The following is a 72,089-nucleotide window of genomic DNA, read 5'->3' as shown; positions in this document are numbered from 1 at the left end:
CTCTAATAAGTATATATGTATCTATTATATAAATTAACAAAATATGATTAAAGTGAAATGACCAAACTTGTAATTATTTTTAAATAGATTAAAAACCAACTTCTTTTGCTAAAAGACAAAATTGTCAAAAGACAAAATTGCCCTTAAAACGTCTTAATCTTATGCATTATAGTTTGTACTAAAAGCAACAAGTTTAGTAACTCTTAAAAATTAAGAGGTCCATCACCCATGCTTTATATATAGTATAGATTGGTCGTCCACAAACTCAAAACTTGCACATGGGAGTGTTCTTCGAGTCAACCTGATCGGGTTAATCGGGTTGGGTTAGTCGGGGTTTTTTTGTAAAAAATATCTAACCCGCAAACCGACCCTATTAAGGTTCGGGTTAGTCGGGTTCAGTTTAGTTGGGTCGAGTTAGTCGGGTTAACCATGTTACTTTATAGTTTTAAGTTGATATTTGTGTTTGTTACTTGTGGGCTGCAAAAATTCTCATTCCACTAAAATTTTAAATTCTTTCACAAGTAATTATCTTATAATTACATATAAACTGAAAGAACACTAACAAAGGCATGTACGTGTTCGTTCATTTAACTTTAAACGAACCCGAACATGAACACTTAAACAAACAAATATTTGTGTTCATGTTCATTAGTTAAAAAATGAACATGTTCATGTTCATTCATTTAAAATATAAACGAACAGTTCACGAACATAAACAAACATAACTAAACAAATGTAAACGAAGATGATCATATATTGACATACATTAACGAACACAAACATACATTAATGAACACAAACATACATAAACGAACATGAATCATAAATGAACGTGTTTAATTGAACACGAACAAACAAATATAAAACAGATTAGGGTGATATTTATAAATGCAAATAATATTTGATAATTTATATTTAATAATTTTCTATCAATATGTAAATAAACTAAATGAACGATCATAAACGAACATTCACAAACATAGATGAATGAGTGAAACATGTGTTCATGTTCGTTCGTTTAATTAAATGAACACAATATTAATGAATTTTCGCTGAACAATTCATGAAAAGCAGAATAATTAGCTCCTCTACCAAAGTTATACTATTGACTTTTTTCACCCTTTCATCATTGTATTTGAAATTCGGGTAACCCGAAACCCGACCCTAATTAGCTTATTCGGGTTCAGGTTGGGTTAATCAAGTTCGGGTATTTTGGACACCACTACCTACACATACCCGATCATTTGACAAGAAACCTCATACTTTTCTCAAAAATTATCCACAAGAACATGTTTTTAGGGGTGGTGGTTGGGTGTTTTTACAAGCCATCAGATTGTCTCTATCGTGGGAGTGCTTTTTGGTGCCAGTTTTTAATGAGTTCTTTGGCAAGAACTAGAAAATACGAGATGAAGTGTGCTCTTTTAAATGTGACGGGGCCAGGGTGTTGGTAGTGTTTTTTGGTATAAAATGTGGTGGTGATGTGAGCATGTGACAATGTTTAAGTGTTTATAGGATTTCTTATTGAATGAGCTTTGGCTTTTGAGTTATAATGTTTTTATGATTTGATAGCTTACTAGACGTTTTTCTTTTTTTATAATTTGTGTATCCTTACCGTTGATGTTCTAACCATCCAATTCATCTCATAAGCCTTCTTACATCTCAACATAATAATTTGTGTTCACATTTCTACAAACCTTTTTCAAACAATTCATTTCTTCCCACAACCTCCTTACATTTCAATATTATCATTTCCTTTTATACTTTTGTCATGATGAGTTTATTTTATTTAGTAACCAACTTAGTCTTCATAATTGAATAAATACAAATAATATAACTATGGCATCCCAACAGTATCAATCGTGTCGAAAACGGTATACTGGATAACCATAGTCAACCACAAATGGAAAAATATTCCCGATGCCATAAAAATGTTAGGTTTACACAAAATCAAGAAATACAATAGAAACGGCGTTATAATACCTAACCAGCGATGGCTACTAAAAACACGGTTGAACCGCAAAGTACATGGATCGGTTGAGATTTACCCGCTCCTTTAATGCTTTACAATTTGGTTCACAGTTTAAACTTGGATAACCTATTTACTAATATTGTTTAAGATTATTCACATCCCTAAGCCTGCCTTAACAAACACTAGACGAGTCAGTCGGCCTTACGTCAGATTTTCACCAATCTTTTAAAAATACTCACTTTCTCTCCATTCGTATTTCCAGTTTTCCACATTATCACTACTTCCTACATTATGTGTCCTAAAGATTAATAAACGAACGAAAAGAAGAGAAATGGAATTACCGTGAAAAAAAAGGAAAAGGGAAGACAAGCTCCAACTAAACTAGAGCTACCTACCGTGTTGCTGAACTCAAATGAATATATATATATATATATATATATATATATATATATATATATATAGGGTTAAGTTCAGAGAAATAATTTGAATGCGAGAAATATGATAAATCAACTGGACCAATTATAAATTTTCTTTTCTTTAAAGATTAATTTTAATATTAAAGGTAAATTAGTAACACATGTTTCATGGTAATTATTAGAATTAATTGAAAGGTTACATTATCATATATTTACTTTTATTTTTAGTCTAACTCTGTTTATTTTAGTTACATAAAATAAAAAACCTTTTTTTTATTACTATACAAAATTTAATAAGTTTTTAAAATTACAGAAGGTTATCGAACCATATGAATACATCCTATACAACATATTTACACAACATTCAGTCCTACACAATCTATACAATATATTTACATCATTCACAAATACTTACAAACTATATATTCACACAACATTTAATCCTACATAACTTTTCAACCCTATACAAACTACACAATATATCTACATTATGTACAACATATTCGCACAATATTTAATCCTACGCATCCTACATAACATATATTACAACCTACAAAATATATATTGTGTAGGCTGTGTAGGATTGAATATTGTGCGAATATGTTGTACATGATGTAAATATATTATGTAGTTTGTGTAAGTTTGAATGTTTGTGTGAATATATAGTGTGTAAATTTGTTGTGTAAGATGTAAATATATTAATTTTAAATAATAAAAAGAGGAAATATAAGATTGATTTTAAATAATACATAATAAATTTTAGGATTTCATCTTTTGAGATGTTAAAAAGGAGAATAATTTAGATGTTCAACTATTTCAATGATGGTCATGAATTCGACGTAAAAGTTACTTTTTAAAAAAACATGCACACATTATTATGTTAAATCATGTATAGAATACATGTTTGTAAAATAAACATTATGGTAAATAAACCTTTTTATGTAAGTTTTACATTTAGTTACTTTAAAAAAAAGTAACCGAACTTAGTGAAAAATATGAATTGACAAATTAAAATGATCTACGTTCTCATTATTTATTTCAATTAATAAATTGGTGTTAAAAAATCAACTTTGTTAAATTTTGGAAACTGTGAAGGGATGATGAAATCATGGGGGATTACCATTAAAATTAGCCTATTTCATTGTGTTTGATAGAGGAGCAATTACATCAATACCCTTTTATCTTAAAAATCATTAAAATCATGAACCCAATAATTATAATAATGTCATAATCAATATAGTCCATAGATCAATCTTAATCAATGGTTGTAAGTCATTTCTTATATTTCTCGCAGTAAAATAATTTCTCTCCTGAACTATCCCATGTATATATACTATATTAAAATGTATATAGGATGAGCAAAATGGTCTTTTGTCAAAAACTCTTAATTTTAAGAATTTTACCTTTATTAATGCACAATGTACAACTATAAAATGCACAGTCTTCAAAATCACCAAATCCCATATATGTTCTGTGAAGACCTGTAAGGGTGGGTTACTAAAGATTCCAGGTTTGGTTTCATCTTATTGATTTCTTGTTCCATTTCTTAAATATTGTTTTTCAAGTACAATTTCCACCATGATTCCAGATCCACCATCGGGTGGATTTATTTTGGTTATAGCAGGTTCTTTCCAGTTTTGGCTGGCTTATAAGAGTTTCGGCAGCCATGATTGCACTATGGTCAAAGAGAGACAAACTATAAATTGAGAGAGGGAAACCAATTATTTCTAGACTTCACTAATAATATATTATTACAGGAAGTTGTTAATATTTTGGCTGTTAACTCTTGGGTTGCAAGCATCTCGCCAACTAAAACTTGTTAGTTTGCACCAATATCCTTACTCATTTGTATATATATTTATACTTGTATTTCTTCATAAATTGTTCTTTGATATTTATTTAATTTCTTGTTTGTTGTTCTTAGCCTACAAAATGGTTCTTCAATCATCTGAAAGCTTTAAAGTACAGCTTTGAAGTACAACGACTTTACTTCAAGGTTGAATTACTGTTTATTTTTAGTTTAGTTTCATATTACCTATAATATAGGTGATTATCCATATTTTTTTTAACTTTAACTGCCATATTTTCTCTTCCATATACTGTTTAAATTAAAATGCTCATTACGGCTATAATATGTGGTTGGAAAATATTTAATATTCTTGAATAAAAAATTAGTAACAATTTTGTATGCTAACCCTTACCAAACCAAAGGACTTGGAGTGCTCAAAAAATGAATTATGTATACATATACTATATACTGTACAACCATGGTTAATTTTTACTAACTGATTTTGGAATTTTGTTAACAGTCGGTGAAGAAACACTAACCGGACCCCGGGCAGATTACGGGCAACCTGGGGGTTAGATAGATGTTTCCCACGAGGGTTGGACCCGGCAAAGATGGTTCTTCTGATAACCTGCAAAACAGACACCGTGAGCTCGTCACTGAGAAGGGGGGGGGGATTCCTCCTTGTGACCACCCTCCGGCGTGAGAATCAGACTAGATTGCTCTTTAAATATAAATGTATATTAAGAGATTGCTAGAGCAGATATCAGGTATAATATGATGATAATGTGATAATATGAGATGATCATACCATTTGGGGTATTTATAGCCGAAGGTAGGTTTCCAAGGAGGTGTAGCCTGCCGAATAGTATTCCTGTTCAACCAACTGTGGCCTACGCACGTGCCATGCTGGTAGTTGGTGGGTAGGCAGCGGCTGATAGTGACCAGGCCTGCTGTGTACTATTCCTTTTCCACCAACTACAGGCTATGCACGTGGTATGTCAAGAGTTGGTGAGTAGGTAGCGGCTAATAGTGACATACAGTACAAGAGCATGCTGCTCGCCATACTGTTGTCAATGAGCTGTCGTATCCTTGGTCAGATCTTTTGCCCATACCTCGTCAGGTACAGTACAAAAGATCCTCAGTATCGTACGGACTGGCTCATTTGGGCGGGAGTATTCCCCCTCCCGCCTTTGTGCGGGACTGTTCCCGGCTTGCTCATTCCTTCTTCAGGTGACTGCTGAATTATTATAAGAGTTAAGCCTTGTGCGTGTAGCCATGCTGCGCGGGTAGCCTTCCCTGATGGCCGGTATCCGTAACTGCGGGAACAGGCGGAGTACCTGGAAACCATTTGGAGGCGTTTCCTGCGGGGACAGCTTGCGTACCGCATGTGAGGACGTCACGTCTCTGAGCGTGGTGGGTCCTGCTGATCCAGTTGGTTTCTGCGCAGACGTTCCTTTAGTTAAGTCTTGCGGGTTCAACCGCGCAGACGTCCGTTAAGGAGTCTTGCGGGTTGAACTGCGCAGACGTCCCTTTTCAAGGTGAGTGCGGGTCCAACTGGGCTCTGCTGGGACCTACCTCTTCAAGTCCCCCCAGTCCAATGTTCTTCTCATGAATGTTTAATAAAGTGAGGTGAACTTTTGGACTTAAGCAAAGGGTTTTTGAAAAAGGTTTAGTTTTAAGGTTTTCCATGGGGATTCTTCCCGCGGAAGTCCTAATGTCGCGCAGAATTTCCCACTGTTCTGCTTGATCTTTGGGTATGATGCGGGTAGGTCTGTAACCTCCTCGCAAGTCAGGAGCGTTGAGTACCTCTTGTGTAGATTCTCCATGAGGTTTTGGTAGTTTTGAACATAGTGATCAATTATGTTAAAACCACCAATTCCATCTTGGAGCTTCAAACAATATAGTTCTTGACGTTCCCGCTATGCGGGGATGTTATTCCCGTTTGCGCAAGCATGGCCCAGAAGATCCTTCTTGGTTTCATTTCCCTGCGGAGTGCTAGGTATGTGAAGGGTTTTGCCTTGACACTGTACCCGCACTCGTCTTATAGTTACTTTACTCCGAAGGTATTCCTGGCGTCAATTCCCTGCAGGTGCTAGGTATGTGAAGGGTTTTGCCTTAACACTGTACCCGCACCCGTCTTATAGTTACTTGGTTGCCGAGGTATTCCTGGCGTCAATTCCCTGCAGGTGCTAGGTATGTGAAGGGTTTTGCCTTAACACTGTACCCGCACCCGTCTTATAGTTACTTGGTTGCCGAGGTATTCTTGGCTTCAATTCCCTGCGGGTGCTAAGTATGTGAAGGGTTTTGCCTTGACACTGTACCCGCACCCGTCTTATAGTTACTTGGTTGCCAAGGTAAGGGGTATATTCCCGCTTACTTTTGAATCTTTTTGAATTTTTTTTTGAAATTCGAAGAGTTGGTGAAAGGATAAGAACAGTCCAAACCTCTGAAACGTCGTGCGACGGTTTCTTCTGACTGTGTCAGGACGTGCAGGAAGTTATGGTGACGTGACAGTACATGGTCATTCCAGACGCTTTTTTAGGCGCGTGGGCGCGATTTTTCGGGCGCGTGGCCGCGAAATTAATGGTACGCGTCCTTTCAACAGCTGTTGCCAGCTTGCTTTTTGCCACGTGTCATAGTTTCATTGCACCTTCGATTTCTCTCTCTTCCGCATTAAATTCATCGCATTAATTGCGATTAGTATATAAAGGGGGAGAGGGTTCTTTGTAATCCACACTTTCACTTCTTTTTATCTTCAAAACGATTTCCGGCGAATACTCTCCTTATCAGTCGAGCATTCTCTTGAAATCGTTTTCTTCTTTTATCTGCAAGATGTCTTCTCGTGATCTCGAATCTACAGCCCAGGAGGCTGGGGTGTTCGCCGATGACAAGAGTACTGCTGGCGAGTGCCAGTGTGCTCTGCCTGTCGATCTGTATCAGTACATCGTCAGGAAGTTCATGCTCGAGTCTCTCGAGCCTGAGTTTCCTGAACCCCATCAGACGGTGTATGATGCCCCCAGAGGCAAGATCGGGGTATATGCTGCATTCTTTGTTTATGGGAATCTTAGGTTCCCATTGACAAAGTTTGTTTACCGTGTCCTTGAGAGGCACGGTGTACACCTGACCGAGGTGCAACCGATGGCGATCGCGAAGATTCGCCACTTCGAGTGGGTGTGCCGGATTCTGGGCATTAAGCCCTTCGTTGACCGCCTGATGACCTTCTACTCTTGGAGGTGCATCGATGGGTGGTATACGCTGATAACCCGGATTAAGGGTTTGAAGATTTGCGCAACCGAGCGCAGTCTTCGTTCGTGGAAGCGGGAGTTCTTCTACATCTCTGCTCGCGCCATCCCCCTTGCCATGAAATTCAAGAATGGGCAAGCACTTCCCAGCCTTCACGCCTCCAACTACCAGGAGGCGGAATGGTTCTCGAAGATATCCCGAGTCCAATCTCCGGTTTACCGGTTTGCGGAGTCCGGGATGGTGATGCTCGGGATGAGCCGGGTGTGGAAGGATGCGGATGCGCGAAAGATCCCGATTGTCCTCGAATACGGTTTGAACTCTGTTCCTTACGGTATGCTCTGTTTCTTTTTGTTGATTTAGAATCTCTTCTAACTTCTTTCCTGTTTATTTCAGAGGGGAACGACTTGCAGTCGCTCCTGTATCCGCGGGAGGCTGACAGTCCCGCTCGGATGGGTACTCGCGCTCTAGATGAGAACGAGTTGCCCATCCTTGAACAGACGGCGGATCGGTTCGTGGAGGTCTACCCGCTAGGCCACGAGATCCTGAGCGCCAGGCGGCCAGGTAAGGCGCTATTCAACCCTCGACCCCTCAATGTTGAAACCTCTGCTGGAATTCCTCTAATCTTATGTTCTGATGAGGAATCCGCAGATGGTCCTCCGTTGGTGCGGAAGAAGAAGGCTGCCGGCGGGAAGGGGAAGGAGAAGGTGGCCTCCACTGCCGATCCGGTGCCTCGATCTGACTCAGAGGCCGAGAGCGAGGAGGTGGCGGGGAACCCCGGTGGTGATAAGACCACCGCTCCGGAGGCTGCGACGACTGTCACCTCCGGAGAGCCCAGGATGACAATGGTGAGCGGCGCGAAGAGGCCGGCTCCATCGGGTTCATCCCCGCCTGTCCGCACTTTTAGGCTCAAGAAAACCCGTAAGTACAAACTTCCTTTATCTTTAACTTCATAGCTTTCCATCATTAATACTTATCTTCTTTGTGCAGGCGTGGATGTTGACGCATTCCAGGGTGGAGCGCGGAGGAGTACCCCTCCGCCCATGACGGTAGGCTTGGTCAGCCTACCTGAGGCGACGACCCAGGCGGCTGTGCCTGCGCCTGCTTCCGCTGGTTCAGTTGCTCACTCCGTTGAGCCGACTGTTCCAGCTGTGATGACATCACCGCCGGCTGTCAGTGCCATTTTTACCACATCTTTCACTGAGCCAGCGGTTACTTTTGCTGCGGATTCCGCAGCGGCGACCGCGGCGGCTTCTACCATGCCTCCGTCATCGGCAACGACGGCCGATCCTTCAGGTATGCATGGGGCTTCTCGCCAACCTCTGCCTCCTTCCCATCTGCCTGACCTCTTGGATGGATTTCCCTTGGGTTCAGGTGATGGGTTTGGCGGCTATCGGCCTGTTGTTGACCCTACAGGTGCGTAGGGTTCTTTTGGCCCTTTTCATATTTTTATCATCTTTTCCTAACTGCTTTATGTTTTTTGCAGTGTCGGATTCCAATGAAGTGTATGTTCCACGATGGAACATTCGCCGAGGAACAACCCTTCGCACACCTGTGGAGTGCGTGGAGTGGGCTCGTCACGCAGCTCCCAGCGGTGCGTTGGGGGAAGCCATGGCTAGCTACTAGGAGGGTAGGCTAACCAATGAGCTTCGGGTTCTCCTGGCCCGGATGCAGCCGCGCGTCGAGCTGCTTTGTCGTGAAAACGACAAGTTAAAAGCAGCTCGCCTTCAAGAAGTAGCTCGGGCGCCGGCTGTCCGGGAGGAGAACGTAAAGCTTACCGCAGTGGCTGCGGAAAAGGAGAAGGCCTTCAAGGCTCTCGAGGTTGAAGTTCAGGCCCGGCTCGAGGCCCGTTCCAAGGCTGCCCAAGCTGTAAACGAACAGCTTCGGCTGGCTAAGGGAACTGCAAGGAACGCAACCGAGAGGGCCACCAAGGCTGAAGCTGTTGCTGAGCCTCTACGCGTGGAGAATGAGGAGCTTAAAGCCAAATTAGAGGCTCTCCAGCAGGCTCATGATGCCTTGGCGATGGAAGACGCCAAAAAGCTCCAAGAGATCTTGGACCAGAGGGGGGTGCTTGACCACACTGAGCGGAAGCTAAAGGGCGTCGAAGAGGCTGCAGCTAAAGAAGTGTTGCTTGCCAACCTCAACAAAAGTGAAGCCGAATGCGCCCGTAACGAAGCTCAAGCTGCCCTCCAGGAGGCTCTGGTTGCCAAGGAATGGCTTCTTCGAGAAGCGTTGTCTCAGGTATGTTTAGCTTCATGTCTTCACGCTTTTCTTTGTAAATAGAAAAGGTTTTGATACTTGTATTTTTTCTTGTAGGTTGTGCATCGGGTCTTCGCGGATACGTCTTATGACGATGCTATGAGCGCAGCCCTCAACGCTTCTCACGAGGATGGGGAAAAGGCCGGCTTCCTGCTTGGTCTAGGGTTCGTTGAGAAAGGCATCCCGCCTTCCAACTTCCCTTTGTATAATGTTGATACTGAAGCTGTTTATGACCAAGCAGTGAATCAGTATGCCGCCTTCCCGCATCCGGTGGTGGAGAAGGTGAACCAAGTTGCTACTGCTGATGACGGGCTAGCTATCCTTAAAGCTTTCATTGAACCGTCACGTTCTACTGATGGTGCGGGTCCAAGTGGAAGTGGCCCTGAAGCTTGATCCTGAAGATCCCTTCCCACTGTTAGGATAGGTTTAGCTTGTATAGATTTATTTTCTTGTAGGCGGGTAGTTACCCGGCCATTCTTGTAATGAATCATTGTGAAATATAAATCTTTGTGCGGGTAAGACCGCTATTTTCACTGGATTCCTTGCTTTATAAACGTTATATGACTTGCATACTTTAGTTTAAATTAGCAATTTTCCAAGTGTTTAGAATAAGTTAACCTTTGAACGTGGTAGATAATAGGTTGAAGTTTTGCTTCCTCTTTCGTGATTGTGCGGGTAGGACCGTCACTTGCACTTAGTAGGATGGCTAAACTTTACCTACATCTGACCTGCGTGGAGGTTTTCCTCATCTTTTTTGAAATTTCTAAGTGTTTTGAATAAGTTAACCGTTCGACGCGCGGTTGTCAATAGGTTCGGTTTCCTCATGATTTGTGCGGTTAGGACCGGCACTTTCATTTAGTTGGATGACCAAAGTTTACCTATGACTGACCTGCGTGAAGGTTTGCCGTTTTTTGGGTTTATGCGGGTTTTGCCGCCTTCCCCACGCAACGACTTTCCACGTAATTATGCGGTGAAAACCGGCATATCCGTGTTGAACAAAATTAACCGTTCGACGCGCGGTTGTTAATAGGTTAGTGTTCAGTTTCCTCTATCATGATTCATGCGGATAGACCGGCACTTTCATTTAGTGGGATGGCTGAACTTTACCCTTCAACTGACCTGCGTGAAGGTTTGCCGTTTTTTGGGTTTATGCGGGTTTTGCCGCCTTCCCCACGCAACGACCTTCCACGTAATTATGTGGTGAAAACCGGCATATCCGTGTTGGAAGTTCATAAAAGTATAAATGTAAAATCATCAGCGTCGATGTTCTAAGGAGAATCATTTCCATTATAAGTGGCTCTGGGCCTTTTCTTTACAAATTTGGAATTGATCTACATGCAAACTGTGTAATTGAGCTCCCTTCCATGTTGTTGGGATGGGAGTGCCATCGAGCCGATATGCACCTGGTTCGGGATCTCGTTGTTTGCGCAGTATGTAGTCTCCAACATTGAAGCTGCAATTTTATTCGTGTTTTCCCCAACTGGGGTTCTACACGCATCAGCCTGCTCAGCGTTCATTGCGCCACGAGGTGCGCGAGTGTCCCATCTCTGACAAATGCCTCGACCATGTCCTTAACGTATATGCATTCTTCAGTGTTGTGGCCTTTTGTCCTGTGATAGTCACAGTATTTGCTCCGATCAGCATTGTGACGATGTCGGATTATTGGAGCCTTTGGCCATGGGAGCTCCTCAGTGGCGAATATCTCGGTGACGCTTTTGGTGAGTGGCGTCCATCTAGAGTTCTGGTTTGACTGTACGTTATCCCTTCCGCCTAACCGATGTTGCAAGCCGGATGAGGTGTCAAAGTTTACCCTTGACTGCCAAATGCCTAGCTTCCGCTTTTTGTTTAGTCGGGCGGTAAGGACGTTGTCTTCTCTTGTCTTCTGGGTGTAGAGGTTTGTGCTCTGCGGGAGATCTCTACCCAGTTGCTTTTCAGTTTCCGCAAAGCGTTTAGCTGCTATCATGATGGCATCCCATGTGGATGGCATGCCATCTTTACCTGTTAAGGTGCGGATGAGCTCTGGGTCGTTCGCGTCCTGAATAAAAGCAGCGCGAACAAGATCTTCGCTAATGTTACCCAGACTTAGCTTCTTTGAGTTGAAGCGAGTGATGAAGTCTGGCAAAGATTCATCTTTTTCTCGAATGCACTTGAGGATTGTCCATTGCTCCTCGGTATACTTTCTTTGCTGGCTGAAGTGTTGGCTAAACTGCTGCTGGAAGTCTTCCCAATCGTAGATGTGGTGGACCGGTAGACGATCAAACCACGCTCTAGCAGCCCCAACAAGCGTCATTTGGAACATGTAACACCACGTAGGTTCCGTCCAACTACTGACGGTTGCCCCCGCTATGAACCTGTTCAAATGATCGTCTGGATCAGATATACCATCGTAAGTGCCGATGTTGGACATCTGTTTGGCACTTTTCGGGACGATTGCTTCCGCAATGTCCCTTGCAAATTTGGACGTTCCCGCCTTTGCAACAGTTGGTGTAAATGTTTTCGAGAAGTCACGTGGATTTCCATCTGGGTTTTTTGGTTTGAAGGCTTCTTCAAAACGCCTTCTCGGTTGGGAGTCCGTTTCTTTACGCTTCCCTTTTGCCTTATGACGAGGGTTTGCGTCTCTATCGGATTCCTCCGAATCATCGTCCAAGTATTCTTCGAATTCGTCGGCCTGTTGGGCGGAACGCAAGCGTTCGTCCAACTCAGCTTGGAATTCCTTCTGACGTGCCTCCGCCCATGCCTTAACTTCATCGAGTGTTTGGCGGGGGAGCCTTGTTCGTTTCTCTAACTGGGTATCGGTGAATCCCAGTGAGCGATTATTTACTGCACTTGCCCCAGCTTGGGTAACTGGGGTAGTGTTCGACAAATTTACTTCACTTGCCCCGGCTTGGGTAACCGGGGTAGTGTTTGTAAAGACTGTGTAGCCGGTATTCCCCCCAGTAGCTGGGGTTGTGGTTACCGGAGTTTCTTTAACCATCTTTCCAGAAGTTTGAAAAAACTGAAAAGAAATGAAGTTCTAGCTTTTATGCACGGATGGCGCCAATGAAGAAACACTAACCGGACCCCGGGCAGATTACGGGTAACCAGGGGGTTAGATAGATGTTTCCCACGAGGGGTTGGACCCGGCAAAGATGGTTCTTCTGATAACCTGCAAAACAGACACCGTGAGCTCGTCACTGAGAATGGGGGGGGTTCTTCCTTGTGACCACCCTCCGGCGTGAGAATCAGACTAGATTGCTCTTTAAATATAAATGTATATTAAGAGATTGCTAGAGCAGATATCAGGTATAATATGATGATAATGTGATAATATGAGATGATCATACCATTTGGGGTATTTATAGCCGAAGGTAGGTTTCCAAGGAGGTGTAGCCTGCTGAATAGTATTCCTGTTCAACCAACTGTGGCTTACGCACGTGCCATGCTGGTAGTTGGTGGGTAGGCAGCGGCTGATAGTGACCAGGCCTGCTGTGTACTATTCCTTTTCCACCAACTACAATCTATGCACGTGGTATGTCAGGAGTTGGTGAGTAGGTAGCGGCTAATAGTGACATACAGTACAAGAGCATGCTGCTCGCCATACTGTTGTCAATGAGCTGTCGTATCCTTGGTCAGATCTTTTGCCCATACCTCGTCAGGTACAGTACAAAAGATCCTCAGTATCGTACGGACTGGCTCATTTGGGCGGGAGTATTCCCCCTCCCGCCTTTGTGCGGGACTGTTCCCGGCTTGCTCATTCCTTCTTCAGGTGACTGCTGAATTATTATGAGAGTTAAGCCTTGTGCGTGTAGCCATGCTGCGCGGGTAGCCTTCCCTGATGGCCGGTATCCATAACTGAGGGAACAGGCGGAGTACCTGGAAACCATTGGGAGGCGTTTCCTGCGGGGACAGCTTGCGTACCGCACGTGAGGACGTCACGTCTCTGAGCGTGGTGGGTCCTGCTGATCCAGTTGGTTTCTGCGCAGACGTTCCTTTAGTTAAGTCTTGCGGGTTCAACCGCGCAGACGTCCGTTAAGGAGTCTTGCGGGTTGAACTGCGCAGACGTCCCTTTTCAAGGTGAGTGCGGGTCCAACTGGGCTCTGCTGGGACCTACCTCTTCACTGATGGCCGGTATCCGTAACTGTGGTTGGAAAATATTTAATATTCTTGAATAAAAAATTAGTAACAATTTTGTATGCTAACCCTTACCAAACCAAAGGACTTGGAGTGCTGAAAAAATGAATTATGTATACATATACTTTATACTGTACAACCATGGTTAATTTTTACTAACTGATTTTGGAATTTTGTTAACAGTCGGTGATTACCACTACTGATTGCGTAGGCCAGAATTTTATTTATTGCAAAACAAGTGAGTTCTCGATTATTACAAGTATGATTACTTGTATGTTTAAAATTTTAATATATGGAATTTGATTATATACAGTTTTCATGGCTGGATGAAGAGAAATATCCCAGATGCAATTCGCTAAAGAAAGCCACGAGGTAACTAAAATGAAGAATGCATGTCATATCTTTAAAGAATTTTTTATGGATAAAAGGATTACAAAGCCTATTAAAACTTTGACGGCTACAGGGGGGTGGGGGTTGACTGAAGTCCACAAGAACTTCATCTTTGCACCAATATCATACCCTTATGGGCCAGGGTAAAGAGTCAGATCAATTTGGTTCGTTTAGTCTTAAGTTAGTGTGTGTTTTTAATATTATATTCTCTAATTAAAACCGGTATGCAACATGTTTCTTGCCATTTCTTTAGTTTAAGAATGATATTTGAAAATACCTATTTACATAAAGGATGGAAAGTGTAATTTACTCTTGATAAAATACGCCGCTATGCAAATTTTTAAAAGAAAAGAAATGCCCTTATACAAATCAACACGAGCTCTTAATATTGTGAGAGATTGGTTTGTTCACATAACAATGGAGTCATCCTACGAATCATTTACCACAATGTGATTACTAACTTATTTTTGACTGCTTATTAATTCTATGATCTTATTTTGTCGTGATACAACAAAACTTTGTTTTGAGTGTTTGCGATAAACATTTTAGATCAGGAAATCACAAACACTAGCTAAAATATGTTGTTCAATATACATTAATTCACGATAACTTGAGGAATATATTAACGAACAAACTTAAACTAACAAACATAAATAAATAAATGTAAACAAATGAACATAGACGAACTTAAATGACCTAACGTTTACAGCATAAATTATCAAATGGGAGATGTGTTAATGTTTGTTCGTTTAACTTATATAATGAACATATTTTGTTGCTCATGTTTGTTCGTTTATTTAATAAACAAACATAAATGAAATGTTCATTGAAAGATACGTTTGTTTACAGGCTTATGCTTTTTATCTTACATATACTTAAATTTGAAATGAAATTGAATAATTAGGTACCTTGATATGTTTCATACTATTTTGGAAATCCACTATGGTTTCCTGAAGACGTGCTATCGGATCTTAAAAGCACTACTTTGTTTAACGCAATCCAATTGCAGGTACCATTTTGACTAAAAAATGAAAAATAGGTTGATTTTCTATTAAGGAAAAAGTCACATTTGTAATTTTGTATGTCACAGAAAAACATCGTTGATGTTGATGCTGGAGATATCAATAACAAGCTATGGAAGTCGAGTATGTCGAAGATATCAACAAATTCGTAGAGGTAAGATTTAAAAGATCGTTTAGTTATAGTTTAATTGAATTTCTTGATGCGGGTTGTGATAAGAAGTAGCGATTATAGTTAATTTACTTTTATAAACAATTTCTTGATTTGAGTTTTTTTAAAAGCCATAAATTGTGTTATTTTACCTTTTTTTATTTCTTGATTTGTTTCATTTTTAAAGTTACAAGTTGGGGGTAAATTTACTCTATTATTGAACTAGGTTATAAACCCGTGTATTACACGGGTTTGAAAATTTAAATCTCATTCATTATCTTATTGTGTAGTTCTGCTCTTTATATTGTAATAAGGGTGCTAAATGTACCTCATCCCTCTCATTTTTACTAAATATACCCCCCTCTCTTAAATTTTTAATTAATACAATTCAAACTTTTTTTTGTTTCTTTGTGTCTTTTTGTTATTTTTTATTATTAATATTGTTTTTAATATTTTATAAATGGTTTTTTTAAAAAATAACAAAATATCACTTTTTCTTATTAATAATAAACATTTTTTTATTATTTTAATTTTTTTTATCTATGATTTTTTTATTTTTATTTTTTTTAAATGACTCTTGAACTCTCTTCATGCTCATGTCATGTCGAGATAGTTGCTTTTTTAATAGTTTTTACAGATAGTTTGCATTTTTTTAAAAGAAAATTCATATTATGAAAGTTTTCAAATGTAGCTTTTTAATGTACATGAATATAGCCAAACATATATCAATATACATATACACACACACACACATACATGGACACTGATAATAACAAAATATTATTATTATGTTCAAGACAAATAAGCTATATTTATTGAGAATTGGGCTTTGGCCTATAAATAGGTAGATTATGTCATAATTTAGGCAGAGAACTTGTACATAGATCTAAGTTATTCTTTCCATAATTTATTATTCTCTCTAATGTATTCATACATATTTATCAATAAAGTATATATTTAAAGTATCGATTTATTGTTGGTGTATCGTATTTGTAACATCCCGAAATTTCCAAAATGATATTAATTATATTACTTAATAATAGAGGGAAAGTTTACTCGGGTTATCGGGAAATAAATAAATAGAGTAGGAATTGGTATGGGTCGGGCTAGTGTTGGGTAATGGATATGGGTTATGGACTTGGGTTATGAAAGAAGGAAGGAGAGTCCATGGGCTTAAGCCCATGATCCCTAAATATAAATACCATTAACCACCATTTAATCCTCATTCTCACATATTCCATACACCACCAAAACACACACAACCCGAACCAAGATCCGAAGGCGAAAACCCGAGCTTGTTGGTGCTGGAACGTCGTGACGGACCAAAACAACATCAAGGCTTAACCGGGTTCGTAGTTCGACTCGTTCAAGGTACGTTTATAGTTAGAAATCGTTCGTATAGGTTCGGTTTGATTTGAGAAATGATAGATCTGAGTTTGTATGGTAAAAACGAATCCAACAAAGCTAATCTTACTGAAAATGGTTAAGATTTGATGGGTTAATCGATTGATAAAAGAACCCGTAACCTATATGCCTAAATCGCACCCTTTAAACATCGATGTTAGGTCGATTTGATGGTTGGGGTTTGTAGGCGCTGGTCAGACGATCCCGTGGGTACCTAAATCGAGTTATTTGGTTAAGAAACGAAGGTGATTAAGGGATTTAAGAACGAACAGTAGCTGCAGACGACAACTTCGCCTGCAAGCTAAGTTCGCCTGATGAACTTCGCCTGCAAGCTAAGTTTTTGCCTGATGACAACTTCGCATAAAGCCAAGTTCGCCTGATGACAACTTCGCCTAAAGCCAAGTTCGCCTGATGACAACTTCGCCTAAAGCCAAGTTCGCCTGATGACAACTTCGCGTAAAGCCAAGTTCGCCTGATGACAACTTCGCCTGCAAGCCAAGTTCGCCTGATGACAACTTCGCCTAAAGCCAAGTTCGCCTGATGACAACTTCGCCTAAAGCTAAATTCGCCTAAGGTTTAACTTCGCCTAAAGTTAAGTTCGCCTAAGGTTTAACTTCGCCTAAAGTCAAGTTCGATTAGAGAATAGATTAAAACGATAAGTAAAAGTAAGCTAATACTAGACCACCTTAGATCAGGCGAGTATTGATACGTGTAACTTATACAGTCAGCCGAGCACAGTTAAAGAAAGGATTTACAACTATCAGAGGAAGAAGCAGAGTTCAGGTGAGTTTCTGGCCCCATTCCTTGTTATGTTTTCGGGGCTGTGTGCATACTCGATGTGTTTGTTAATACATTTATCCTAAGTGATAAGTGTATGCCATATGTGATATATGTGATGGATATGAATGATTGCTTGTCGGTACGCGAACGATCTTCGGATATTGCGCGTACTGTCAGGTTAAAAATAAAGGTACGAATATTATATATCGAAGATGTATGAATATTACAAATGAATACTTGTCGGGGCGTGAACGATCTTCGGATATTGCACGTAACGACAAGGGGTATGGTTGTTAAATGAAGGATGTAAAGAACGCCTAGAGTGTTCTTATGCTATAATGTAATTATTGTATATGTGAAGTATGTGTATACAGGTACACGAATGGTATGTGAGTTCTACGTTCGACATAGTAAGTTAGGATGGCAAATCCCTCTAACTTCTGTTGGACATAGACTTGGCAGGTGATGGCGTAGTTAAGGACTGCGAGCCTTATACGTGATGTAGATGATAGATGTAGACGTAGATAGGGACGGTGGGCCTTATACGTGTTATAGGAGATAGACGCCAACGTAGATAAGGACTGCGGACCTTATACGTAACGTAGATAAGGACTGCAGACCTTATACGTAATATAGATAGGCGTCAGCACAGGAAAGGACTGTGGACCTTATACGTGCTTTAGCATAGGGGAGGACTGCGGACCTCGTACGTGCTATGAATTAGGTTGCAACATAGGGAAGGACCGTGGACCTTGTACGTGTTGTGGATGTATGATGGTATAGGGAAGGACCGCGGACCTTGTACGTACCATGAATGGTGAACATAGGTAAGGACTGCGGACCTTTTACGTGTTCACGATCGTGAGTACAGGTATAGACGGCGGACTATGAACGTACTCTCGGTAGACTGAGGTTAGTGATTGTAGATATGTATGTATGTATGGTAGCAAGTATGTATGTAGAACAGAAGGGTAACTAGTTAAGTATGGATATGTATCTTCGGATATGTATGTATGTGTATGTACTGTGTGGTGTCCGATTAACTAGAACTCACTCAGCGTAGCTGACTTTTAGTATGCACGCAGGTGAGTAGAATGAGGCAGCTCGCTTGAGGAGACACGTGGAACTGAATAAGAGGCTGGCATCGGAAGACTCAAGACGTTTAAGTTAAATGTTTCGATTATTTTGAAAGACAAAATGATGTTTTAAGACAAGACGTGTTTTGTTATGAAATGTTTTATGAAAGTTTTTATATTCCGCGAAAGTTTTAATGAACTCTGATTTGTAAGAACTGTGTTTATGAGTAAATCCGACGCTAAAGTAAGGCTACCGGGTTCGGGGCCTTACAGTATTAGCGGCTAGATCTTGGTCTCTATGACGTTCTCTCAATTGGTATCAGAGCAGGATCTGCTCTCGATGCATCAATAAGGTAAATATGAGTTTTCGTGTTCTTCGGGTTTTGGTCAGATCTGGAGTAAATTAGTGTGTTATAGATGGATTTGAGTGTGAATTCGTGTTTATGGATGGAAGATGATGCTTCCTGTGTAATTTGGTGTTAAGTTATGGTGTATTGAGTGATTCACCATGGAAGAGCATGTTAACTTTTGATTCGGTTTATGATGATTTAGTTATTGTTAAGTTAATTGGATGACGGATTTGTGATTATAATTGAAATCGACATATTTCTGTGGATTTTGGTGGTTAATTATGGTGTATTGAAGGTTTTGCGATGAAAGAGCATTGTTTCGGGTTGATTTATTTGGTGATAATTCAGTGAGTGTTAAGTTATACTGATTATGGATTCGGAATTGTGATGAAAAACCGAGTGTTCAGGTAGATTTTTATGGATAATTAAGTGGTTTTGATGAATCTGCCATGGATGCAGCTTGAAAATGCAGTTTCCGGCCAGATCTGGTTTTTCCGGCCACTGTAACAGAATTTTCCGGCGAAATTCGTTTTTCCAGCGAACAGTTCAGATCTAACTTCCTAATTCGTTATTACTGTAGCTGATTTGTTACATAAGTCTAACGAACTACTGTAGCAATTCGTTATGGAAAATTTAACGAATTAAGTTAATTCGCTAAGGTAAATGTAACGACTTAAGGTGTATTTCGTTAAGTTAAAGGTAACGAATTAAGGCAATTCGTTAAGTTAATTCGCTAAGGTATTGGTAACGAATTAAGGTAACTCGTTATGTGTATGACGAATTGAAATTCTTAACGAATGAGAGGCCATTCGTGTAAAGTTATAGCGAATTGGAGTTGGTAATTTATAACGAATTGAGTTAATTCGTTAAGTGTGTAACGAATCGGAGATTAAGTTAACGAATGACGAGCACGAACTAAGATTGAATATTTATAACGAATGGAGAGGCAATTGGTAAAAAAAAATGGCGGGAAAAATTTTCTTGCGCGAATTTTTTCCTGAATGCTCCTCGTAAGTGAGATTTCATTTTTGAAAATTTTGGCATTAATATTTATTTTTCGAAAAATTTCGATGAATTTTTGGCGGGAAAATTGGGAAAAATTTTCTTAATTGAAATTTTTCTAGGATGTTCCTAAGGTATTGGAGACTCTTCATGTAAATTTTGGTAATATATTTTCCGGCCGACTGTTTACGTGTTTCGGTTGGTCAAGGGGGAGATCTCGTGTAATTTAAGGAGGAGTGTGTTTGTTTGTGAACCTTGAACCTTGAATCTTATTTAAGACCTTGCCGAATTTGTCAAGAAAAGGGGGAGATAATACTTTCATTTGAGATTATTAGGCTTGTATCTTTTTACGTTTGCAAGGTTTCTTGAAAATTTACTGCATTTCGGGTGGTAATTCATGCTAGCAAAGCTACGTTTAACTGAGTTTAAGACTGCAGTTGTTTTTCGATTGGTGATTAATCCATTCAAAGATTGAAACCTGACTATGTGGGATACGAGTGTTTGTTTGTTTACTTCTTTCTGGGGACTTGATCCTGACTATGTTGGCTACGAGTATACGGCGGATTACTTCTGTTGAGGGGGACGATTCTCGAACGTGTTGATCTTATTGAAGAATATACGAGTCTTGTCATTTGATTGAAGAATTTTATCATTTGGGGTTTATTAATGGAGGTTGGAACTCTGAATCATATGCCCAAACATTAGTGCATCTTCGCGAACGAGATGTGGAATAGCTTCAAAGAGTTATTTGGGATAAACGTTATCAAGAGAGGGAAGACCGAAGTGAAAGATGTTGAATGATCGAGTTGTTCATGAAGATGTATGACAAGGTTAAACGTAAAGATATGTTTTTCTTTACCGGTGCTGACAGATAGCTGATGACTTGCTGCTGATTGTTAAAAGATTGAACCATATCATCCGCCAATGGATGATCTGGATGATCTCCAAGAGTTTCTCACTTTGAGGGGGAGATCTAATATGAGAAGCTACAAGTTATTGGTTTGCTGAAAAAGATTTAAAGATTGTTTGTCTACACAAGCCCGAAAATCATCAGTCAAGGGGGAGTCTGTTAGTGCACGGTTTGTGACTGGTGATTTGCAGTTAAAGTATTCAAGGATAAAGTATTCGATAGCTACGGAAAAAGGGGAGTCTGTTAGTGCACGGTTTCGGTGTCCGTAGCGATCGAATAAGTTATAGGTTGTCTCGTCTTTGTTTCTAATCTATATTTATTGAGAATTGGGCTTTGGCCTATAAATAGGTAGATTATGTCATAATTTAGGCAGAGAACTTGTACATAGATCTAAGTTATTCTTTCTTTGGTTTGTCACATTCCTTTGCGAAATGCCCAAATTCTTGACAATTATAGCATTTTACTTTTAACTTGTCAAAACCCAATTTCTTGTTTAAAGCCGGAAGATCTTTTCCAGTTCTCTGCATGAATCTTTTAACTTCACCGATGATCATAGCCATGTTCCACTTTAAATCCATGATTTCCAAATCATCTGGATCTATCTGATCATAGTCCTCATCAGTTAAATCACTTGTGGCAATCTTACTACTTACCAAGTTTTCATATGAAGACATGAAAGCTGTCAGGAAAGCAAAGTTTTGCTCAGCTTCCTTCATATTAACACTAGGTGGTGAAGCAAATGGATTAGTAGTAGTTGAACTTCCAGAACTACCAGACAATCCAGAATTACCAGCAGAGTAGAAACATACTTTTGGATCATTAAACATAGTTGATTCCTTTTCACTTGCAGCTTGAGTAAGAAAAGCATTTATTGGAGAGATCGTTGAACTAAGAGGCATACTTCCACCATAGAAAGCTGGATCTTGACTTTCCTTGGAGGATTTTTGACACTTAAGATCATATTCTCTAGCTTCGATCTTTTGTAAAAATTCAAGTGCAGTCAAGTCTTCATTCAAGAAATAGTCATTCTCTTTCAAAACCATTAGAAATGTCGAGTAAGAACTTGGAAGCACACTCTTAATAGTGTCAATTTTATCAGTTTCAGAAATTTCTAATTTCATCTTGTCCATTTCAGCAATTAAATGATTAAACCGTGTAATCATCTCTTCAACTGTTTCTCCCTTCATAAATTAAAGTTTCGAAACTGAAACTTGAGCATCACTTTCTTACTCTCAGCTGTGTTTCCCATACTTCTCATACGCAGATGTTGAAATAAAGAAGCATATCTCTTGATACTACCCACTTGATGAAAGATATTTTCTGGCAATGCCATAGTAAGAGTGGAATAGGCTTTTATCTCGATTTCTAAAGCTTTCTTCCCTTCTTGTGAGTATTGAGAAACAGCTTTAAGAGTATACCCAATAGTATCATCACCAATCATTGGTTTCATATAAACTTCATCGAGACAATATGAGCAATCAGGGTGAACAGACCCCAAATGAGCACGAAACCGAGGTTCCCACTTGGCAAAGTCACTAAACTTCATCAATCTTGGACATTTCGAATGTGAACCTATCTCGGTATCAAGTAGCAACATTTGTTGCATCAACATGTTTTGAGAAGCTAATGCATACATACCGGCCATTTTTGACAAGTTTCAACAATTCAAGGGTGTAACGAATCAACAAGCAAATACGATTAACGAACTGTAAACAGTTGTAACGAACTATGAACAGTAGATTAGCGAATCAAATCTTAAAGAATCTAAGATTGATAAGATAGAGAATCAAGATTGAGTTTAACGAATCAATCTAACGAATCAGAAAGTCAACGAATCAGATTTAACAAAAAGTCAAACTAACGAATTGGCTAGCGAATTGCAGGGTGTAATCTTAACGAATCAGAATGAGAATCAGTAACGAATCACTAAGGAAGACTTAGCGAAATAGATAACGAACCAGCTACAGTTAGTAGCGAACCACACTTGTAACGAATCAGGTTGTTACAACGGTTTGTAATAAACTCTGACACCTTATGCCACGTGGCAAAGGTTGTTTTGACACAAATCCCAAAGTAGACACGTGTCACACGAATCAGTTAACTCAATCAACGAATTAGATAACACGAATCATCTATTGATGCGAATTGGCTAGCGAATCACTTGTAATTAATAACGAATCAACTCACCTAGATAACGAATCAAAGGAAACAAGATAGCGAATCACCATAAAGATGATAACGAATCATGTTCATCTTTGAATCTTCAAATCTTCAACAAAAGATTTCCAGAAATCTGGAAATGATGAACATCAACCCAGAAACTCAGAAACTTAAAATTTGTAATACTATCTCGATTCTAAACCAAATCACACAAATAACCTATCAAAACCTTCATAACTCGATCGCGAATTCAATATACCAAATCTCGTAACCGATTATCACCAATATCCAACTAAATTATACCAAAATACACCTCTGTTTCGGCCTTAAACCAAAACCGATACCACACAAAAAGAGCGACATATAAAAATAATAAATATAAAAATAAAAACTTTATAGTTTTTGGTTTGACATTTTAAAAGAAAATTATAAAATGTAAAAAAATGTTACAGGGGAGTAATATGTCAAATAAAATTGTTAAAAGAATGAAAAATCTAGGGGAGGGGTATGACAAGTAGAGAAGGGGGTGGTACGTTTAGTCTCAACATATATTTCTACTTAACTAACAACTGCAATAGTTTCTATTGTTAAAATTTTTTTACCAAAGTATTCAAACCCGAGGTTTAATGATATTAATTATTAACCATCCATAACTAATAAAAAATAAACTTTTGTGGCTTACTTCATTCTTTTTTTGTAATTCATGTCGCACGTTATAAAATTATATGTAAGGACAACTGCATATTTGGTTATATCAGCAAGGAAAGTTTAATACAAATAACGTTATAGGCATTTTATAACAATTTTTTTCAGTGTTAAACATGCCTTCTTACTAAAGTTTTAACTTCAGATGATCTTGACACATTTTACTTAGCTCCAACAATATACAAGAAACTTAACAGTTATAGTGAGTTTTATATTTGTGTGTAAAAGTAAAAAAAATGTGTATTGACCAAATCGGTTATTATGCGTTGTGCCGACTGACATAACCCCTCCATTTTGACAGCTATAAGAGAACACAAGTAGCAAATTTGACCCGTTTACTCAAAGGGTCGAATAAAGGTTGAACTCTGTGGATACACAGTGGAAGAGATTGAACATATGCTGCATACATTGAAGACGTCGATTCCGGTTGCCAGTGTGAAGACGTTACTTCGAGTTGTAATCGTGAGGATGTAGATTCGGGAGGTTATTGTATATTACTGTTACTTTTAAACCTATATACATTTGTAATTATTATATATAAAAGAAAGAGTACTGATATGACATAAAAAAATCACGTAATTATTAGATATAAAAGAAAGAGTACTGATATGCATAATCAATCAATTATTCTCCTTGAGTGTTGAAATTTGTCATTTTAGAAAAAGTTATCAATACATATAATATAAAAAAGTTAATTATATAGAATTAAAAGTAAAAAAGTAATCATGTGATATGAACCATTTTCGTATTGCTCAAAGTAAAGAAAAATAGTGACACATTCTAAACTGGTCACTAAAAAATTAAAAGCATACGTGAATTTACACACACTAAAATGAGTTTAAAAAATTCTACATACATTCTTTTATTCCAACTTTTTTTTAACTTTATTTATAACTATAAAATCATAGTTAAATGGTTAATATGGTATGTTTAATATATTTATTAATTGTTTAAATTATATAGTTTTGACTTTCAATGTTGAACAATAATGATGCCATTTGGCACAAAAATATGACAATTAGGTGTCATGTGGCAACACAATGACTTTTGTTTATTATAATAGTAGATATAATGATATGGGCTGTCAAACAAAGTAACAGATTTGTGATAATGTGATGTTTTAAACCATTTTCTAGATATGGTTATATGTGGGAAATAAAAAATGCCACAAAATTTTATTGATTAGTTTTCTTAAAGTAGGTTGTCAAGAAGTCACGAATTTTGTTAATTTACTGTTTTAAACAACTTCCAAATTAAGATGGTCAAAAATGTCATGGATTAATTTATAGTTTTATTCAATTTCTTGATGTGGGTTGTAAAAACTGGCACATGTTTGTGTTAGCTTATAGCTTTCTTGAATTTCTTGAAGTTGGTTGTAGTAAAGGTCACATAGAGTTGTGAAATTTTTACGAATTTAGGATAATTTCTTGCTTTAATTGATGTCGGACTGTGGGTTATAAAAAATATCTTAGATATGGGATAATTCCCGTTTTGAGTTTGTTGTTTTTTGAGCAGATGAATGGTGTCACACATTGCAGTTATCCTCGTACGGACCCCAAAAGAGAGCAATGAGTCTTTATGAGATGGGATGACAAAGAGGATTTGCAGACAGTTGTTGCATTTGACATCAACTGCATCCTGAGCAACACTTTCTCTTACTATGACCCAATTTTTGACACCACCACCATGCTCGGAGCGGTCCCATCAAGGCAAAACTGGAATGGTGTTGAAATCGGGTTCGACATTTACTTTTCAATGTCTAGAGGAAATGCTTATGTTCTTACTATGGAATGGACCAAGTGGTGATACTATGTGATAAAACATTAAAGTGTACGAATAATAAATGTTGTGTTCTTGATGTGCAGCCATCCCTTTCTACTTACCATTGGATAGTGATACAAGAATGAGGATTGACCTTAATGCTGCAAGGAGATGAAATTCGACAATGGTGTTATGGTTTGTTAACTGTGATGTGACTTGAATGAAATTCAATAATAACTAACATTTAAGTTGCCATTGTTTAGCATTTTCTATACATTTTATATGTCCCTAAATTTATAAATTTTTTGTTTAGCATTTTCTTGATTTTAATTGTGTCTTTTTCGAGTTAGTCATGTACTGAAAAGGAAGATTGTTGATATTAGGGGTGAAGTGATCATTTTGAAAAGTATAAATAAAAAAAGCCTATGGTCAATGTTGAAACTTGGGCAAGTTTGACTTTTTATGGATCAAAGTAGTGTGCTGGGAATGTTTCGATTTTGAAACTCAAACTGTAATTGTGTTGCAGTAAAAAGAATAGGGTAAGTATTATATAATATTTGAGTTTTTAAGAATATATATGACTAAACAAATTATATTATGCTTCTTGCAATAATTTCTTTTGCCTTTGTGTTCTTCATTTGCGATTTTAACGAGATGATCGAAAAAAGTTTTCTAGGTCAAACGTCTATCAAACCCCAAGGTTCTAAGATTATTGAATCCTTTCAAGTCAATTGAAAAACATGATTAGTCAACTGTGATGTGAGCATAAATAATGAGCCATTTTGTTTATGGTTTGTTACATTTTTTGTTGGTAGTTGGTTGGTTATATGATTTGGTTTTTTAGAAGTTTGGAAACAAAACGAAACATGGACTAGAGTCCTTACTTGACTGTACTCAAGTTAATTTATTGTTTCAGTAATGCATTTTTTTTTGTAATGGATTTATTAGTGACATGTTTGTTCAAATTGATTGGTTTTTTCTTAGTATTCAAATGAAACGACTCAATTATCTACTGAAAACTTAGATTGGGATTTTGAAGAATAATTTAGACTGAACTATTAACTGCAGCTTAAAGCCACGAACTAGCCAGCTTTGTTGGCAAACCAGCGACCAAAATGGTTCGGTTTGATAGTTTGAACCAGTTTCTTTTCTTTTTTTTTTCTAAAAAAAGCATAATTTGTATTATGTTATTATAAACTTATAAATATGGTTCATAGTTGTTACATAATGCATTTTTCAAAACATATATATTTAAAAAAGAAAGGAATGAATATGGTGGCCTTGGTTTACATGGTTGGTTCCATTCCATGTTTCAAACAGTGAACTCAACCATTAAACTTGGTTTTCCCAACATTAAACCAAATTGTATTAACCTTAGACTGATTGTGCTGCTTTTCATTTGTCTTAAATCAAATTAGTTAACTTATCAAAAATCTAAGCTCTCTGTTGTTTTATTATTAAATATATAATGTTATCATTTATTAAATTGTAATTTATTTGCATAATTCCAATGTCACATAGAACAAATCACAAAATGTGAATTAAAAAGTACAACAATAGTCACAAAAGAAACTCATCCACCAATAGATGTACTGGTAACAGAGGATGACGAAACTCGTAAATATGAAAATGGTGTTCAAACAATATAAATGAGATAATTGAGATGTGGAAGACTTAAGACAAGTTATCGGATCCCGTCGCATCGCGCGGGTACCTACTAGTATATATAGGATATAGGATGAGTATCATGACAGAACTGTAAAATTATTTAAGAACTTGAAGGAAACCTTGAAAACTAACATTTTTTATAAAAAGTTTTGTATGTTAATGTTCTTTGAGATTAGTTTATCATTTTTTATATCTATATCTACAATTACAATTGTGAAAATTAGTTTTCATACATATCTATGTTTTGTTTGACAATATGTAAATTTGTTAGTTCATAAATTTTATATATATGTAAACTTGTGATTAATATATGTAATCAAAAAAATTATATATAAAATATAATAAAACTACTCTTAAATATTGTTAATATATAAAAAAAATTTTAAAATTGTTTGGTTGTTACGGGTTCCTAAAAGTTCTTAACTTTTTTAGAGTTCTTAAATGATACCAACCCGTATATATATATATATATATATATATATATATATATATATATATATATATATATATATATATGGAAGAGTTATACTATAAAGAAGTAGTTTCCTAGGAAGGCTAGGAATAAATCATAGTCATTGGATCATGTTAATCAATTGTTGAGATTTAAAATTACCAAAAACCGACATAGTTTCCTATAGTTACTCTTTCACTACTATAGCCGACATAGTTTCTTAGAATTGTTCTTCCATCATATATTGTAATGCCACTTGTCAAAAATCTATTGGTTCTTACCATTCTTAGGAAACTCTTTCTTTTTATTTGAACCCTTATATATATATATATATATATATATATATATATATATATATATATGTACATATATGTTCAGAATCCCTTCATTTGGGATATCAAAGGGATTGGCGTTGCCATGTTACCCACAGGGCAGGCACTGGCGTCGGGCTCGACAATTCTTTTAGCCTAAACTCTCATATATTTTACATGTATCATAATAGTCATAAATGATATCATTTTTATGCACTTAAAACTTATGGAAAAAAAGGAGTTGAAAGAGAGTCCAAAGCCAAACCTTAGAAAACTGATAATAAAAAGCAAGAATGCATATGCTTCAACACAAAGCTTCATTAAACCAAAAAAAGCTTCAATCAATATTATGCAAGTTAAACTATTATACAGTTAGGGGCGCTACCCCCGGACCCCGTTCGTTGAGGGTAATAATTAAACTAGAAAGACGATATGTGTAGTGATAGTTTATTGATAAGTATAATTATTATACAGTTAGTCGTGCGCAGCTCAAGAAGGGAATAACCGTAAACGGTGAACGCAACCGCATTGAGGTGAGTTTCTAGCCCCACTTCCTTGTTATGTTTTCGGGGATGTGTGCATACTCGATGTGATAGTCAATACACTTACATTAGGTGGTAAATGTATGCCTTGTATGATTTATGTATGACGATTGCTTGACGGTGCGTGAACGATCTTCGGATATTGCATGTGCCGTCATGTGTTAGTTAAAGGTATGATTGATATGTATGATGTATGAATGACGTATGTATGAATATGTATGATGTATGAACAATGTATGTATGAAATGTTGATGGTACTTGAACGCTTTTCGGAGAATGCACATAACGTCAAGGAAGGTATGTAAATGGCAGGTATGTTATAGTAGCACGAATGTAGGGAACCGACCCTAAAAATGTCGGCGAATGAAGGGAACCGACCCTAATAGTATCGGCGAATGTAGGGAACCGACCCTAATAATATCGACAAACATAGGGAACCGACCATAATAATATCGGCGAATGTTATAGGGCGGAATGCTCTTTAAAACGTATATGTATGAATGAAAGTATGTAAGTAAGTACGAAAGAAAGAATGAAAGTACGTATGTAAGTAAGTGTGTAAGAAGATATGAAGGTATGTACCTCCGGGTGCATATGCTAGTATGTGAATGTATTGTATGTCGTCTGATTAACTAGAACTCACTCAGCGTAGCTGACTTTTAGTATGCACGCATGTGAGTAGAATGAGGCAACTTGCTTGAGGGGAAGCACATGACATGGTTTTGAAGACACTGCATCTCAATGAAGTGTTATGTTATGATGTTTTAAAAGACAATGTTTTATGTTTAAATAATTTGAATGCCCATTAAGACAAGAAAGGATGGTTATGTAATTTAATGGTTTGAATGTTTCAATATTCCGCGAATGTTTTTATTAACTCTGATATTATGAACTGCGTTTATGAGTAAATCCAACGTTAAAGTGAGGTACCGGTAACGGGGCCTTACATTAATGAATCCAAGTCCTTGTGAACCTTAATCCCCATAGACTTGGCGGTCCCAATAACGGATTTGGAAATGGCCTCCAGCGACATATACTGACAATAGGGGTCGGCTTGCTTGACATTGGCAATCTCATAAACATGTTTCAGAGTAATGGTGGAGGCCACCACATGGCTAGGCCGCCCACTCCAGGACTCAATCCCAGCCGCCTTCTTTAAAAACCAAGTAACCGGGGGTGAACGAACACTGAGCTCAAACATATTGTCTTTAAACACGGTGACAGTGGCGGCAATCAGGGCCTCCGCTTTGTACTTTTGGGTCCGGGCGTTGAAGTCCTTGCAGAATGCCATGAGGTTAACCTTGTATTGACCGACTGCCGGGGCCACCGGCGGCCCGGGACGTGCGCCGCCGGCTGGGATGGTTAGATGGACGGTTGCCGCCACCGGACGCCGTGTTAGGATCTCCTTCAGTGAAGACGCCATGTTGTCTTAATTTAATTGGAGATCAAACCCTAAAATCAAATTAGGATTTCGTTTCGAAATGTTAACTAGCGTGTGTTTATTTTATAGATGGAAGATCCGATTAAAGCAATTGTAATAGAATAAAGAGAGTAGATTGGATTGGATTGGATTGGATTGGATGATACCTGGGTAAAATAAAGCAGCAGCATCAGCTGCGAATGAGACAATAACTTGATGCTATTTCGAGATTTGGTGAAGATGACCCGTCCCCGTAGATAATAATAATAATTAGCATTCACGGGCTTTTATTATTTTATTTTAGCCCACTAGGCTCTTTTCAGACGCTCAAACATGAATCATCCATAAATGTTGTTTTCTGTTTTCAGGGAAACTAGTTTCCATCTAAACTACAATATGCATTTTAGTCTACTTAACCCTTAGCAAGCCAGTTAGAGTTATTCGAGTGAAAAACTTTTTCAACAATAAGCTTGGTACGGTTACTAAAGCTAAAGATATAACAAGCATGTTGTTAGGCTAAAGTATACGTTACAGTATACACATCAGGTTTAAAAACTCGACCCTCTTTTAAAAAAGTTCAAATTAGTTTATTGAAGAAAGATGGGAGCCAAAAAGGAGTCAAGTATTTCAAATCCTAGAAATACATGTACAACATTGTAAGGGTTTCATTTGAATCAAACTAACTAAAATCCGAATTGGGTTTTTTCTTTTCATGAATTTTAATCCAGTCTCAGAAAGACCTAATTCAGTTACCACTAAAGTTCGATCTGATAGACAACCCTGACCTCATGAAATATTAACCATGAAACTAAAATACAACATAGATTTATAAACAACAATGATGTTTGCTATATTACAGATACATATAATAATAATAATAATAATAATAATAATAATAATAATAATAATAATAATACATATTTACACGGGATACAGCATTCATATAATACATTAAATAGTTAAACTAATCATCCCAAGTACTTATAGAACCATTCATATAATACATAGCACTGTATACCTCCATCAAGAGTCTAGGAAACCGGTTGCCAAAATACTCATCGAAGCCCTCTGGTATTGATCCCAACAATTCCTACAAACCATGTAGTGTATTAAAACAACTAACATTTATTATTAACAGCATCTTATTTTTTAATTTAACATAGGGACAACTGAAAAGTGAAAACCAAACCTGAATTTCCCCGGGTAATTCTCTGTAATGATTCAACTTGTTTCTAATCAACAAGTCACAAACACTATTATACTTGAACCGCCTGTAACGCCCGATATTAGCAATAAATGCATCTTCCATTTTCTCATCCCATTTTCCACCCAAAGCCACACACACTTTACTTTCTAACGCTCCAAGAATAATGGAACCAGCTTCCCTGCCCTCCAATTCCACCCTGTCACTTGTGTCGCGTAAGAATGTCACGCGTGTCTCACAATTCCAAAAGAAAGGATGATGTAACACCTCGGATGCCTTTGGCCTGACACAAATAATTAAATAATAATAATAAGTTCAAGCATATGATAATAATGATGATGATGACCAAGTGATTAAGCTGTACCTGAGTTCAGCATTGGGGTTTAATAATTGTGAGAAGAGATTAACTGCTTCGGGAATGTGTTCTACTAAGAAGAGATTGACTTTATTTTTGGCCACGTTGACATCACGTACGAGATGGTCGCCAAATGGGTGTCTGCCACGTGTCATGCAGAAGAACAGGACACATCCTAAACTAAATAAATCTACGGCCCGTGTTTGGCGTCCCAAAAGAAGTTGTTCGGGTGCTCGCCATCCAGAACTTCCAGAACCTGATGCAACAAAGCAATAAAATTAAAGTTAAACTAAGCATTAGGAGACTATGTTACACGAATGGTTGGTTTGGGCCAATTCTGAATTTGTTCCTAAACTTATGATTTATGTTATGAATTCGATCCCGAAAATCACTATTTGATTATAAGAATGTTAATTCCAGAGGTATTGATGTAGAATTATCTCTTAATTAGAATTATGATTTTTAATATATTTTATTATTTTGTGTTTATCTAGTTTCCTAATTTATATTTTCATTGTTTAGTATAAATAGGGTTATGGTTGTTTAGTTTTGAGTAGTTTTCTATTAAGTTTATATTAAAAGAACATTGTTCTTGGAACTTCGGTTTGATTTATCTTTTTTTGATTAACCATGAGTCTCTTGAGCCATTGATTTCTTTCAAAACTGCATCAGGTATTTTTGACATTTACTATTACAACAAAATAACTCAAAATAAATATTAGAGGAGTTACAAGGATGGTCCCTGTGGTTTGGGCCAAATGATAGATTTGGTCCCTAAGCTTTAAATTTTACGAATTTGATCCCCAAATCACTATTTGACTTAACAAATTTAATTTGGTCATTTAACCTTACAACAAATTAAAAAAATCAAAAAATTAATAGGGCTGAGCTTGTTTAAGCTTGGCTCGATTCATGCTTTTGGCAAGGCAGTCTCAAGTAACTCAAAACGGCCCGCGGCTCATTTAAAAGTCTAAATATAATTAATAAAATTAAGTTGACGTTAATTACCTGTAGCATGATATCCTAATGATGACATGTCTCCAACAAGGCGCCTACTTATGCCCATATCAGAAAGCTTGCCACATAGGACTTTTTCTTTAACTATCAACACATTATGAGGCTTCAAATCCCGATGAATAATCCCGAATTCATGCAAATTTAGAAGGCCAGATACCATATCCCTATGAAACATTTAAACGAAAAGCATGTTTTTAGTCAAAATGAAATAATGGTAGTAATAGTAATAACAATAACAACAATAATAACAAAGACTCCACCTCATTAGCTTTCACAAGATATAAGATGGATAACCATTTGGCTTCCACAAACAAATCTCACGCATGACATCATTCATCATTTGAGAGTGTGTCGGTCCCATATTCTGACACGAATCCGAGTACATTTGAATCAAATCATAAAGGCTGCAAGCACAACGCTCCAATGAAAGATAAACAAAATTTTGATCATATTCCACCCCGTACCAACGAACAATATTTGGATGTTGGTCAGAAGCAATAAGGTTTTGAATTTCTTTAAATGCGACGTCATGGTGGGACCGCAAAAGGCGTTTCACATAAACCTTACGACCTTCATACACTCCTAGAACAATAGTCCCATTACTCCCCTTGGCAATTTCTTTACTCGACGCAAATAGTTTACTGTAACATTCGTTACTTTTCAAACCCGAAAACCCGACCCATTTTAAATTTTCGGTTTTTGTTCTAGCTAAATTCATATACTTTAATAATATTATTAATTAATCTCAATTTTCGTTATATGTATTCTATGTGATCATTTCTATGCAAATATACTTTTTACCATCCTTGTAGTATTGCATACTCATTTAAAGATAATTTATTCATGAACTTTTCCAATGCAAATCATTAGAATAAATCTTGGATTATTATTATTACCATTTTTTTCATATGTTATTTTTTTAATTAACTAATAAAAATAAAACAATTAATGTTTTAATTAAATAAAATTTACTAAAAGAGTTAAAACACTTTGAAAACCTTTTAAACCATTTTAATTTTTGTTTTTAATTATATTAAATATGATTAATTTTCATAAATCCCATAAGACATAACTACTTCATATCTTAACTATAAAAGGAGGACAAATCCTCCATTATTTTCACACCTCAATCCACTATTTTCTTAAGATTGAAAGCACTAACAAGTAAGTTTTATGATTCCATGCATTTTATAGTTTTTGTTTTGATTTAATGTTGAATGTTCATAATTTGTTCTTCATGATCATGTTACTTTTATCATAAAAATTTTATATTTTGGTCTTAAGAATCATTATGATCATGGAAATCCAAAATAAACACTCTGATTTTTCTAATCTTGGATCAAACCTAGTTGTTGTGCAAGAACAAGCATGAATATATATTTATCTAAATGTTTTGATTTGTTAATCATCATAAACTTATATATTTTCTTTTAAATATAATGATTTATAAAAATTTCTTTTATTTAAAATATTTTACAATAGATATAGCATACTTCATATCTTTAAATTAATAATTTAGTAAATTAATTATTGTTTATTTTATTTCAACATAAACTAATATTTATAATTTCTTTAAAAGAATTTCATGCAAAACATTTAAGCTAATTAATTAGTAAATTAATTAATTATGTTACTAGAATAAACATAAATTGTTTAATCATAAATTGTTATTAATATTGTTATTTAATCTTATATTAATAAGTTATAATAATTTATTTACAAATCATTCTTCAACTAATAAGCATCAAATGATTTATATAAACTTTATTCATTTTTGTTAAACTCATTACAAATCCTCAAGTCCTCTTTTGCCATAGGTTAATGAAATTTATATATTAAAATTAATGTCTCATTCCTAAAGCTAATATTATTTAACTTTTATAATCCCAATAGTTAGTCTTTAAATTTTGTATTTCCTTTTTAATTCTAGTTCGTGACGTTCAATTGCTTCGATTTCATTTACGTACTTTCGGTTTTATTTCAAGTATGTCTTCAACATCAAGGTGAGTTTCTCACACCCCCTTTTTACTCTTTAACTACTTTTGGGGGTAGCATATATATGCTATCCAAATTACGATTTTGTTTATTCATTATTTACAAACTACAATTCACTACATGGACTTCTTTGGTTTACTTGTTACTTGCTCAAAATTACTTGCACATGGATTACTTTAATATAGTATGATCATACGCCCCCCTTTGTGTTGGTGCATTATGTCAGTAGTTCAGTATCTAGTGTCTGTAATCGTGTTAGTTTGTTTTGTTTTGGTTTAGATAGATTGTCTCACAAGTTCGCCTGATATAAGCGAACTTGTGGACAAGCGAAGTTATTGACAACTTAGCTTAGTCTGTTAGGCGAAGTTGTCGAAGTCTTTATATACCTATGTTACGGCTTGTATTGTGAGGGATTCCAGTACGTGTAATTGTGATTGAACATCACGTGTTGAAGGGTTGCAATACAACGTGTCTTTTGAGTATTGTAACGTGTATTTGTGCTTGGTTTTAACGTATATCGCATCTAACGCTCGTATCGTCTTACGTAGGGATTCCGCACCTACTTAGTACGAGATACTTCCGTGTAGATCCGGCTGGGAACCTACAATTGGTATCAGAGCTTTTGCTCGTGATTGTGTGGTTCGGGATTATCACACGAGTGTAGAAATCGTTCCGTTCGACTATTCGCGGAACGAGTTTACGTTGAAATACCGAGTTTTTGTGTCCTACCCATCTCCCACTATCAAATATAACCCATTACACCTTCGCATACCTCGCAATACGTCAAATCAAAACCTGCAAAAACCTTGAGTTCATCAGGCGAAGTTGCCGTCACTGTTCGTAGGGTTTAGGCGAAGTTATAAGGTTAAGCGAAGTTATAGATCAGGCGAAGTTAAAATTTAGGCGAAGTTAGGAAGCGAAGTTAATATCAAGCGAAGTTGAGAACAACTTCGCCATCTGAGTACGCGAAGTTGTGGACAACAAGCGAAGTTAAGCTTAAGCGAAGTTAAGCATAACTTCGCCTACTGGTCACTGTTCAAAATAATAAAAAAAAAAAAACAAATTTTTTTTCCCTTTGTGTTTTCAAGTTGTGTTTCTTTCAACGATGACTTCAATAAACATTACGGAACTGGTGAAAATGGAGGTTGAAGCTGGTTCAGCGACTATGGCTCCAAAAATGCTTAAGGGTACCGATTTCGTTGCTTGGAAATATCGGTTTGAACAGTATGTTAAATATCAAGATGCTAAGATGTGGGTGTGCATTCAAGATGGATACATTCCACCAACGGCCTTGTTTGAGGGTCGTGAACAGATTAAGAAGTACAATAAGATGGAAGAGGAAGAAAAGAAGATGTATGAGGCAGAAAGTAAAGCTCATGCTGCAATAACAATGGCTCTTCCACAAGAAATTCTTCATACATTCAAGAAGTACAAAACTGCTAGAGAGCTATGGGAAGCACTTGAAAATCGATATGAGGGTAATGTGGGAATACGTGCTTCCAAAAAAAAGCTACTAAAAACCCAATTCTCTGTGTTCAAGTATCTGAAAAATGAATCACTTGACGATATCATCACCAGATATTATCACTTGATGACCGAACTCAGCAATTAATCCATTGTATACAAAGAAGAGGAGACAGTAGAGAAACTTCTTGATGCTCTTTCACCAAAATGGGAAATGTATATGGTTTTAATGAGAGAGGATAAAGAATTTGCTAATATTGATCTTGAAACAGCAGTCAATAAGTTACGAAATTTTGAGCTCAACATGGTTCGAAAGGAGACACCGACTGATCAGGTTCAGGATCCGGGAATGTATGGTGCGAAGGTCTCTCCAAGTTCAAGTTCAAAATCAGAATCGTCTGCCTACTACTCAAAGGGAGAATCAAACACCAACTCAACTCGAGATGGTCATGTGATTCTCAATATGGATGGCGACGTATGCTTCGTAGCTGGAGGTAGCAGTTCTTCAAAACCTCAATCAACAACTGGTAATGTACCCTCAACTGTTCCGACCTACAATTACTCACAGATGCCCATGAGTGTTAAATCAGCTGAACATCAGTTTGCTCTCTATGCATCCTTCATTGCATCGTATGAAAACTACATCAAAGGTAAAATAGTAGATCCCACAACTTTGGATGAAGACTATGATCAGATTGATGCTGATGATCTAGAAGAGATGGATCTGCAGTGGCAGATGGCTATGATAGTAAGAAGGGTTAAGAGATTCATGAAGAAAACAGGTAGAAAGTTCGTTGGAGAAAGACCAGGGTTTGACAAATCAAAGGTTAGATGTTACAACTGTCAACAAAATGTTCACTTTGCCAAGGAATGTACAAATGAGAGAGTCGAACGTAGTCAGAACAGGCCTGCACAACAGAATGGGGGAGGTAGTGAGAATATGGCTATGGTATCTAGACACAATGGTGGGTACAACTGGAATCTACAGGCTGAGGAAGTCTTCGAACATGCAAATTTGGTGAACATCGAAACTGCAGGAAGTGAGAAAGAGACGAAAGAAAATCAAGCTTATATGGAAAAAGTGAACGATCAGCTCTCTGAGGTAAGTTCTGAACTTCATTGTATGCAATGTGAAAATCTGTCTGAACAATTTAAAACAGTAACTGATCAGTTTGTTAGTTTGGACGCTCAATTTAAAACGTTAAAAGAAGATCATTATTACACTAAAACTAGAGAAAACAGTTACTCGGTAAAAATAAAAGCTAGTGAAAAAGATATCAGAAGTCTTAATGCCAGTCTAGCTGATAAAATACAAGTAATTGATCTTAGTTATGAAGTGTTAGAGGAAATAACCAAACTAATTGCTGAAAGGGATAAACAGATAGCTGATTACCAGGTAAAAGTGGTGGAATTAAACAAAAAAATTAAACAGTTTAGAAATTCCTCAGCAATGCTTGATCACATCATAAGTGTTCAACGTTCCCCAGTTAACAAAGGGGGAATTGGATTTTCTGAAGTTCCACCACCATATAACCATAACTATACGTATGATCCTAGTAATCAGAAATCTGTTGATGTTGAGATTAGTCAGACAGTTCCTGTCAAAGTTTCGATTAAAGAACCTGAAGTGAGTAAAAACAAAACGAGTAAGCCTGTTTCGAATGTTAAGATTTCTGTTCCTAGCTCTGTCTCATCAAATTCAGACAAGACATCCGAATCTAGTGAGATAAAAGAAGAGGTAGTGTTACTAAAACGTGGGGAGGAATATAAGCCAACTGAAAAGAACTCTCCCCTAAACCCGTTTATCCCACCATATGTTAGACAAACGAATAGTAATGCAACCTCAACATCTGAAACAACGGTTGAGACGAAAGTTGAACACATGAGTTGTTTCAGATGCAATCAAAAAGGACACCTGATTGCTGATTATCCTCTAAATCAGAGATTCAGAGGTATGAGGCCTCCAAAAACTGAGAATAAAACGAATAGTAATTACTATAATGGTAAGAATGCTAACTCACCAAAGTTCAGACATTGGACTAAACCAAGATTTCAAAGATATCAATCTCAGTTTTTCCCAGTTAACAACCAAACCTACCATCATAATTCGGTTAATTCATTAAGGTTTGGAAGGCCTCATAGTCAATCCTCTAGAAGGTTTCCTTTTAGGACTTACAGAAATCATTCTCAAACTGACTTTGGATAACCAAAGTATGGGATGCCGTTTAACAGATTTAATCGACCCAAGACCAATAGGTCTTGGGTCCCCTGATTTTAATCTTTTCTTTAACTGTGCAGGAACAGTTGAACAGGACTGTAAACAATCTGTGGGTTGTGGATAGTGGCTGTTCCCGGCACATGACTGGTAACAAGAATTTGTTACACGAATGGAAACCTGTTCAAGGAGGTAGGGTAAGTTCTGCTGGAGAGAGTGGCGGTAGAATTACTGGTATTGGAACTGTGAGAAATGGTAAAATGAAGTTAGAGAAGGTGAACTTTGTTGAAGAATTGAAGCATAACTTGTTGAGTGTATCTCAGATTTGTGATAAAGACTACACGGTGCATTTTACTAAAAACGAGGCAATCGTCCTTTATCCTGGTTTCAAGATACCAGAGGCATGGGTGGTGATGAGAGCTCCAAGAGAAAAGAACACGTATGTAATGGATATGAGGTCAACTGAGATGACAACCGAAAAATCATGTCTTTTGTCCAAGGCAACTGAATCTGAATCAGAATTATGGCATCGAAGAATGGGGCATATACATCTTCGTAAAATGAATTACATTGTCAAGAATGGCCTGGTGCTGGGTGTTCCCTTGAAGAATTTTAACTTTGAAGATCAATGCTTGTCGTGCAAGAAGGGAAAGCAACACAAGAAACCTCATCACTCCAAGAAGGTTAACTCAATCGTCAGTACACTAGACCTGCTTCACATGGATCCCTTTGGTCCCGTGAATGTAAAGAGTCTAGGTGGAACTTCATACTGCTTGGTAGTAACCGATGATTACTCTCGATACTCTTGGGTATATTTTCTGAAGGCAAAAGATGAGACGGTTCAGTTGGTGATTAACTTGATTACCAAGGTTGAAAACATTGTTGGGAGAAAGGTTAAGTACATCAGGAGTGATAATGGGACAGAGTTCAAGAACTACCAGATGGAGATGTTCTGCTTACAAAAGGGGATAGACCATCAGTACAGCGCCCCGTACACTCCGCAACAAAATGGGGTGGCTGAGAGGAAGAATAGAACGCTAATTGAAGGAGCCAGAACCATGCTGGCTGATACTAAACTTCCCGTGGTGTTCTGGGCTGAAGCTGTTGCCACAGCCTGTTATATCCTTAATCGTGTTTAACTGTTAAAAGATTGAATAAAACTTGTTATGAAATTATGCATGGTAGAAAGCCAAACTTGAATGGACTCGAACCATTCGGGTCCCCATGTACGATATTAAAGACAAACTCAAAATTTGGTGAGAAATCCGACGAAGGTATTTTAGTCGGATATGTTGTTGGTACACCCAACAGAAGAGTCTTTAATTTATCGAACAGCAAGGTTGAGGTGGTATGTAACACGGACATTACAAGTTACAAATCACCAAAGCCTAGCACGGGACCCGCTGAAGCTTTCGACTATGATAAACTGTTCAAATCTTTTAATATGCCTTATTTGGATTTTGCAGAAGTTGATGAGAAAATTGCTACACAAATTCTGTATGATGAGGAAGAAAATATTGTGCAACGTCCGAGATACGATGAAAGTCAACCTTCCTCGTCAAGTGCTGTTGATAGTCCTGCTGCCACTACCGAGGAAGAATTTTACAACCCATTTCATTCTCAACAACAATCACCCATTGAGGAACTCTCTTCGAACTTGGAAAACAATCTGGAAGTTAGTACGGTTCCGACTACTGGAGTTCACAAAAATCACCCTTTGGAGAACGTGATAGGTGATCTGTCTGACGGTGTACAAACTAGACGAAGCTTGAATGAGCACACTTGTGTTTACGCAAGCATTAAAGAAACGGGTATCATTAATGAATGCTTATACACCTGCTTCATCAGCCAGATTGAACCAAAGAACTATCAAATGGCTCTAAAGGACAGCTCGTGGGTCGAAGCCATGCAAGAAGAGTTAGCCCAGTTCGAGAAGATGGAAGTGTGGAAATTAGTTGCAAAACCGAAGAATGTGCATGCTATTGGCACCAAATGGGTTTTCAAATGTAAGAGAGATGAGAAAGGGATAATCATAAGGAACAAGGCGAGGCTGGTAGTGAAAGGGTTCAATCAGCAAGAAGGAATCGACTACAATGAAGTGTTTGCTCCTGTGGCAAGATTGGAAGCGATTCGACTATTTTTGGCATTTGCTGCACACAATGAAATGAAGGTGTTCCAATTAGACGTGAAAAGTGCTTTTCTTAATGGTAAAGTCGATGAGGTAGTATACGTTGAACAGCCTCCGGGTTTTCCTGACCCTGACTTTCCTGATCATGTGTACAAGCTGAGTAAAGCGCTATATGGACTACATCAGGCCCCTCGTGCCTGGTACGCAACCTTATCAGATTACTTACTTGAGAATGGGTTCGAAAGAGGAAAGATCGAAAGCACACTGTTTTTCAAGAGAAAAGGGCGAGATTTTCTACTAGTTCAAGTCTACGTGGACGACATCATATTTGCTGCATCAAAAGTCGTCATGTGTCAGGAGTTTGAAGAAGTCATGAAAAAGAGGTTTGAAATGAGTGCAATGGGTGAATTAACTTTCTTTTGTAGGATTGCAAGTTGATCAGAAGAAAGATGGGATGTTCATCCATCAAACTAAATATGTCCAAGACGTTCTCAAACGCTTCAAGATGGAGGACAGCACTCCATTTGATACTCCGGTTTGCGTCAACCACAAACTGGGTGCTGATTCGGACAGTGATGAAGACGTGGACCCCACCCAATATCGAGCAATCATAGGTTCTTTAATGTATTTAACTGCATCTAGACCTGATATTATGTTTGCAGTTTGTCTTTGTGCTCGATTTCAGGCAAGCCCGAAGGAATCTCACTTGAAGGGAGTGAAGAGGATATTGCGGTATCTCAAAGGCAAGCCTAAGCTGGGTTTGTGGTACACGAAAGGGGGAGACCTGGACTTGGTTGCTTACACAGACTCTGACTATGGAGGTTGCAATCAGAACAGGAAGTCGACAACCGGTGGATGCCAGTTTCTAGGAGGAAGATTGGTGTCATGGCAGTGCAAGAAGCAGACCTCAGTAGCCATTTCCACCTGTGAAGCAGAGTACATGGCAGCATCAAAATGCTGCTCCCAGGTTCTTTGGATACAACAGCAATTGCGCGATTACGGTCTGAATTTCACTCAAACTCCTATTTGCATTGATAACACTGCTGCAATCTCAGTAACTAACAATCCCGTAAAACACAGCAAAACTAAACACATTGACATTCGTCATTATTTTATATGGGATTGTGCTGAGAACAAATTAATAGTGCTAGAAAAGGTTGATTCGTTGGATAATTTCGCCGATCTTTTTACTAAAGCATTTGACCGAACTCGTTTTCAAAATCTTGTTGAGTTTAATGGTATGATCAATCCCGAGTAACCGTATTTTTTTCCGTTTTTATTAAAAAAAAACAAAAAAAAACAAAAAACCGTCACTATCGCTTAAAATTATGTCGGTTGCTTCAGTTTGAAGGACATATCTTCGGATGTGTTTGTGTTGGAATTACGTATGCCCGAGACACATATTTATATTAATGTGGCTAACTGTGTTTAATCCAAGTCGGGTCATACCCAATAACAAGCTAGACAACACCAAATGTATTCTTTTAATGATTTGATCATTTAAACGAATACCGAACACTACGTGTTTAGAAAATTGGTTTTCTAAACAAACACACTTGAGGATTTAAATAAATTATCTGGATAATTTGTTTATATAAATTAATTATTTAATTGGTTAAATAATTACATAAATGTATGTGCATTTTATAAAAATGAGTTTTATAAAATAAATGGAGATGGAGATGTTTTAATTGTTAAAACAAAACAAAAACAAAACAAAAAAAAAAAAAAAAAAAAATAAATAAATAAATAACATCAAAACCGGCCACCCATGTGGGGTGGTGGTTTTACCCAATAAAATCCCTTGTCTCCATGTGATGAATTTATTATTTATCTCCACATCCAAGACATGCAAAAGTAATCTTTCATTTTGAATTTTCAAGTGTGTTGAATCAAGTTACAATCTCTCTCTCTTTCTCTCTAAAACCCACGGCCAAAGTGGGCAGATTTTAGGGGTTTTGTTGAGCTTGTTCAAGTGTTCTAATCCTAGCAATTAATTGGTGTTGTTGCTACAAAGCTTGGGGTATACTAGCTTGAGGGTTTCTACCTTGCAACCTTGCCATTTCGAGTCATCATCTTCTTCATTCACCTACATCTTCTTCTAAAGGTAGAAAAGGTATATTTACATTTGTGAGCATATTGTTCTTGTAATATTGATCCTTGTTCATTGGGTTTTGATTTTAACATAATGGTATGTTCATAACAAGATTTAAAATCTAAGCTTCCGTTGCGTTTTCTAGTTAAATGTGGTTAACTTGACTTTGATAAACTTGTATAAAACCCAACAATGGCATCAAGAGCCGGTTACAAGGACTTATGCTCCTTGCATGTTCATAGATTTCGGGTTTTTCATGGGTGAAAAAGGGGTCCGAAATTTTGGTGGATTTTACCCCTCATGGTTTTGTAAGATCTTGACATGCATGCAAAGATCTTAGGAAACCATTACTAACATTTGGATGTTGAAAATATCAAAATTGCAAAAATTTTGGGGGGGGGGGGGTTGAGCCGTAGCCTTTTTTGGGGGGGGGGGGGCTGCCCTTTTTTTTTTGATGTATTTAGGCATTGGTTGCTTAGGTTGCATGCTTAGAACATTTGGTATGTTTGATTGTGTCATAACCGAAACCTAGACCTTGGATGTGTTGATTGTTGTTTGTGTATGTTGATTATGTTTATTATTCAATATGGTTGTAATAATTCATAATCTTAGGCTTGTGTAATTTATTTATTCATAAATTGGTTTGTAATAAATAGATTAGTTGCATTTCTTTTTTTTTAGAAAAATATGTATTAGGATACATTTTGTAAAAATTGAAGATGCAAGAATTGGTGGATTTGGGCCTTGGACCGAAATTTTGGGCTTGTTGGGCCTCACCGGCCCATCATGGGATTCAAGCCCATTAGGCCCATAAATTTCACTCTTGGGCCCAAGAAGACTTTTGGAAGTTTGGAGCCCATTTACAAGCCCAACAAGAACACAACAACTTTGAAAGGATACTTGAAGCATTTGGATGCAAGATCAAGTGGGAGTCAACATTCCATCCTTGTGTCATGTTTTGTCCCTTAGGTGTGACTTATGACCTATACTTGTTTCGGCTAACAAGTATGGTCAAACTTAGCGGTTCTCGGTTATGACTATATTTTGCATGTATGCTTGGTTGTTTGTTTTACTTTATGTAATGTATGGTTGATAGATATTAGGATATCCAAACCGTCACATAGGAACGACAACAAGCATAAAACGGGTTCTAATATATATTTGGTAATATCGCGTCAATTAGTTTAATTAAATGGATTTATTAAAACTAAGCGATTACTCACATATAATAAAATTGGTTTTATTATAACTAGAACCTTGAAAATTGGTTTTCAAAATCGCCATATTACTAAATGCATATTAGGATATGGCATAATGTTTTTCAAACTAGAATATTGGAAAACTTAAAAATCTTTTTTTCATAATTACCAAGGAAACAAGTCTAACACCATCCTTTTGTAAGACACTTAACGTATTAGGAAACTTTAAATGGGATAAAGGTCACCTAACCATTTTAGAGCAAACTAATATACTTAAGGTAATATTAACATATTTGTGGGATAAAGGTCACCTAACCACTTGTATGTTAATCTTACATGTTTTTACAAGTAGGACGACTTGAATTGGAAACCATGTGATAAAGGTCACCTAAGCATGGGGTCCAATGGTGTTGATGGGATAAACATGCCAACACGAAATAAGGATTTCGAATGGTCCCATACCTCTAGAAGTTGCAAAGGGTTGCAATCGTCAAGGTTGACTACCTTGTTAAATCAAATAACGGGATAAAGGTCACCTAACCGAAATTTGATTTATCGTTGGATTCTAGAATTTAATTATTATTTTAAAATTTGGAATAAAAGGGTATTAATAATTAAATTGTTTATAATACTAAATAAAACTTTGTTAAATTTTGTAGATGGCCGCTAACAATGCAAACACCTCTACCCATAACACCCGTAACCTATCCTTAAGAACCATCCTTGAAAAGGATCGTCTAAACCATAATAACTTTATGGATTGGTATCGCAACTTGAGAATAGTTCTCAAGCAAGAAGAGATATCATATGTCTTAGACGATCCCATTCCCGACGAGCCTAACGTGGAAGATGAGGAGGCTTATTACGATTGGGTCAAGTACACCAAAGATTCGGTGCAAGCCTCTTGCCTCATGTTGGGAACTATGATTCCCGAAATCCAAAAGGATTTCGAGCATCATGGGGCATACGACATGATAACTCAATTGAAGGAAATGTTCCTTCAACAAGCTAGAGCGGAACGTTTCGAAACGGTTCGAGCGTTTCATGCATGTCGTATGGAGGAAACCCAAAGCGTCTCATCTTATGTCCTAAAGATGAAAAGCTACATTGAAAAGCTTCGTAGGTTGAATTGTCCCGTCTCTAATGAGTTGGCTACGGATTTGATCCTCAACTCTTTGACCAAAAGGTTTGAAACCTTTGTCATGAACTATAACATGAATGGGTGGGACAAAAGCATTGGAGAGCTTCACGCAATGCTAAGAACGGCCGAAGCGGGAATGGGTAAAAGGGTTTTACCCGTTCTAACAATCAATGAAGGCAAAAAGGGACATAACTCCAAACCCAAAGCAAGTGTTGCTAAGGGCAAGGGCCACGTCCAAGGAAAGGGAAAGAGGAAAGCCATTACGCCCTACAAACCGAAGGAAAAGAAGCAAAAGGTTGCAACGCAAGATCCATGCTTTGAGTGTGGAGAGATAGGTCATTGGAAAAGAAATTGTCCGACCTATCTCAAAGCGTTAAAAGATAAGAGGGATGCGGAGCAAACCTCAGGTATTATCTTTACTATATATGTTGAACTAAATGTTATTTCTTCAAATACATGGGTACTTGATACCGGATGTGGAACTCACATTTGCAATTTGTTGCAGGGGTTCAAAAGAAGTAAACAACTCAACAAAGGGGACATTAGTCTCTTTATGGGCAATGGAGCAAGAGTTGAAGTCCAAGCTCAAGGAGACTACATGTTAAAGCTTCCAAGTGGTTTGGAAGTAATTTTGAAAAATGTTTTGTATGCTCCTAAGTTAAGGAGAAACATTATTTCCGTGTCCCTTTTAAAACAATGTGGCTTTGATCTTAAGTTTATTGATTATGATATTCATGTTTTGATGAATGGCATATTTTATTTTAAAGCTATACCCATGAATGGTATATATGAAATAGATCAAAGTGGTATGTCACATAGTAGTTCAATGTATAATGTCAACACCAAGAAACTCAAGAAAGACTTGGGTGATTCCTATCTTTGGCATTGTCGCCTTGGACATATAAGCAAGAATCGCATGCAAACTCTTCGCAAGAGTGGTATTCTAGAAACCAATGAGTTTGATTCATTTGATGTATGTGAATCTTGTTTACAAGGCAAAATGACAAAGCAACCCTTTAATAAGACTTTTGAAAGGTCAAAAGAATTATTGGGTATCATACATTCGGATGTATGTGGTCCTTTTAGACCAATGACTAGGAATGGTGAAAGATACTTCATTACCTTTATTGACGATTATAGTCGATATGGTTATGTGTACTTAATGAAACACAAAGATGAAGCTTTTGAAATGTTCAAAGACTTCAAAACTGAAGTAGAAAGACAACTTAAGACAACAATCAAAGTACTTCGTAGTGATAGAGGAGGTGAATACCTAAGTGGTGTTTTTCAAGATCATCTTAAGAGTTGTGGAATTATTTCACAACTTACTCCACCTGGAACACCACAACATAATGGTGTGTCTGAAAGGAGAAATCGTACCCTATTAGATATGGTTCGATCGATGATGGCTAGAAGCACTTTACCTCTATCATTTTGGGGCTATGCTTTACTTTCCGCTGTTCGCATATTGAATATGGCTCCAACCAAGAAAGTGGAGAAGACACCTTTTGAAATATGGCATGGAAAGGCTCCATCGCTATCATTCTTAAAAGTTTGGGGTTGTGAAACTTATGTAAAGCAATACACCCCAAACAAATTAGAAGTCCGATCCACTAAGTGTATCTTTATTGGTTACCCTAAAGATGATATAGGATATTACTTTTACGATCCTAGTGAGCAAAATGTTATTATTGCTCGAAAGGGTAAGTTCTTGGAAACTAAGTTCCTTAAGGAAGGAACTAATAGTAGAACAGTGAAATTTGATGAGGATCAAGAATCACAAGATGATACACAATTGGTTGATACTAGCACTCAACAAGAGGTTGTTGAAAGTGATCAAGTGGTTGATCAAAACACACAAAACGTTCGCAGATCTGGTAGAGCTAGCAATCCACCCGAAAGATATGGATTTTTTGTAGAAGGTTGCTACGTGGTAGATTCGGATGAACCAACCACATACCGTGATGCAATGTCCAAGAATGATTGTGACAAATGGCTTGAAGCCATGAACGTTGAGATGCAATCCATGTATGACAACCAAGTTTGGGAATTGGTTGAACCACCACTTAACACCAAAGCTGTTGGAAGTAAGTGGGTTTTCAAAAGAAAAACTGATATGCATGGAAACTTGGATACTTATAAAGCAAGACTTGTAGCTAAAGGTTTCACTCAAACTCAAGGGGTTGATTATGATGAAACTTTTTCGCCTGTGGCAATGCTAAAGTCTATTAGGATATTATTTGCCATAGCTGCACATTATGATTATGAAATTTGGCAAATGGATGTCAAGACCGCTTTCCTAAATGGATATCTTGAGGAAGATGTCTATATGGTTCAGCCTGAAGGTTTTGTCGATCCGAAACATCCTAATCAAGTATGCAAGTTAAAGAAATCAATCTATGGATTGAAACAAGCATCTAGAACTTGGAATCATCGTTTTGATGAAGAAATCAAAAATTTTGGATTCATCAAGAACGCTGATGAGGCTTGTGTGTATAAAAAGGCTAGTGGGAGTATAATTACCTTCTTAGTATTGTATGTCGATGACATTCTACTATTTGGAAATGACATTCCAACCATGGAAAGCGTTAAGGCTTGGCTTGGAAGTAGATTTTCCATCAAGGATCTTGGTGAAGCTGCCTATATTTTGGGAATAAAGATCTATAGGGATAGGTCAAGGCGCTTGATAGGTTTGAACCAAAGTACATACATTGATAAAATCTTGAAAAGGTTCAAGATGGAAAACTCCAAGAAAGGTTTTGTACCTATTCAAAGAGGGACCATATTGAGTTCAGCTCAATGTCCAAGCTCAAAGGGTGAGCAAGACATGATGAAACAAATCCCATATGCTTCTGCTATAGGATCCATCATGTATGCGATGATATGTACTAGACCGGATGTGTCATGCGCTTTGAGCATGACAAGCAGATACCAACAGAATCCAGGAGACAGTCATTGGATGGCTGTTAAGAGCATATTGAAATACCTTAGGAGAACTAAGGATATGTTTCTGATATATGGATCTGGTGAGGAGGAACTCGCTATAAAAGGTTACACAGATGCGAGCTTCCAAACTGATCGAGATGATTCTCGATCACAATCTGGGTATGTGTTCACTCTTAATGGAGGAGCTGTCTCTTGGAAGAGCTCAAAACAGGAAGTGGTAGCATTGTCCACTACAGAATCAGAATACATCGCCGCTTCATTGGCAGCTCAAGAAGCTGCATGGTTGAAGAAATTCATTACTGATCTAGGGGTGGTCTCTTCCATTCAAGACCCCCTAGAAATCTTTTGTGACAACGAGGGTGCGATTGCACAAATCAAGGAACCTCGTTCGCACCAAAAGACAAGGCACATAGAGCGGAGATTCAACTACATAAGGGATGAAGTTGAAAAGGGAAAGATATGTATTCGCAAAGTTGGAACTGATCAAAATCTTGCGGATCCATTCACGAAGCTCCTAGAAAGACCTAAACATGAGCGTCATGCGAGTGGCTTAGGACTTCGATATTCTAGTAATTGGATTTGATCTATTTTGTATTAAAGTTTAAAAGACTTTTGTAATTTAACTCTTTTATATGATTATGGAATCTTGAGTTAAATTCTAATTTTGCATGTTTAATCCATGAATAAGTTATCTTATTCTAAAAGTCCGTAGTCGATCACATTTGTGGGAACAAATATGAAGCAAGACTATTATGAACTAGGTTTGGTGGATATTCATAAGAAATGAATATGGAGCATAGGTTTGCTGCCAAAGTTCATAGATATTTGTGGGATACAAATATTGGACTGACCCGCTCTCAATATTACTACATGGAGTCGATTGACTTGATCATTAGTAATCTTGAGTAAAGGAGAATTTCATATTATCCTTAGACCTGAGATGTATATTGGGTCTTGATTTTCACCGAGTATTACACTTTGACTCTCCCCTTCGCTATTCGTAAAAGATGGTACATAAGGATGAGCTCGGGTGGAGTATAAAGTGATAGTGAGAGGCGTATACAGTCAAGACGGAATTTGTTCCTCTTATGTGTTGAGAGTTTAGATGTCTAAGGCCTGATAAAGTTGAATTGTAAAGAGAATGATCACCTATGTCTCTTAGATCCAACATGACATCTAGTAACAAAGGGATATAATGATAGATTCACCTAAATCATATCAAGTAAGGGACTTGAAGGGATGATGTTATTGAATGGCACTTCGTCAAACACATTAGGGGTGGTGAACTGTTGTTAGGCGGTATTCACCACTTGCATTAATTTTCTATGTATCTCGTACAAGTGGGAGATTGTTGGAATTACGTATGCCCGAGACACATATTTATATTAATGTGGCTAACTGTGTTTAATCCAAGTCGGGTCATACCCAATAACAAGCTAGACAACACCAAATGTATTCTTTTAATGATTTGATCATTTAAACGAATACCGAACACTACGTGTTTAGAAAATTGGTTTTCTAAACAAACACACTTGAGGATTTAAATAAATTATCTGGATAATTTGTTTATATAAATTAATTATTTAATTGGTTAAATAATTACATAAATGTATGTGCATTTTATAAAAATGAGTTTTATAAAATAAATGGAGATGGAGATGTTTTAATTGTTAAAACAAAACAAAAACAAAAAAAAAAAAAAAAAAAAAAAAAAAAATAAATAAATAACATCAAAACCGGCCACCCATGTGGGGTGGTGGTTTTACCCAATAAAATCCCTTGTCTCCATGTGATGAATTTATTATTTATCTCCACATCCAAGACATGCAAAAGTAATCTTTCATTTTGAATTTTCAAGTGTGTTGAATCAAGTTACAATCTCTCTCTCTTTCTCTCTAAAACCCACGGCCAAAGTGGGCAGATTTTAGGGGTTTTGTTGAGCTTGTTCAAGTGTTCTAATCCTAGCAATTAATTGGTGTTGTTGCTACAAAGCTTGGGGTATACTAGCTTGAGGGTTTCTACCTTGCAACCTTGCCATTTCGAGTCATCATCTTCTTCATTCACCTACATCTTCTTCTAAAGGTAGAAAAGGTATATTTACATTTGTGAGCATATTGTTCTTGTAATATTGATCCTTGTTCATTGGGTTTTGATTTTAACATAATGGTATGTTCATAACAAGATTTAAAATCTAAGCTTCCGTTGCGTTTTCTAGTTAAATGTGGTTAACTTGACTTTGATAAACTTGTATAAAACCCAACAGTTTGGTCCTCACTTCTACCAATAGATTATGAGGATAGCCATTAACCAGATGACTGAAAGTGACTGGGGCGGTTTATGATGTGTTTTTATTCTTTCGCTGAAAAGTAGTCGTTCATACTTAGTTAAAAGGACGCATATTCGGATGTGGTCGTTCCAGCTGATCCATTGGATCTTCAGGATAGCCGTTTACCTGATGACTTTGACTTGATCGGGGCGATAGAATCTAAATTTTTTTTGGGAGATGATATAATTCTTCAAGTCTATAACTTCGTAAGAAGTTTCAATACAATGTTTTTAAGAAAATTGATCCAAACTTGGAAAGTGATACACAAACTATTTCTGTGTGCTTAACTAGTGAAGTTATTAGGCCTAAAAGACTCTAGAACAGTCATTGTATGTTATGGCAGCTTTTTATGGTGCGTAAAAGTAGAAGTGATACTAACTAAATCTTCTCGATCTAAAGTGGAGACTCATTCAGAGTTGTGTATGTCTCCATATACATCTTTCTGAATGATAGGCAGAAAAGCGATTACCCAGTCATACACGAGCCCGTGAGTGTTCTGATGTCCGAGAAGATAGTGTGTCAAGTACCTGCAGTGATCCAGATTCAGGACTTGCAGTAGTCTACTGTTTGAAGATATGTAAATCTTTATTAAAAAAAATGTGTTAAGCCTTCTGAAGCCTATTGTGTTATCATTGTCAATCAAGAGGCAAGAAAGAGAACGGGAAGAAGACTCTAAAGATCAACATGTACTTACCTGTTTGATCAGACACTACGGGTCGAGGTCAACTCGGGGTGACTTGGGGAAAGCCGAATACGCTTTGAGAATAGATAGGAGGCATCACAATCTCTGAGGAGATGTCCATCTAAATTTTGAGCTTAATTGAACCTAATCCGTATCACTGAAGCGATGAAAACCATACTAAGTTGTATACCTGCTTACAACCTGTTTCTTTATGTCGTAATACCGCTGAACATGGATCTCTGTGACAGCCATTTAATTAGTATGATTCCTATTCGGATCTTTTCTAAAACATGCTGGTCCTCGACAAGACTGAAATTTGATCCCGTGTACTTAATTACTAAAATTTTCATGTATATTTCATTTTATGTTTCAAAGCTTGGTTGCTTGGTTCTTTGATTATAAAGTTTAAATCTTTCACAGAGGATTTTAAAAGACAGTTGCATTTTGTTCAAATGTTTGAGGGCTGATTTTGTAAATTTAAGGCGAAGTTGAAGGGCGAAGTTGTCACATGGGCGAAGTTATGGATAAGCGAAGTTAACCATAACTTCGCCTGAGCTTTTTCAAACATATATAAAGGACTTTTTGGTCAAACCCTTTGCACATTTTCACAAACCCGGCGAACTTATACTCTAATCACCCTCGGCGAACTTATTTCCTCGAATCAAACCTTGTTATTTTTCGTTTCCAATCCGTGTTAAAGGTGTGTAGGGTCGATATTACGTATAATTCTTGTCAATCATGTTAATTAGATGTCGTTTTGGTCCGATTTGGGACCTCGTTCATGCAAACCATTACACACCCACTTTTCAAACTCTTTTTGACGTGTTCTTAACCAATTTGATCGTCTAGATCTCTTTTGTAACATGTTTTCATTGTCCACAATCACCAATTTCACCAACAAACCTCGCCTGGTTCTTTATATTATATAAAAGCTTATCTGTTATTAGGCGAAGTTATAGTAAAGGCGAAGTTGTACTAAACTTCGCCCTTTCCCTAACTTCGCCTGTACACCAGAAGCTATCATAACTTCGCTCATGGTAATAGGCGAAGTTGTGATCTGCTTTGACGATTTTTTAACTTAGACCGGTTGTTATGCAGATATGGCAGCTGTAGCAGGAGCGGGTGGTGCTGGTGGTGACGAAGGGGGTGATAACAACCGTCAATTCTTTCCGGGTCACAATATGTACATCACGCTGGATCCGGATGCTAGCGGTGTAGATGATTATCGCGAGATCATCTTTTTCCTTATTCGCTCGCGTATCTTCCATGCTATTACTACAACTCTGCCCATTTCTCTGCCGAACATTGAAGACTTCTGGAAAACGGTAGAATATGATTGTAGAGTCGAGCCCCCAGTCATGCGCGCCACAGTTAACAATCAGGAGGTGCAGTTCTCATCGGAACAGATAAGGGTAGCCTTGCAGTTTGGGAATGAAACTAGAGATGATCCTACAGACTTTACTGCTCCTTTCAGAGATGGTGCATTTTTACAAATGGGCTATTCTGGTCCATTGGGTGACACTCAGAGGCGTAAGGGATTTTTGTTGGATCAATGGCGTTTTCTCATGCATGTGATGATCGTGTGCATGTCGGGGCGTAAGGCTGGTACGGACGGTATGGGTGCAACGATGCAATCGGCTATGACAGCACTGACTTACAATAAGCCTTACAGCTTTAGTCAGATGGTGTTTTATGAAATAGATCGTCAGAGACGTGCGGTAGCTCGTGAAATATTCTTGATGTATCCAAGATTCTTACAAATGAACTTGAATCATGTGGCTCCTATGCTACCTCAGCGCCATTCAATTCGATATGTAGAGAGTGTCAGCAAGAGGATATTCGCACAATGCAGATCGTCGAGTGCTCGGGATACTCCGTTATTTGGTTATTTGATAAACCCGGCGTATGTTGCTCCTCGTGGAGACGAGTTTCGGGATCCGGCACCGCAACAGGCTGTTGTTTCTCAACCACCACCTGTGGTACAGCAAGCATTGCCTGCTGCTCCTGTTGTGGCACCGGAGGAACAAGTAGACCTTGAAGCTGCTTTTGGTGGCCAAGGGTTCTTTGATATGGAACGAGTTGATCCTGAGGCAGACATTCAGGTCTCAGTTGCAGAGGTTTCTGGTGTTGATGTGTCGCTGGTAGCTACGTCTGTAGCTGATTCTGAATGAACCGACTCTGACTCCTCAGCTGATGATATTGCTGAAGCAAGACAGATTCTGGTCGCCCAAGAAAGAATTCATGGAAAAAGAAAGAAAGACACAGATGACAGTGAATCGGACTTTGAGGAGGAGTTAGATCGGTTGATTCGTCGATCGAAAAGGGTCAGAACGGGTGAAGGCTCGGGAGCTGGTGAAAGCTCGAGGGTGGTTCGTTTCTCTCCACCCGCCTTATCTGGTATGACTATGGTCCCTGCATCGATGACTGTGTCAGGACCGATCACCTCGGGTGTTCCCGTGATAACTACATCATCTTCCTTTGGCATTCCACCCACTACTTTTCAGCTTTCGACTCCAGAAATTGTTTGCTTGCCACCTCCTACTCTTACGCCATCAGAGGTTGTGGCAAGATTTGTTGAGTCGAATTTGGTTGCCACCGCGGGTTTATCTGATACAATACCACCTGCGGTTACTTTTCAGCCTGTGTCTGATGTTCCGGCTATATTGGGGATCCCTCCACCTTATGCTCAAGACATTTCTCATATGAGGTTTGATTTTGAAGCAACTTTATCTGACTCAGAAAGGATAGCAACTCTTGAAAGGGTCGTGGCAGAACAGTCAAGAATCAACTTGATCCAGACTCACGCCATCCAGCGCCTTGTTGCAGAAAATCAGATTCAGTCGACCCTCCTGGTTGAGCACGGTAAACTTTTTGATGCTTTAAAACAGTTCTTAGCATCTCAGGGGGAGACGAGCTGCAAGGGCGATGAGTTGAGGACGAAGAAGAGTAATGATAGAGACGATGATCCCAATGCATCGAAAGGTGCAGGTGGTGAGTTGCCAAGAACTGAACAAACTCTTGGGACTTCCACATCTCAGGGGGAGTCAACTGGTGCAACAGGTGGATCAGGGGTGATGATGTGGTGGTAGTGGATGATGAGGAGATGTTGGATGACGATATTGTAGGTGACGACGATGTGTTACCGGTTGAAGAGATTGAGAAGATAGGAGCCGAGATTGTGATTGACAGTGAGATTGAAGAGGGAGAGATTGTGGAGGATAATGTAGACCATGAAATTCCAGATGTTGATAAGTCAAATGTGGGTCAAGATATGGGAAGTGATGAGACTGAATGGGAAGAGCAGCTGAGATGGAAAGAAGGCTACGCTCAATGGTTCGTAAAGACAAAGAAGCCAGCGGTTCCAACTATGTTTAAAAAGAGTTATAATATCAAAGGGTATGCTGAATCGAAAAAGGGTATTATATGCTGGTTATATGATGAGCAGTTGAGGCTATTTGTGATTAAACGCTTTGATGGGATTCAGTACTTTAAGAGGTTGTTGAGATCGTTGAATACCTTACCTGAATATGAGGTGAAGGATTTGGCCAAGTTGGGGTTGATAAACAGGAGTGATGACGATATGGCTAGGATTATTGGGAAGATCGTGTGGAAAGAAAGTATAAAAGAGAAAAAGTTCGAGTTGTTAAAGCCGTAGAAAGGGAAGCTTGTTGAAGATATAGACAGAGGAATGAGAGTTGATGGCAAACCTTGGATGGTAATGAAGTATAAGCCTATCCGGTGTTTAAAAGAAGTGCCGATGAAACAAATGCCCAAGGATGTCTTAAAGAATCTGAAATGGTGGCATGTCGATAGTCAAACAGGTGAAGCGGTTATGGAAGATGAAGATGAACAAGAGGTGCTGAGAGTGTATGATCCTATGCACTTGGTAAATCTGTCTCAAGCTGACTTGCAGGTGCTAGACGAGAAAAAGATATTCTATATTCCTGCATGGAAAGATGAAGCCAAGAAATATCAGAGAGTAGTTTCCGTTTGTGTCAGAGAAGGCGTTCATGCTTGAAGACGAGTGACTCGAGATTTTTGGGATTACAAGACAAGTGATTGAAGATAGAGATATGAAGCTACTGCCAAGGGGGAGTCTGTTGGTGCATTATGTCAGTAGTTCAGTATCTAGTGTTTGTAATCGTGTTAGTTTGTTTTGTTTTGGTTTAGATAGATTGTCTCACAAGTTCGCCTGATATAAGCGAACTTGTGGACAAGTGAAGTTATTGACAACTTCGCCTAGTCTGTTAGGCGAAGTTGTCGAAGTCTTTATATACCTATGTTACGGCTTGTATTGTGAGGGATTCCAGTACGTGTAATTGTGATTGAACATCACGTGTTGAAGGGTTGCAATACAACGTGTCTTTTGAGTATTGTAACGTGTATTTGTGCTTGGTTTTAACGTATATCGCATCTAACACTCGTATCGTCTTACGTAGGGATTTCGCACCTACGTAGTACGAGATACTTCCGTGTAGATCCGGCTGGGAACCTACACTTTGCACTCAAGACATTTGCTGTTATGAGTGGAAAAGGGCCTCATTATCCAAGTACGTTGGTGCACAATCCCAACTGGAAAGGACCTTACTTGCGCTTATCTGAGTACGCTGGTGCACAATCCCAGTTGGTAAGGACATTACTTGCTCATTACACTTGTTCATGGAATTGTATGATTTTTATGTACGTATATCAAAACTTGTGTGAACTCACCAACTATTCATTTAGTTGACATTATTTTATATATATGCTACAGGTACCTTTATTAGAGGATGAAACAGATGAAGTCACTAGAAGTTAGGATATTTAAATAATAAACAAGAAGACGGTTGTTTTGTTTCTTTGTCTTTGTATTTGTTCATTTGATAAACTTGTGTACTTGGGATTTGAATGAATTAATGATAATATTGTCATTTATTAGTGTCACATGTGTTTTGGGCAATCTGTACGTTACACTCGGGCGTATTCCGCTTTAGCCAGGGTGTTACAGAGACTCATCAAACTCGTCTATATTTCTTTTGCATACTTTCCTACATTTTATTTCTTTTACTAGCACCTCGCGCCTAATCCCAAATCCTCAGATATTTTTTAATTTTCAGTCAAATGGATTTTCTTTAGAAAGAATTTATTATCTCAATTATTATTATTGTTAGTAATATTATTATTACTAGTATCATTGTCACTACTATTAATATAATAATATTTAAAGTAAAATATTTGCTTCAAACAAGTTTTGAGCCCTTTTGAAATTTTTTTTATTACTAGTATTATCGTCACCACTAATAATAATGTAATTATTATTCCAAACCGTATTTAAAGTAAACTTTTTATTTCAAACAAATCTTAAGCCCTTTTTAGGCTATATTTCATTCAACAAGTCAGGGTATCTGACAATCTTTTTCCTAGGCCGTTGGCCAAAAGAAAACAATTGATTTTATGTGAAAGTTTCATAAAATTTGCAAGTCTTTGCGATAGCTAAAACTATTTTTCTGAATAAATTTTATTTCTCTATTAGATTTAAAAGCATCACGATTTACAACCGATTTTCATAGATTAAAGTTCTCCTTCTTTCCCCTTCGTTAACGCTAATGAGTTTCGGCTAAGAAATCATGGCACCACCTCCCACGTCAACCTCTTCTACCTCAAATAAACCAACATTCGAGAAGACAAGCGTCACAAGCTAGATTTTTGTTTCTTTAACTTCTCCTTCACGTATTTTTTTCTTCCGGACGTACCCAAAGTGATTTTACATCCACGTGTTTAGAATATTGTTTACAAAGTTTATTTTGATTGTTCATTGATCTTTGATCCATATACGTTTGTATTTTACGAAACGTAAATTCGCACATCATTTTTATTCACTTTATTAAATCAGTTTGCGTTTGTTATTTCGAATTATATGATCTATGACCAATTTCCCATCAACGTACCCGTTAGGTGGAAATTGGGACTATGAACATGTATGTGTACATAGTTACCTAATAGAAACCGTATTTTCATTTTATTTCGACATTTTACTATCGGTGGCCGGTTCTCTCCAAACAAATTCATTTACTTAGAACCGGGACTGTGTCTCATGTACATGCCGATTTTATCTGATGTTATATTTTTACACAAATTTTTTTGTTTATTATTGTACTTCTCTTCCACTCAATGTTTTATTTGAACCATTTTATTGTTCTTGATTTCATCAATCTAAGACAAATACTTTATTTTAATTTCGAAGCCCTAATTATATACTTGATAAGCACAAAGTTACTATTGGAAAATTTTCTTTTCACAAACTTAATCGATTTCAATATTTTAATATTAAATTTTTCGTTTATCCATTTCATTTCAAGTTATTATCAATTTACATGTTTGTAAGATAAAATTGTTTATTCATCTCAACGTTGCCATTGGTCACGTCGATGTTCTATTGGAGATTTTCTTTTTTTTATAAAACATCATGAGATTTTGATACTTACAAGTTTCGTTCATTTAAGCTATTCTCGAACCCAATGCGTTATCAAGTTACATATTCATATTTCGTTGGTTAAATTCTATATTTACATGTCACGTTATTTCGACTCTATTATTTCAATTACATGTTACGATTTTTATAATTCTAAATATTTCATTCTTTAATTTCATTATCTCGTTTACTTCGTTTTCAACATCGTTTACTTGCTTTAGACACGATGATTTTATTTACTTGACATATTGTTTTTCGTGTTGTCCTTGGCCTGAATGTATCAATGTTTTTTGTAAAGTTTTTACCCTTTTTTCAACTTTTCCCATGCAAATCATTAGAATAAATCTTGGATTATTATTATTATTACCATTTTTTTCATATGTCATTTTTTCTAATTAACTAATAAAAATAAAGCAATTAATGTTTTAATTAAATAAAATTTACTAAAAGAGTTAAAACACTTTGAAAACCTTTTAAAACATTTTAATTTTTGTTTTTAATTATATTAAATATGATTAATTTTCATAAATCCCATAAGACATAACTACTTCATATCTTCACAATAAAAGGAGGACAAATCCTCCATTATTTTCACACCTCAATCCACTATTTTCTTAAGATTGAAAGCACTAACAAGTAAGTTTTATGATTCCATGCATTTTATAGTTTTTGTTCTGATTTAATGTTGGATGTTCATAATTTGTTCTTCGTGATCATGTTACGTTTATCATAAAAAATTTATATTTTGGTCTTAAGAATCATTATGATCATGGAAATCCAAAATAAACACTTTGATTTTTCTAATCTTGGATCAAACCTAGTTATTGTGCAAGAACAAGCATGAATATATATTTATCTATATCTTTTGATTTGTTAATCATCATAAACTTATATATTTTCATTTAAATATAATGATTTATAAAAATTTCTTTTATTTAAAATATTTTACAATAGATATAGCATACTTCCTATCATTAAATTAATAATTTAGTAAATTAATTATTGTATATTTTATTTCAACATAAACTAATATTTATAATTTCTTTAAAAGAATTTCATGAAAAACATTTAAGTTAATTAATTAGTAAATTAATTAATTATGTTACAGAATAAACATAAATTGTTTAATCATAAATTGTTATTAATATTGTTATTTAATCTTATATTAATAAGTTATAATTATTTATTTACAAATCATTATTCAACTAATAAGCATCAAATGATTTATATAAACTTTATTCATTTTTGTTAAACTCAATACAAATCCCCAAGTCCCTTTTTGTCATAGGTTAATGAAATATATATATTAAAATTAATGTCTCATTCCTAAAACTAATATTATTTAACTTTTATAATCCCAATAGTTAGTCTTTAAATTTTGTATTTCCTTTTTAATTTTAGTTCATGCCGTTTAATGGCTTCGATTTCATTTACGTACTTTCGGTTTTATTTAAAATTTGTCTTCAACATCAAGGTGAGTTTCTCACACCCCCTTTTTACTCTTTAACTACTTTTCGGGGTAGCATATATATGCTATCCAAATTATGATTTCGTTTATTCATTATTTACAAACTACAATTCCCTACATGGACTTGTGTGTTTACTTGTTACTTGCTCAAAATTACTTGCACATGGATTACTTAAATATAGTATGATCATACGCACCCTTTGCACTCAAGACATTTGTTGTTATGAGTGGAAAAGGGCCTCATTATCCGAGTACGTTGGTGAACAATTCCAACTGGAAAGGACCTTACTTGCGCTTATCTGAGTACGTTGGTGCACAACCCCAGTTGGAAAGGACATTACTTGCTCATTTACACTTGTTCATGGAATTTTATGAATTTTATGTACGTATATCAAAACTTTTGTGAACTCACCAACTATTCATTTAGTTGACATTATTTTATATATATTCTACAGGTACGTTTATTACAGGATGAAACAGATGAAGTCACTAGAAGTTAGGTTATTTAAATAATAAACAAGAAGACGGTTGTTTTGTTTCTTTCTCATTGTATTTGTTCATTTGATAAACTTGTGTACTTGGGATTTGAATGAATTAATGATAATATTGTCATTTAATAGTGTCACATGTGTTTTGGGCAATCTGTACGTCACACTCTGGCGTATTCCGCTTTTGCCGGGGTGTTACGTTTACCAATCGACCGCCCTTGAATGTCACACTTGATTAAATGTTTACTTTCATAAACCTTTTTCACTATCAACTTCCATAACTCCATATCCGTCCTCATTCCCAAAATTCTTCCCAGTTTTCCGATTTCTTCTCCTTCTAGAAGAAGACGAATTTGCGTTTTTGTTCAACATAGCCAACATTAGAGTATATTGACGATACATAAGAAAACCAATAATAATAATAACTGCCAATATTACAAAAAACGCTATCCGTCTTTCAGATACAACATGTTTTCTTACATCTTATGGGCCCGAGATTTTCGAGCTCTGACCTATGGTTTGAAAGTCAGGATCACGTGAAACTAGTAGCAATTTTTCGGGATTCGGTAGTAAAACTAACAGCTCAGTTGGTGGGTGTGATAATAATGGAGCTTTATCTTCGGTTTGCTTGGCACTTAAACGAGATATACGTAACCGAAGAACATCGACTTTCGATTGGCATGATAAGGGCATATTATAATTTTATCATGAGATGTCGACCTGATATCGATAACTGGGGATGAAGATGGGCCCGCTATCAAATTCTGGTTTTGGTAACAAAACAACACGACATCGATGTCTGCAACCGTGACGTTCCATAAAACTTTGTTAGAATTTGGAGCAAATGAGGTGAGAATGTAATCTGTTCGTGTAAAGGAGAGCTGTTTATCGGGGTTTCCGTGTTTAGTAACCGTTCTTGGGATGACGGAATCTGACGTAGTATCGGGGGAGCTGTGATGAACACGTATTATATTTCCATTATTAGCATCAACAACATACGCAGACGTCTTTTTGGAGGCGAGAATGACACCTCCGTCTTCTGATACATTTGGAATGATTCTGATGAATTCTTCCATATCCATATCCATTGGGTGTTTGCCAACATCTGTGTGTGCAAATAACATCTAATCATCCCCGAGGTCTATAAAATAAGTGGCATCAGCATCATGATCATGATTGGTTGGAGCTTGGTGTGAAAAGTAAATTGCTGATCCTGATGAAAATGACCAGATTCCCTCCCAGAGTCATGATACACCAGATAGATTGTACCATCCAAGGTAGCAACAAGTTTCGTGTCATGATTTCTGTTTGGAGAGAGGAATAAGTAATGAAAGCAAGTCAAAGAACAACAAGGGTATAAGGTGAATAATAGTAATAATAATAATAATAATAATAATAACAATAATAATAATAATAACATTGGAAAGAAACTTACTCCGGATAGGACAACAGAGAGCGTCGAGCCTGTACCGGCAAAATTTCCTGATTCTGAACGATATCGATGAAGAGGAGGATGAGGAATAGAGTCGAGTACAAGCTGCGAATCATTGAATTTTTGCTTGGCTTGCTACTACTAGTATATCATCATCATCATCATCATCATCATCATCATCATCATCATCATCATCATCATCATCATCATATTAGATCGGATCAAGGAAGGAAGGATTATCCAGTGAATTCCAATCCGTACGTGCAATTCAAGCATCTATTGATTGATTGATTGTTTTGAGTTTGAATTTCTTCTTTTAGTCGACCGGCGAATTGTTATTATAATTATTCACATAACCTCAAAATCACCTCTGGAGGAAAGGATACTTCCTTCTGTTTTCTTCCCATTGAGTATTCGACTATGCACATTCGGTCCATCCTTTCCTTTGAAACAAACAAAGTAACTATGTTTTGTTGTTAAATCCAACTCAAAAAAAAAAACTTTTGTGTATCGTCCGATAATAATTTCATCTTTAAAGTTCTCAAAAAAACATTTTGACTATTTTTCTTTCAGTGGACCTCCGTTAAAAAACACTTAACGTCGTTAAGTGTTTTTCCAATTTCAAACCGATGTTTTAGATTTTTTGATCGAAATAAAAATACAAATCTACTGATGTAAAACTTATCTCGAAACGTTGATTCAAATGGGTTGATTTTTTTAATTTTAAATTCAAACACCCAAATTGAAACCCCGTTTCTTCGTTTGGATCACCGTTTCCAAATAAGTTTTACAACAGTCGACTTGTATCTTTCTTCTGATCAAAAGCCCTAAAACATCGGTTTGAAATTCACAAAATAAGAAAAAAAAACTTAACAAAGTTAAGTTTTTAACGGAGGTCTATTGAGAGAAAAATAGTCGAAAGGTTGGACCGTTGACAGGGATTACTAAAGATAAAGTTATTATCAGCCAATACATAAAAGATAAGATTATTTATGTAACATTCGTTAATTTTCAAACCCGAAATTCGACCTGTTGCGGTCTTTTTATGTGATTAGAAACCTTTTAATCAATGAAATGTTGGAGGTCTATGTTTTAATCATGTTATTGGTCATTGGTATTAAATTTATATCATATTTACTATGCTAACATATACGCAAGTTTTAATAATTGTTACCTGATGTGCGAAAAGCTATATACAAATATTAATAACTAATTCTCACAATTCAACACTAAGTCTTAAATTTATATACCAAACAATCCTAACTAAGCTTCACACAAACGGCAGGTGTACCGGTCGCGTAGCAGCACAGTCTAATAGAAGTCCGGATGTCGAACACAAAGACACGTGAGAACGGCTAAGATAATTAACCGTAATCTAAGTCTTGCCTAAACAAAATATTTATTTTTCTTAATTATTTAAACTAACTTAACTTAAATAACGGTGAAACTTAACGAAACTAACGATAATAAGAAAACGAATCACCTAGGTAAGATGACTTAATGGCTACAAGATGATATGGGTGCTAACACGTGGTTGAAACCAGAGTTCTAAAGATGAGCTAACATAGGTGAGCTCAAGGCACTGGGTCCCTACGGTCAGTTTTACCAGAAAACCCTAAAAAAGTCTAGTTAGCTTTTAATTCGTGATTGTTAATCTACGTACCCTAGTAACTTATCACTTGGTCCATGTCTAAGTTACAGTCCTCAATGAGGATCAAGCTATTAAAGACTTAACGTTGTTAAGTGTTTTTCCAATTTCAAACCGATGTTTTAGATTTTTTGATCGAAATAAAAATACAAATCTACTGATGTAAAACTTATATCGAAACGTTGATTCAAATGGGTTGATTTTTTTTAATTTTAAATTCAAACACCCAAATTGAAACCCCGTTTCTTCGTTTGGATCACCGTTTCCAAATAAGTTTTACAACAGTCGACTTGTATCTTTCTTCTGATCAAAAACCCTAAAACATCGGTTTGAAATTCAGAAAATAAGAAAAAAAAACTTAACAAAGTTAAGTTTTTAACCGAGGTCTATTGAGAGAAAAATAGTCGAAAGGTTGGACCGTTGACAGGGATTACTAAAGATAAAGTTATTATCAGCCAATACATAAAAGATAAGATTATTTATGTAACATTCGTTAATTTTCAAACCCGAAAATCGACCTGTTGCGGCCTTTTTATGTGATTAGAAACCTTTTAATCAATGAAATGCTGGAGGTCTATGTTTTAATCATGTTATTGGTCATTGGTATTAAATTTATATCATATTTACTATGCTAACATATTCGCAAGTTTTAATAATTGTTACCTGATGTGCGAAAAGCTATATACAAATATTAATAACTAATTCTCACAATTCAACACTAAGTCTTAAATTTATATACCAAACAATTCTAACTAAGCTTCACACAAACGACAAGTGTACCGGTCGCGTAGCAGCACAGTCTAGTGGAAGTCCGGATGTCGAACACAAAGACTCGTGAGAACGGCTAAGATAATTAACCGTAATCTAAGTCCTGCCTAAAAAAAATATTTATTTTTCTTAATTATTTAAACTAACTTAACTTAAATAACGGTGAAACTTAACGAAACTAACGATAATAAGAAAACGAATCACCTAGGTAAGATGACTTAATGGCTACAAGATGATATGGGTGCTAACACGTGGTTGAAACCAGAGTTCTAAAGATGAGCTAACATAGGTGAGCTCAAGGCACTGGGTCCCTACGGTCAGTTTTACCAGAAAACCCTAAAAAAGTCTAGATAGCTTTTAATTCGTGATTGTTAATCTACGTACCCTAGTAACTTATCACTTGGTCCATGTCTAAGTTACAGTCCTCAATGAGGATCAAGCTATTAAAGACTTAACGTCGTTAAGTGTTTTTCCAATTTCAAACCAATGTTTTAGATTTTTTGATCGAAATAAAAATACAAATCTACTGATGTAAAACTTATCTCGAAACGTTGATTCAAATGGGTTGATTTTTATAATTTTAAATTCAAACACCCAAATTGAAACCCCGTTTCTTCGTTTGGATCACCGTTTCCAAATAAGTTTTACAACAGTCGACTTGTATCTTTCTTCTGATCAAAAGCCCTAAAACATCGGTTTGAAATTCAGAAAATAAGAAAAAGAAACTTAACAAAGTTAAGTTTTTAACGGAGGTCTATTGAGGGAAAAATAGTCGAAAGGTTGGACCGTTGACAGGGATTACTAAAGATAAAGTTATTATCAGCCAATACATAAAAGATAAGATTATTTATGTAACATTCGTTAATTTTCAAAACCGAAAATCGACCTGTTGCGGCCTTTTTATGTGATTAGAAACCTTTTAATCAATGAAATGCTGGAGGTCTATGTTTTAATCATGTTATTGGTCATTGGTATTAAATTTATATCATATTTACTATGCTAACATATTCGCAAGTTTTAATAATTGTTACCTGATGTGCGAAAAGCTATATACAAATATTAATAACTAATTCTCACAATTCAACACTAAGTCTTAAATTTATATACCAAACAATCCTAACTAAGCTTCACACAAACGACAAGTATACCGGTCGCGTAGCAGCACAGTCTAGTGGAAGTCCTTATGTCGAACACAAAGACACGTGAGAACGGCTAAGATAATTAACCGTAATCTAAGTCCTGCCTAAACAAAATACTTATTTTTCTTAATTATTTAAACTAACTTAACTTAAATAACTGTGAAACTTAACGAAACTAACGATAATAAGAAAACGAATCACCTAGGTAAGATGACTTAATGGCTACAAGATGATATGGGTGCTAACAAGTGGTTGAAACCAGAGTTCTAAAGATGAGCTAACATAGGTGAGCTCAAGGCACTGGGTCCCTACGGTCAGTTTTACCAGAAAACCTAAAAAAAGTCTAGATAGCTTTTAATTCGTGATTGTTAATCTACGTACCCTAGTATCTTATCACTTGGTCCATGTCTAAGTTACAGTCCTCAATGAGGATCAAGCTATTAAAGACTTAACGTTGTTAAGTGTTTTTCCAATTTCAAACCGATGTTTTAGATTTTTTGATCGAAATAAAAATACAAATCTACTGATGTAAAACTTATATCGCAACGTTGATTCAAATGGGTTGATTTTTTTTAATTTTAAATTCAAACACCCAAATTGAAACCCCGTTTCTTCGTTTGGATCACCGTTTCCAAATAAGTTTTACAACAGTCGACTTGTATCTTTCTTCTGATCAAAAGCCCTAAAACATCGGTTTGAAATTCAGAAAATAAGAATAAGAAACTTAACAAAGTTAAGTTTTTAACGGAGGTCTATTGAGGGAAAAATAGTCTAAAGGTTGGACCGTTGACAGGGATTACTAAAGATAAAGTTATTATCAGCCAATACATAAAAGATAAGATTATTTATGTAACATTCGTTAATTTTCAAACCCGAAAATCGACCTGTTGCGGCCTTTTTATGTGATTAGAAACCTTTTAATCAATGAAATGCTGGTGGTCTATGTTTTAATCATGTTATTGGTCATTGGTATTAAATTTATATCATATTTACTATGCTAACATATTCGCAAGTTTTAATAATTGTTACCTGATGTGAGAAAAGCTATATAAAAATATTAATAACTAATTCTCACAATTCAACACTAAGTCTTAAATTTATTTACCAAACAATCCTAACTAAGCTTCACACAAACGACAAGTGTACCGGTCGCGTAGCAGCACGGTCTAGTGGAAGTCCTTATGTCGAACACAAAGACACGTGAGAACGGCTAAGATAATTAACCGTAATCTAAGTCCTGCCTAAACAAAATACTTATTTTTCTTAATTATTTAAACTAACTTAACTTAAATAACGGTGAAACTTAACGAAACTAACGATAATAAGAAAACGAATCACCTAGGTAAGATGACTTAATGGCTACTAGATGATATGGGTGCTAACACGTGGTTGAAACCAGAGTTCTAAAGATGAGCTAAAATAGGTGAGCTCAAGGCACTGGGTCCCTACGGTCAGTTTTACCAGAAAACCCTAAAAAAGTCTAGATAGCTTTAATTCGTGATTGTTAATCTACGTACCCTAGTAACTTATCACTTGGTCCATGTCTAAGTTACAGTCCTCAATGAGGATCAAGCTATTAAAGACTTAACGTTGTTAAGTGTTTTTCCAATTTCAAACCGATGTTTTAGATTTTTTGATCGAAATAAAAATACAAATCTACTGATGTAAAACTTATATCGAAACGTTGATTCAAATGGGTTGATTTTTTTTAATTTTAAATTCAAACACCCAAATTGAAACCCCGTTTCTTCGTTTGGATCACCGTTTCCAAATAAGTTTTACAACAGTCGACTTGTATCTTACTTCTGATCAAAAGCCCTAAAACATCGGTTTGAAATTAAGAAAATAAGAAAAAAAAACTTAACAAAGTTAAGTTTTTAACGGAGATCTATTGGGAGAAAAATTGTCGAAAGGTTGGACCGTTGACAGGGATTACTAAAGATAAAGTTATTATCAGCCAATACATAAAAGATAAGATTATTTATGTAACATTCGTTAATTTTCAAACCCGAAAATCGACCTGTTGCGGCCTTTTTATGTGATTAGAAACCTTTTAATCAATGAAATGCGGGAGGTCTATGTTTTAATCATGTTATTGGTCATTGGTATTAAATTTATATCATATTTACTTTGCTAACATATTCGCAAGTTTTAATAATTGTTACCTGATGTGCGAAAAGCTATATACAAATATTAATAACTAATTCTCACAATTCAACACTAAGTCTTAAATTTATATACCAAACAATCCTAACTAAGCTTCACACAAACGATAAGTATACCGGTCGCGTAGCAGCACAGTCTAGTGGAAGTCCTTATGTCGAACACAAAGACACGTGAGAACGGCTAAGATAATTAACCGTAATCTAAGTCCTGCCTAAACAAAATACTTATTTTTCTTAATTATTTAAACTAACTTAACTTAAATAACTGTGAAACTTAACGAAACTAACGATAATAAGAAAACGAATCACCTAGGTAAGATGACTTAATGGCTACAAGATGATATGGGTGCTAACACGTGGTTGAAACCAGAGTTCTAAAGATGAGCTAACATAGGTGAGCTCAAGGCACTGGGTCCCTACGGTCAGTTTTACCAGAAAACCTTAAAAAAGTCTAGATAGCATTTAATTCGTGATTGTTAATCTACGTACCCTAGTATCTTATCACTTGGTCCATGTCTAAGTTACAGTCCTCAATGAGGATCAAGCTATTAAAGACTTAACGTTGTTAAGTGTTTTTCCAATTTCAAACCGATGTTTTAGATTTTTTGATCGAAATAAAAATACAAATCTACTGATGTAAAACTTATATCGCAACGTTGATTCAAATGGGTTGATTTTTTTTAATTTTAAATTCAAACACCCAAATTGAAACCCCGTTTCTTCGTTTGGATCACCGTTTCCAAATAAGTTTTACAACAGTCGACTTGTATCTTTCTTCTGATCAAAAGCCCTAAAACATCGGTTTGAAATTCAGAAAATAAGAAAAAGAAACTTAACAAAGTTAAGTTTTTAACGGAGGTCTATTGAGGGAAAAATAGTCTAAAGGTTGGACCGTTGACAGGGATTACTAAAGATAAAGTTATTATCAGCCAATACATAAAAGATAAGATTATTTATGTAACATTCGTTAATTTTCAAACCCGAAAATCAACCTGTTGCGGCCTTTTTATGTGATTAGAAACCTTTTAATCAATGAAATGCTGGTGGTCTATGTTTTAATCATGTTATTGGTCATTGGTATTAAATTTATATCATATTTACTATGCTAACATATTCGCAAGTTTTAATAATTGTTACCTGATGTGAGAAAAGCTATATAAAAATATTAATAACTAATTCTCACAATTCAACACTAAGTCTTAAATTTATTTACCAAACAATCCTAACTAAGCTTCACACAAACGACAAGTGTACCGGTCGCGTAGCAGCACGGTCTAGTGGAAGTCCTTATGTCGAACACAAAGACACGTGAGAACGGCTAAGATAATTAACCGTAATCTAAGTCCTGCCTAAACAAAATACTTATTTTTCTTAATTATTTAAACTAACTTAACTTAAATAACGGTGAAACTTAACGAAACTAACGATAATAAGAAAACGAATCACCTAGGTAAGATGACTTAATGGCTACTAGATGATATGGGTGCTAACACGTGGTTGAAACCAGAGTTCTAAAGATGAGCTAAAATAGGTGAGCTCAAGGCACTGGGTCCCTACGGTCAGTTTTACCAGAAAACCCTAAAAAAGTCTAGATAGCTTTAATTCGTGATTGTTAATCTACGTACCCTAGTAACTTATCACTTGGTCCATGTCTAAGTTACAGTCCTCAATGAGGATCAAGCTATTAAAGACTTAACGTTGTTAAGTGTTTTTCCAATTTCAAACCGATGTTTTAGATTTTTTGATCGAAATAAAAATACAAATCTACTGATGTAAAACTTATATCGAAACGTTGATTCAAATGGGTTGATTTTTTTTAATTTTAAATTCAAACACCCAAATTGAAACCCCGTTTCTTCGTTTGGATCACCGTTTCCAAATAAGTTTTACAACAGTCGACTTGTATCTTACTTCTGATCAAAAGCCCTAAAACATCGGTTTGAAATTAAGAAAATAAGAAAAAAAAACTTAACAAAGTTAAGTTTTTAACGGAGATCTATTGGGAGAAAAATTGTCGAAAGGTTGGACCGTTGACAGGGATTACTAAAGATAAAGTTATTATCAGCCAATACATAAAAGATAAGATTATTTATGTAACATTCGTTAATTTTCAAACCCGAAAATCGACCTGTTGCGGCCTTTTTATGTGATTAGAAACCTTTTAATCAATGAAATGCGGGAGGTCTATGTTTTAATCATGTTATTGGTCATTGGTATTAAATTTATATCATATTTACTTTGCTAACATATTCGCAAGTTTTAATAATTGTTACCTGATGTGCGAAAAGCTATATACAAATATTAATAACTAATCTCACAATTCAAAACTAAGTCTTAAATTTATATACCAAACAATCCTAACTAAGCTTCACACAAACGGCAAGTGTACCGATCGCGTAACAGCACAGTCTAATGGAAGTCCGGATGTCGAACACAAAGACACGTGAGAACGGCTAAGATAATTAACCGTAATCTAAGTCCTGCCTAAACAAAATATTTATTTTTCTTAATTATTTAAACTAACTTAACTTAAATAACGGTGAAACTTAACTAAACTAACGATAATAAGAAAACGAATCACCTAGGTAAGATGACTTAATGACTACAAGATGATATGGGTGCTAACACGTGGTTGAAACCAGAGTTCTAAAGATGAGCTAACATAGGTGAGCTCAAGGCACCGGGTCCCTACGGTCAGTTTTACCAGAAAACCCTAAAAAAGTCTAGATAGCTTTTAATTCGTGATTGTTAATCTACGTACCCTAGTAACTTATCACTTGGTCCATGTCTAAGTTACAGTCCTCAATGAGGATCAAGCTATTAAAGACTTAACGTCGTTAAGTGTTTTTCCAATTTCAAACCGATGTTTTAGATTTTTTGATTGAAATAAAAATCCAAATCTACTGATGTAAAACTTATCTCGAAACGTTGATTCAAATGGGTTGATTTTTTTAATTTTAAATTCAAACACCCAAATTGAAACCCCGTTTCTTCGTTTGGATCACCGTTTCCAAATAAGTTTTACAACAGTCGACTTGTATCTTTCTTTTGATCAAAAGCCCTAAAACATCGGTTTGAAATTCAGAAAATAAGAAAAAGAAACTTAACAAAGTTAAGTTTTTAACGGAGGTCTATTGAGAGAAAAATAGTCGAAAGGTTGGACCGTTGACAGGGATTACTAAAGATAAAGTTATTATCAGCCAATACATAAAAGATAAGATTATTTATGTAACATTCGTTAATTTTCAAACCGGAAAATCGACCTGTTGCGGCCTTTTTATGTGATTAGAAACCTTTTAATCAATGAAATGCTGGAGGTCTATGTTTTAATCATGTTATTGGTCATTGGTATTAAATTTATATCATATTTACTATGCTAACATTTTCGCAAGTTTTAATAATTGTTACCTGATGTGCGAAAAGCTATATACAAATATTAATAACTAATTCTCACAATTCAACACTAAGTCTTAAATTTATATACCAAACAATCCTAACTTAGTTTCACACAAACGACAAGTGTACCAATCGCGTAGCAGCACAGTCTAATGGAAGTCCGGATGTCGAACACAAAGACACGTGAGAACGGCTAAGATAATTAACCGTAATCTAAGTCCAGCCTAAACAAAATATTTATTTTTCTTAATTATTTAAACTAACTTAACTTAAATAACGGTGAAACTTAACGAAACTAACGATAATAAGAAAACGAATCACCTAGGTAAGATGAATTAATGGCTACAAGATGATATGGGTGCTAACACGTGGTTGAAACCAGAGTTCTAAAGATGAGCTAACATAGGTGAGCTCAAGGCACTGGGTCCCTACGGTCAGTTTTACCAGAAAACCCTAAAAAAGTCTAGATAGCTTTTAATTCGTGATTGTTAATCTACGTACCCTAGTAACTTATCACTTGGTCCATGTCTAAGTTACAGTCCTCAATGAGGATCAAGCTATTAAAGACTTAACGTTGTTAAGTGTTTTTCCAATTTCAAACCGATGTTTTAGATTTTTTGATCGAAATAAAAATACAAATCTACTGATGTAAAACTTATATCGAAACGTTGATTCAAATGGGTTGATTTTTTTTAATTTTAAATTCAAACACCCAAATTGAAACCCCGTTTCTTCGTTTGGATCACCGTTTCCAAATAAGTTTTACAACAGTCGACTTGTATCTCTCTTCTGATCAAAAGCCCTAAAACATCGGTTTGAAATTCAGAAAATAAGAAAAAAAAACTTAACAAAGTTAAGTTTTTAACGGAGGTCTATTGAGAGAAAAATAGTCGAAAGGTTGGACCGTTGACAGGGATTACTAATGATAAAGTTATTATCAGCCAATACATAAAAGATAAGATTATTTATGTAACATTCGTTAATTTTCAAACCCGAAAATCAACCTGTTGCGGTCTTTTTATGTGATTAGAAACCTTTTAATCAATGAAATGCTGGAGGTCTATGTTTTAATCATGTTATTGGTCATTGGTATTAAATTTATATCATATTTACTATGCTAACATATTCGCAAGTTTTAATAATTGTTACCTGATGTGCGAAAAGCTATATACAAATATTAATAACTAATTCTTACAATTCAACACTAAGTCTTAAATTTATATACCAAACAATCCTAACTAAGCTTCACACAAACGGCAAGTGTACCGGTCGCGTAGCAGCACAGTCTAATGGAAGTCCGGATGTCGAACACAAAGACACATGAGAACGGCTAAGATAATTAACCGTAATCTAAGTCCTGCCTAAACAAAATATTTATTTTTCTTAATTATTTAAACTAACTTAACTTAAATAACGGTGAAACTTAACGAAACTAACGATAATAAGAAAACGAATCACCTAGGTAAGATGACTTAATGGCTAGACGATGATATGGGTACTAACACGTGGTTGAAACCAGAGTTCTATAGATGAGCTAACATAGGTGAGCTCAAGGCACTGGGTCCCTACGGTCAGTTTTACCAGAAAACCCTAAAAACGTCAAGATAGCTTTTAATTCGTGATTGTTAATCTACATACCCTAGTAACTTATCACTTGGTCCATGTCTAAGTTACAGTCCTCAATGAGGATTAAGCTATTAAAGACCTAGGAGAAGAGGGGTAATTCATTACTAAAGACAAAATAACTCAACTTACAAACTAACCTAGTCAACAGCTGAAAAACCGCACGTGCTCTCGCAACGACTAACCAAATCAACTAAACCAGCAATGTAAGCCGACACCTAAGGTTTTGGTCCAACTCAAAGGTGGTGAACCTACTGACTTTAATGATTCAAGATGTAAGGCCCCGTTACCGGTGCCTCACATTAACGTTGGATTTACTCATAAATGCAGTTCTAAATATCAGAGTTAATAAAAACTTTCGCGGAATAACATAAAAGTCAACCATTCATTACAACATGCATAACGTGTCTTTCAAAAACATAACGTAAAACATAGCATTTCAAACATCACAACAATCTCCAGATGCCAGCCTCTTCGGATTCTGCCATTTGTCTTTCTCAAGCCAACTACCTTAGTCGATTAGCCTGCGTGCATACTAAAAGCCAGCTACGCTGAGTGACTTCTACATAAATCATACAAGGCATACACTTACCATCTAAGGTAAGTGTATTAACTATCACATCGAGTATGCACACAGCCCCGAAAACATAACAAGAAAGTTGGGCCACCTCAATGCGGTTGCGTTCACCATTTACGGTTATTCCCTTCTTGAGCTGTGCACGACTAACTTGGGTCGGGATCTACATTCTCTTCTATTTTTTTGGCAAGAGAGAGAGACTAGAGAGAGAGTGCTTAAGTGTGTGTTTTGGTGGTGTATGGAATATGTGTAAAATGATGGAATTAATGGTGATTATTGTTTAT

General features: G+C 36.5%; 1 protein-coding gene and 1 pseudogene across 1 annotated transcript; both read right to left on the bottom strand.

The window, feature by feature from the left end:
- Positions 1–29,406: 29,406 nt before the first annotated feature.
- On the bottom strand, positions 29,407–29,922 carry LOC143565202 (uncharacterized). The gene has a single exon (XM_077052245.1). It carries the CDS (start codon positions 29,884–29,886, stop codon positions 29,407–29,409), a length of 480 nt encoding a protein of 159 aa, XP_076908360.1. The 5' UTR covers positions 29,887–29,922.
- Positions 29,923–30,851: 929 nt separating this feature from the next.
- LOC143565205 (serine/threonine-protein kinase/endoribonuclease IRE1a-like) lies at positions 30,852–60,605 on the bottom strand (annotated as a pseudogene).
- Between the last annotated feature and the right edge of the window lie 11,484 nt (positions 60,606–72,089).

The sequence above is a fragment of the Bidens hawaiensis genome, unplaced genomic scaffold (genome assembly GCF_021521415.1).
Source record: "Bidens hawaiensis isolate Kalapana, Puna unplaced genomic scaffold, B.hawaiensis_p1.1 tig00022304_1, whole genome shotgun sequence".
NCBI classification, from domain to species: domain Eukaryota; kingdom Viridiplantae; phylum Streptophyta; class Magnoliopsida; order Asterales; family Asteraceae; genus Bidens; species Bidens hawaiensis.
The sequence above is the reverse complement of the archived record's forward strand: the minus strand, read 5'-3'. Positions and strand labels throughout refer to the sequence as shown.

Excerpts from the sequence above, each read along its gene's own strand:
- LOC143565202 (XM_077052245.1), bottom strand. The coding sequence starts at position 29,886 with ATGGCGTCTTCACTGAAGGAGATCCTAACACGGCGTCCGGTGGCGGCA.